At 44.6% G+C, this 72,089-nt stretch overlaps 1 protein-coding gene and 1 non-coding gene across 3 annotated transcripts; both read right to left on the reverse strand.

Annotated features, from left to right (window-relative positions):
- Positions 1-14,944: 14,944 nt before the first annotated feature.
- PTHLH (parathyroid hormone like hormone) lies at positions 14,945-36,509 on the reverse strand. Of its 2 annotated transcripts, none has more exons than XM_038740483.1 (4): positions 36,336-36,509; positions 35,328-35,452; positions 23,421-23,843; positions 14,945-15,364 (listed from the first exon to the last, which is right to left on the reverse strand). In XM_038740483.1, exons 2-4 carry the CDS (start codon positions 35,426-35,428, stop codon positions 15,355-15,357), a joined length of 534 nt encoding a protein of 177 aa, XP_038596411.1. In that variant the 5' UTR covers positions 35,429-35,452; positions 36,336-36,509; the 3' UTR covers positions 14,945-15,354. The 2 variants fall into 2 exon arrangements, with proteins under 2 accessions (XP_038596411.1, XP_038596403.1); XM_038740475.1 differs by lacking the exon at positions 14,945-15,364 and adding an exon at positions 21,883-21,950.
- Positions 36,510-61,346: 24,837 nt separating this feature from the next.
- Positions 61,347-61,484, reverse strand: LOC119924445. Its single transcript, XR_005449158.1, has one exon. It is a non-coding gene; the product is annotated as a small nucleolar RNA SNORA7 (small nucleolar RNA).
- Between the last annotated feature and the right edge of the window lie 10,605 nt (positions 61,485-72,089).

Genomic DNA, 72,089 nt, shown 5'->3' on the forward strand with positions numbered 1-72,089 from the left:
TGTTTCTGCCCTAATGCTTAGAATAGCATGTGGTACATAACAAGCACTTAACAAATATCATAATTATTATTATGTACCTCAGACTTAGTACAGGGGCTAGCACATAGTAAGTGCTTAACATACCACAGTTGTTATGATAATAATAATAATGATGGCATTTGTTAAGCACTTACTATGTGCAAAGCACTGTTCTAAGCGTTGGGGAGGTTACAAAGTGATCAGGTTGTCCCACACAGGGCTCACGGTCTTAATAACCATTTTACAGATGAGGTAACTGAGGCACAGAGAAGTTAAGTGACTTGTCCAAAGTCACACAGCTGACAAGTGGCAGAGCTGGGATTTGAACCCATGACCTCTGACTCCTAAGCCCTGGCTCTTTCCACTGAGCTACGCTGCTTCTCTATAAAGTATGGAAAGGCTTTGCAGCACGTAAGGGGAAGCAGGGGGAGAAGCAACATGGCATAGTGGGTAGCACCTGGGCCTGGGAATCAGAAGGCTCTGAGTTCTAATCCCATCTCCACCGCTTGTCTGCTGTGCGACCTTGGGCAAATCACTTTGCTTCTCTGTGCCTCAGTTCCCTCATTTGTAAAATAGGGATCAAGATTGTGAGCCCCATGTGGGAAAGGGACTGTGTCCAACTTGATTATCTTGTATCTTATCCAGTGCTTAGTACAGTGCCTGGCACATAGTAAGTGCTTAACAAATACCATTAAAAAGAAAACAAACTACCCTTAATAGAAAATATTTGACTGAAAGGTCCACTGGGCAATATTGCTTTATTTATTCATTTATTTATTTTACTTGTACATATCTATTCTATTTATTTTATTTTGTTAGTATGTTTGGTTTTGTTCTCTGTCTCCCCCTTTTAGACTGTGAGCCCACTGTTGGGTAGGGGCTGTCTCTATATGTTGCCAACTTGTACTTCCCAAGCGCTTACTACAGTGCTCTGCACACAGTAAGCACTCAATAAATACGATTGATTGATTGATTGACCCTGGGAACATGGATCCTTTCATCCTTGCCCCATTTGCTGTCCTGAGTTCAGTTTCCTAATCCTTTGGGTTCATTTTTCCTGGCCCTTCTGGCTAATCAACCCCCTTCCCTGGCTCAGGGAGGCCTTCTGGAGCTTTCCTTTTATTCTATTCCAGCTTGGATGAGGGAGGCTTAGTGGAAAGAGCCAGGGCTTCTGGTTCAGCAGACCTGGGTTCTAATAACAATAATAATAATAATAATTCATTCATTCATTCATTCATATTTATTGAGTGCTTACTGTGTGCAGAGCACTGTTTTGGAGACAGACAACAAAACAAAACATATTAACAAGATAAAATAAATAGAATATGTAGAAATAAAATAAATAAATAAATTGAGTAACAAATACGTTCAAACACACACACACACACACACACACACACACATATACACGCAGGTGCTGTGGGGAGGGGAAGGAGGTGAGGCGGGGGGGATGATAATGATAATAATGGCATTTGTTAAGCGCTTACTATGTGCAAAGCACTGTTCTAAGCGCTGGGGAGGATACAAGGTGATCAGGTTGTCCCACGTGGGGCTCACAGTCTTAATCCCCATTTTACAGATGAGGAAACTGAGGCCCAGAGGAGTGAAGTGACTTGCCCAAAGTCAAACAGCTGACAAGTGGCAGAGCTGGGATTAGAACCCTTGACCTCTGAGTCCCAAGACCAGGCTCTTTCCACTGAGCCACGCTGCTTCTAATCCTGGCTCTGCCACTTGCTTGCCATGTGACCTTGGGCAAGTCACTTCAATTCTCTGTGCCTCAACTTCCTCATCTATAAAAAGGAGATTTAATATCTCTTCTCCTTCCTACGGAGACTGTGAGCCCTAAATGGGACAGGGACTACGTCTAATCTTATTAGCTTGTATCTACTCCTGCCTTGATTACAGTGCTTGCCACATACTGAGTGCATAGCAAATATGATTTTTTAAAAAAAAAACTGATAGTTTAATTGATAGGTCAGCTTGTATCTACTCCAGCCTTGATTACAATGCCTGCCACATACTAAGTGCATAGCGAATATGATTTTTTTTTTAAAAACTGATATTTTAATTGATAGCTCAGCTGCCTTTGAGAAGCAGCGTGGATCAGTGGAAAGAGCCCAGGCTTTGGAGTCAGAGGTCATGGGTTCAAATCCCGGCTCTGCCAATTGTCAGCTGTGTGACTTTGGGTAAGTCACTTAACTTCTCTGTACCTCAGTTACCGCCCCCCCCCCCATCCCGTAAAATGGGGATTAAGACTGTCAGCCCCCCGTGGGACAACCTGATCACTTGCAACCTCCCCAGCACTTAGAACAGTGCTTTGCACATAGTAAGTGCTTAACAAATGCCATTATTATTATTATTATTATTTGACACTGTGGACCACCCCTTTCTCTTGGCAAATGTTATCCAACCTTGGCTTCACTGACTCTGTCCTCCCCTGGTTCTCCCCACTGTTGGGTAGGGACTGTCTCTATATGTTGCCAATTTGTACTTCCCAAGCGCTTAGTACAGTGCTCTGCACAAAGTAAACGCTCAGTAAATACGATTGATGATGATGATGATCTCTGATTGTTCATTCTCAGTCTCCTTCATGGGCTCCTCCTCTTCCTCCCAACCCCTAACCCTGGGGGGGTCCCTCAGGGTTCAATTCTGGGCCTCCTTCTATTCTCCATCTACACTAACTCCCTTGGAGAACACATTCGCTCCCATGACTTCAACTACCACCTCTATGCGGATAATTGTACTTTCCAAGTGCTTGGTATAGTGCTCTGCACACAGTAAAGTGTTCAACAAATATGATTGAATGAATGAATAACACCCAAATCTCCATCTCCAGCCCTATCTCTCTCCCTCTCTGCAGTCTCACTTTTCCCCCTGCCTTCAAGACATTTCTGCTTGGAGTATTCTACTCAAGCTTAACATATCCAAAATACTGCTCCTTATCTTCCCACCCAAATCCTGTCCTCCCCCTGACTTTCCCATCACTGTAGATGGCACCACCATCCTTCCCTTCTCACAAGCCCGTAACCTTGATGTTATCTGACTCCTCTCTCTCACTCAATCCACATATTCAATCCATCACTAAATCCTGTCGGTCCCACTTTCACAACATCGTTAAAATTCACCCTTTTCTCTCCATCCAAACTGACACCATGTTATTACAACCACTCATCCTCTCTGGCCTGGATTACTGCATCAGCTTCCTGTCTCTCCCTACTCTAGTCCATACTTTATTCTAGCATGGCTCAGTGGAAAGAGCCCGGGCTTTGGAGTCAGAGGTCATGGGTTCAACCCCCAGCTCTGCCAACTGTCAGCTGTGTGACTTTGGGCAGGTCATTTAACTTCTCTCGGTCTCAGTTCCCTCATCTGTAAAATGGGGATTAAGACTGTGAGCCCCCCGTGGGACAACCTGATCACCTTGTAACCTCCCCAGCACTTAGAACAGTGCTTTGCATATAGTAAGCACTTAATAAATGCCATTATTATTATTAATTTTATATAAAAAAGTTCAGGACATGTCACCCCGCTCCTCAAAAAACTTCAGTGGTTGCCCATCCACTTCTGCATTAAGCAAAAACTCCTCACCACTGGCTTTAAAGCAGTCCATCACCTTTCCCCCTCCTACCTCACATCCCTACTGTCCTATTAAAAGAGAAGCAGTGTGGCTCAGTGGAAAGAGCCCAGGCTTTGGAGTCAGTGGTCATGGGTTCAAATCCCTGCTCCGCCACTTGTCAGCTGTGTGACCTTGGCCAAGTCACTTCACTTCTCCCCCTCGTCCCCCTCTCCATCCCCCCATCTTACCTCCTTCCCTTCCCCACAGCACCTGTATATATGTATATATGGTTGTACATATTTATTACTCTATTTATTTATTTATTTATTTTACTTGTACATTTCTATCCTATTTATTTTATTTTGTTGGTATGTTTGGTTCTGTTCTCTGTCTCCCCCTTTTAGACTGTGAGCCCACTGTTGGGTAGGGACTGTCTCTATGTGTTGCCAATTTGTACTTCCCAAGCGCTTAGTACAGTGCTCTGCACATAGTAAGCGCTCAATAAATACGATTGATGATGATGATGATAGTAAGCGCTCAATAAATATGATTGATTGATTGATTGATTGATTCTCTGGGCCTCTGTTCCCTCATCTGTAAAATGGGGATGAAGACTGTGAGCCCCCCGTGGGACAACCTGATCATCTTGTAAACTCTGCAGAGCTTAGAACAGTGCTTTGCACATAGTAAGTGCTTAATAAATGCCATCATCATCATCATCATCATCATCAATCGTATTTATTGAGCACTTACTATGTGCAGAGCACTGTACTAAGTGCTTGGGAAGTACAAGTTGGCAACATATAGAGACAGTCCCTACCCAACAGTGGGCTCACAGTCTAAAAGGGGGAGACAGAGAACAAAACCTAACATACTAACAAAATAAAATAAATAGAATAGATATGTACAAGTAAAATAAATAAATAAATAAATAGAGTAATAAATATGTACAAGCATATATACATATATACAGGTGCGGTGGGGAAGGGAAGGAGGTAAATGGGGGGATTACTAAAACTCAGCCCATATACTTCGCTCCTCTAGTGCTAACCTTCTCACTGTGCCTCGGTCTCGCCCGACTCTCCGCGGCCCTGTTCCACATCCTGTCTCTGGCCTGGATTGCCCTCCCTCCTCAAATTCATCAGTGACTCTCCCCCCATTCAAAGCCTTATTGAAGGCACGTCTCCTCCAAGAAGCCTTCCCATGCTAGGCCCTCTCTTTCCTCTTCTCCCACTCCCTTCTGCATTGCTGTGACTCGCTCCCTTTGCTCTTCTTCCTCCCAGCCCATCACTGTTGATGGCACCATAGATCTCCATAGATCTATGTAGACGCCCATAGCCGCCATTTATTTATTTGTATTTATGTTTGTTTCCCCCCTCTAGACTTAAGTGTGTTGTGGACAAGGAATGTGTCTGTTTATTGTTGTATTGTACTTTCCCAAGTGCTTAGTACAGTGCTCTGCACACAGTAAGCGCTCAATAAATATGATTTAATGAATGATAGAAGGAAGGCAGGGAATTGAAGAGCTGTTTGCTTTGTTTGAACTTTTTTATAGTATTTGTTAAGCACATATTCTGTCACTAAATCCTATCAGTTCAACATCCACAACATTGCTAAAATCCATTCTTTCCTCTCCATCCATACTGCTACCATGTTAATCTACGCACTTATCCTCTTCCGCCTTGATGACTCTATCAGCCTCCTTGCTGACCTCCCTGCCTCCTGTCTCTCCCCACTCCAGCCTATAAGCTCTGCTACCCGGATCATTTTTCTATAAAAAAAGTTCAGTCCACATACCCCACTCCTCAAGAACCTTCAGTGGTTGCATCAAGTAGAACTCATCATTGGATCGAAAGCCCTAAATCACCTTGTCTCCTCCTCCCTCACCTTGCTTGTCTCTTTCTAGCAAGAGAAGCAGCGTGGCTCAGTGGAAAGAGCCCGGGCTTTGGAGTCAGAGGTCATAGGTTTGAATCCCAACTCCGCCAATTGTCAGCAGTGTGACTTTGGGCAAGTCACTCAACTTCTCTGGGCCTCAGTTACCTCATCTGTAAAATGGGGATTGACTGAGAGCCCCACGTGGGACAACCTGATCATGTTATATCCCCCAAGTGCTTAGAACAGTGCTTTGCACATAGTAAGCACTTAACAAATGCCATCATTATTATTATTATTTCTACAACACAGTGCCCACAATGCTTACCTCTAATGTCAACCTTCTCAATGTACCTCGATCTCGATTATCTCCCTGCCGACCTCTCACCCAAGTCCTGCCTCTGGCCTGGAATGCCTTCCCTCCTCAAATCCTCCAGACAATGACTCTTCCCCACTTCAAAGCCTTTAACTTGTACTTCCCAAGTGCTTAGTACAGTGCTCTGCACACAGTAAGCACTCATTAAATATGATTGATTGATTGATTATTGAAGGCCCATTTCCTCCAAGAGGCCTTCCCTGACTAAGCCCTCCTTTCCTCTGCTTCCACTCCCTTCTGCTTTGCCCCGACTTGTTCCCTTTATTCACAACTCCCGTACCAGCCCCACACCATTTATTTATGTACATATACATAATTTATTCATTTATATTAATATCTGTCTCCCCCTAAAGACTATAAGCTCATTGTGGGCAGGGAATGCGTCCTTTCTATTTTTATAATCATACTCTCCCAAGCACTTACTACAGTAATCTGCAAATAGTAAGCACTCGATAAATACAATTGATTGATTGATGGATATGTGTTAGGCACTGTACTAAGCATTGGTAGATACAAACTTATCTGGTTGGACAGAGTCCATGTCCCACATGGGGCTCACATTCAGAGAAGCAGCGTGGCTCAGTGGAAAGAGCATGAGCTTTGGAGTCAAAGGTCATGGGTTCAAATCCCAGCACCGCCAATTGTCAGCTGGTTGACTTTGGGCAAGTCACTTAACTTCTCTGGGCCTCAGTTACCTCATCTGTCAAATGGGGATTAAGACTGTGAGCCCCCCGTGGGACAACCTGATCACTTTGTAACCTCCTCAGGGCTTAGAACAGTGCTTTGCACATAGTTAGCGCTTAATAAATGCCCTCATTACATTATTATTATTCTTCATCCCCATTATGCAGATGAGATAATTGAGTCAGGCAAAAATTAAGTGACTTGCCCAAGGTCACACAGCAGACAAGTAGTGGAGCTGGGTTTAGAACCGATGTCCTTCTGACTCCCAGGCCTAAGGAAGGGAATTCATGGTTTCTGAGGTTTTGTGAATTGTGTCTTTGCTCAAACTATAACATGTTACTAAGCCTTTAAAAATCAACATGACCTTGAAATAATCAATCAATCAATCAATCGTATTTATTGAGCGCTTACTATGTGCAGAGCACTGTACTAAGCGCTTGGGAAGTACAAATTGGCATCACATAGAGACAGTCCCTACCCAACAGTGGGCTCACAGTCTAAAAGGGGGAGACAGAGAACAGAACCAAACATACCAACAAAATAAAATAAGTAGGATAGAAATGTACAAGCAAAATAAATAAATAAATAAATAAATAGAGTAATAAATATGTACAACCATATATACATATATACAGGTGCTGTGGGGAAGGGAAGGAGGTAAGACGGGGGGATGGAGAGGGGGACGAGGGGGAGAGGAAAGAAGGGGCTCAGTCTGGGAAGGCCTCCTGGAGGAGGTGAGCTCTCAGCAGGGCCTTGAAGGGAGGAAGAGAGCTAGCTTGGCGGATGGGCAGAGGGAGGGCAATAATTTCCAGGTTCCTGAACTTGTCATTCTTTCATTCATTCAATCGTATTTATTGAGCACTTACTGTGTGCAGAGCACTGTACTAAGCACTTAGGAAGTACAAATTGGCAACATAGAGAGACGGTCTGTACCCAACAACGGGCTCACAGTCTATAAGGGGGAGACAAACAACAAAACAAAACATGGAGCAAAGTGTGGGTCGGGTTAGCCGCCCTTGGGTGAGTGCATTCAAATGCTTTTTTAAGCTAGGACATATCAATCAATCGTATTTATTGAGTGCTTACTGTGTCCAAAACACTGTACTAAGTGCTTGGGAGAGTACAGTATGACAATATAACAGACACATTCCCTGGCCACAACGAGCTTACAATCTAGAGAGACAGTATCTACCCCAGTAACGGAGTGTGCAGACACATCCCCTGCCCATAATGAACTCACGGTTTAGAGAAGCAATTAATCGATTGATCAGTGGTATTTATTGAGTGCTTATTATTATTATTATTGTATTTGTTAAGCGCTTACTATGTGCCAGCCACTGTACTAAGCACTGGGGTGGATACAAGCAAATCAGGCTGGATACAATCCCTGTCCCATGTGGGGCTCACAGTCTCAATCCCCATTTTATAGATGAGGTAACTGAGGCGCAGAGAAGTTAAGTGACTTGCCCAAGGTCACACTGCAGACGAGTTGGCAGAGAACTGTACTAAGTGCTTAGAAACGTACTTCGTTAGTATTTGCCTGCTTCTTTTTAAGGAACCTGTCTGTGGCAAAGAGAGAGATCTAACCTTATCCAACCGAAATATCAATCCTGTAGGATGTTGATGATCATTGATAGCAACTCTCTCCTATTGAGTCTTCTCTAGCGGGTGATCGATTTAGAAATAAATCACCTGGTGTTGGGTGGGGCCGTGATTTAAAGTTCTTAAGATCTTAATAGGAGGTGCTGGGTAACATGTGTCTGGTTTGTATTCACTCCCACAGCCAGCAAGAAATGCTCAGACTTCAACTTTATATGCCTAAAATCCATCTAGGGGTGTGAATGAGAGAGAGAATGCTAGGAAAAATTAATGTTCTCTTTGTTGGGAAGAAATGGTATGAACCTTGTTCAACTGAGCAAATCTAAGGTAGTTCTGATTATTAAAGGAAAGAAGACCCTGAAGTTGGCAGTGAAGGTTTTATGGCTAATCCCTTTGGGGTCGGAAGAACCTCATGAGAGGAATCTCATTTTACCGTCAATCTGCTGCGTTTAAATTGCGCTGGATTTCTTGTGCCCTGAGAAAACTGTAATGTGAAGCTCGCAGCCCTCTGGTTTCTAAATCTCAATACCAGTTATGTGCCAGGCACTGAACTAAGCACTGGGACTGATACAAACACAGTCCACGTCCCACGTAGGATTTATAGTCTTAATCCCCATTTTACAGTTGACGTGAAAACTGAGGCACAGAGAAGTTAGGTTGAATTGCCCAAGGTCACACAGCAGACAGGTGGTGGTGCAGTGATTAGAACCCAGGTCCTCTGTCTCCCAGACATGTGCTTTTTCCACTAGGCCACACTGTTTCTCACACTCCTTGCTTGGGCTAGACTTCGGAATGTCTAAGGAATATAGCAGATAGGCCTTCCCAGACTGAGCCTCCTCCTCCCCCTCCCCATCCTCCCGCCTTACCTCCTTCCCCTCCCCACAGCACCTGTATATATGTATATATGTTTTTACGTATTTATTACTCTATTTTATTTGTACATATTTATTCTATTCATTTTATTTTGTTAATATGTTTTCTTTTGTTGTCTGTCTCCCCCTTCTAGACTGTGAGCCCGCTGTTGGGTAGGGACCGTCTCTATATGTTGCCAACTTGTACTTCCCAAGCGCTTAGTCCAGTGCTCTGCACACAGTAAGCGCTCAATAAATACGATTGAATGAATGAATGAATAGCAGATGCCTAATTCATCCTGGTTTTATTTTCCGGAGGGGAGTTGGCACGTAGTGGCAGATTTTATTTCGATTTTCATAACTCCAGGGAGTTTGGGTCACGTTGCCTTTTGTGTCCCCTGGTTGAGATAAAGAGAGGCCATTTGTGAACCGACTCTGATTTCCTGGAGATTTACACACAATTTAAACACATGCATCATCTTGAAATCTGGTTTTTATTTCTCCTCTGATTCTTCATATAAAACATCAATGGCATTCCGAAGCATCTTGTTTGCCATCCCCGCCTCATACTCTCCCTCCTTCACTCTAGTTCCCCTAAATCCCCCACACAGAAAGACATCCATTGTCCTCTCTTGGTTAGCTCCGGAGGTAAGGTGGAGTCCATGGGGCCTGCTGCTGCCAGGCGAGGTTTTAAGTAGAAATGAACTAGGTGAGCCCAACCTAATGGCTGTAGTTTTGTTTCGTTGTCTGTCTCCCCCTTGTAGACTGTGAGTCCATTGTTGAGTAGGGACCATCTCTAAATGTTGCCGATTTGTACTTCCCAAGCGCTTAGTACAGTGCTCTGCACACAGTAAGTGCTCAATAAATACGATTGAATGAATTAATAAATGTTGGACTGAATTCTCCTTAGGCTGGCAAACTGGGAATGGGATTCCAGTTCTAGCTTCTTATCTGTAATGCACCATGGATATGTAATACATAATGTAGAGAGAAGCCGCATACTAATGATGGTATTTGCTAAACGCTTACTATGTGCCAAGCACTGTTCTAAGCACTGGGGGGATAATAATAATAATAATAATAATGATGATGGTGATGGCATTTATTAAGTGCTTACTATATGCAAAGCACTGTTCTAAGCGCTGGGGAGGTTGCAAAGGTGATCATTCATTCATTCATTCAATTGTATTGAGCGCTTACTGTGTGCAGAGCACTGTACTAAGCGCTTGGGAAGTACAAGTTGGCAACATATAGAGATGGCCCCTACCCAACAGTGGGCTCACAGTCTAGAAGGGGGAGAGCTTAGAAGGTTGTCCCACCTGGGGCTCACAGTCTTCATCCACATTTTCCAGATGAGGTAACTGAGGCCCAGAGAAGTGAAGTGACTTGCCCAAAGTCACACAGCTGACAATTGGTGGAGCCAGGATTAGAACCCATGACCTGTGGCTCTGTCCAGACCCAAACATGACCCAAGCCCGTGCTCTTTCCACTGAGCCACGCTGCTTCTCTAGCATGGCAGAGTAGATAGAGCTCAAGCCTTGGAGTCAGAAGGACCTGGGTTATATCCAAGCTCCGCCACTCGTCTGCTGTGTGAGCTTGGGCAAATCGCTTCACTTCTCTGGGCCTCAGTTACCTCATCTGTAAAATGGGGATGAAGACTGTGAGCCCCATGTGGGACAGGGACTGTGTGCAACCCGATTTGCTTGTGTCTGCTTGTATCTACCCTAGCACTTAGAACAGTGTCTGGCACATAGTAAGAGCTTAACAAATGCCTCTATCATTATTTAGAATTCCAGAACTGTTCATAATCACTGCTATTGTCACTGTGGTTGTCATCAAAAACGTTTATTGCCTTACGACCTGGCTCACGGAACTATATATCTATAATTCTGTTTATTTATAGTGATGCTACTGATGCCTGTTGACTTGTTTTGATGTCTCTCTCCCCCCTTCTAGACTGTAAGCATGTTGTGGGCAGGGATTGCCTCTATTTGTTGCTCAATGGTATTTCCCAAGCTCTTAGTTCAGTGCTCTGTGCACAGTAAGCGCTCGACAAATGTGATTGAATGAACAAATGAATGAAGTTCCATGTCCTATCTTTGGCCTGAAGTACCTTCCCTCCTCAAATCTGACTGACAATGACTCTCCCCCCTTCAAAATCTTATTGAAGGCCAATGTGTTGCCAACTTATACTTCCCAAGCGCTTAGTACAGTGCTCTGCACACAGTAAGCACTCAATAAATATGATTGAATGAATGAATTAATCTCTTCCAAGAGGCCTTCCCAGACTAAGCCCCTCCTTTCCTCTTCTCCCATTCCCTTCGGCGTCACCCTGACTGCTCCCTTGGTTCTTACCCACTCCCAGCCTTCTAGACTGGAAGCCCATTGTGGGCAGGGATTGTCTCTCTTTGTTGCTGAATTGCACTTTCCAAGCACTTAGTACAGTGCTCTGCACACAGTAAGTGCTCAATAAATACGATTGAATGAATGAATACACACTTTGCAACAAAATGCATGCTGAATAAGGACTATTGATTAACAACTGTATTGTACCCTCCCTAGCCCTTAGTAGAGTGCTATGCACAAAATACATGTTCAGTAAATACCAGGTTGATTGACTGCCTTTTTAAAGCACTTTTATTTTTCAATGCAAGTTCACATCAATTATCTCATTTATTCTCACAACCTTTCTTTGAGGTTGGGGGAGTGGGACAGCACCATCCCCATTTAACAGATGTGGAAATGGTCCAGTGACTGTATTCATTCATTCAATCATCTTTATTGAGTGCTTACTGTGTGCAGAGCACTGTACTAAGCGCTTGGGAAGTACAAGTTGGCAACATATAGAGACGGTCCCTACCCAGCAGCGGGCTCACTAGAAGTGACTTGCCCAAGGTCTCACAGCATACCAGGACCAGAGATAAGAAGTCAGGTATTCTGGCTCCCAGCCTCAGGCTCTTTCCACTAGACCACCCTGCCTCCCTGATTCTAATACTAGCAGTCATCAATAGCCCCAGAATGAGAATCTGCAGAAATCTGGGATGGGACAATCTACTCGGTTAAGATGTCAGGCGTTTCTGTCACTTGTAATTTATGAGCTCCTTGTGGGCAGAGAACGTGTCTACCAACTCTGTAGTATTGTATTCTCCCAAGTGCTTAATACAGTGCTCTGCTCATGGTAAGTAATAAGTAAGTTCTCTGTCTCCCCCTTCTAGACTGTGAGCCCACTGTTGGGTAGGGACCGTTTCTATATGTTGCCAACTTGTACTTCCCAAGCGTTTAGTACAGTGCTCTCTCTGCACACAGTAAGTGCTCAATAAATACGATTGATTGATTGATTGACTAATAATAATAATGATAGTATTTATTAAGCACTTACTATGTGCAAAGCACTGTTCTAAGCACTGGGGAGGTTTCAAGGTGATCAGATTGTCCCATGGGGGGCTCACAGTCTTAATCCCCATTTTACAGATGAGGTAACAGGCACAGAGAAGTGAAGTGACTTGCCCAAAGTCACCCAGCTGACAATTGGCAGAGCCGGGGTTTGAACTTATGACCTCTGACTCCAAAGCCTGGGCTCTTTCTACTGAGCCATGCTGCGTCTCTCTCAATCACTACAATCGAGTGATTGTAATTGTAGAATTGCCTTTGGCTGCATTGATGGCAGAGACAATCGACTTCAAAGTTTAATAGGGTGTGTTTAGTCAGAAAGGGGATGATCCTTAAATTATCCTCGCTTTTTTACATTATCTTCACAGCTTGGCAAGAATCATATTGGCGATGTACCTTTTTTGCCTTAATTATGCCAAGATGGAGCAGCATGGTGAAATGAGAAGCAGCATGGCAAAGTGGATAGAGGATAGGCCTGGGAGTAATCAATCAATCAATCAATCGTATTTAGTGAGCGCTTACTGTGTGCAGAGCACTGTACTAAGCACTTGGGAAGTACAAGTTGGCAACATATAGAGACAGTCCCTACCCACCAGTGGGCTCTCAGTCTAAAAGGGGGAGACAGAGAACAAAACCAAACATACTAACAAAATAAAATAAGAAGGTCATGGGTTCTAATCCTGGCTCTGCCACTTGTCTGCTGTGTGACCTTGGGCAAGTCACTTCTCCATGCCTCAGCTACTTCATCTTTCAAATGGGGATTGAGACTCTGAACCCCACAAGGGACAGGAACTGTGCCCAACCCGATTTGCTTGTATCCACCCCAGCACTTAGTACAGTGACTGGCGCATAGCAAGCTCTTAACAGATACCATAATTATTATTATTATTGCATATCTGTTTGTTTAGTATGGGAGCGAATCTTCTGCCAGTGTAACAAACCAAGGTTGTGAGCAGGAATTGTATCTGTTTATAGTTATAGTGAACTCTCCCAAGCACTCAGTACAGTGCTCCTCACACAATAAGCACTCAATAAGTACGATCGAATGAACTGAACGAATAACCACGAGTGGTAGGACTTAGAGGACTAAGTGTACGTGGGGCAGACGGGATGTCCACTGGAAACCTTTTGTGGTCTGTCTGTGCTTTGTAATGAGCCAGACAATGTCTGCTCTGTCAGCCAGCGAACAAAAGGGGGATGTGTGACTCAGCTGGGGAGGAGGGAGAGGAATTCAGTTGAAGTCAGGCGGAGGGAGATCTCTGTGGAAGATCTTACATGCTCAGTTTTATTCTTGGCGGGGGGCTTCCTGATTTAGTCTAGTTCCCATCCAGCTGGCAGCTACCACCCAAGGAAGGGTCTTGGCCGCTCTCGATTCCTCCACTCTCTGCTCTGCCAGCTTGCTTCCCCCATGCCCACCACAGCCCTCATTTTTGTTTAATGGGATTTGTTGAGCGATTAAAATTCATTCGTTCATTCAATCCTATTTATTGAGCATTTACTGTGTTCCTAAGCGCTTGGGAAAGTACCACGGCACAGTGGACAGAGCACGGACTTGGGAGTCAGAATGTCCGAGGTAACCGAGGCCCAAAGAAGTGAAGTGACTTGACCAAGGATTAGAACCCACGACCTTCTAACTCATCACCTCCACCTCTCTGTCTCTCTCGCTCTCTTTCTTCTCCCCCAACTGATTTTTCTAATGTCCTCCTAAACATCTAATAACATGGTTAGGGAATTTCTAATTTCTCTTCAAATATCCCATTGTCACCATGAATTTATTTAATGCCCCATTGAACTTGGGAGAAACAACACCGGCTAATCCGTGCTAATCCGTGTCATTTGCCTGCTTGGGACCTTGAACAAGTCACTTAACTTTTCCGTGCCTCCGTTTCCTCATCTGTAAAATGTGGATTTAATACTTGGTCTTCCTCCTCCTGGGTGCTAATCCGTATCATTTGCCTGCTTGTGACCTTGAACAAGTCCCTTAACTTTTCCGTGCCTCCGTTTCCTCATCTGTAAAATGTGGATTTAATACTTGGTCTTCCTCCTCCTTAGACTGTGAACCCCATGTGGGATGGGATCTCTGTCTGACCTGTTTACCTTACATCTACCCCAGCACTTAGTACAGTGTTTGGTGCATAGTAATCACTTAACAACTACTATTATTAACAACACTAATTAGAATATTTCATTATATTACTGTAAATATATTGCATCATTGTTAATGGCACGCCTGGTATAAATAAAAAATGATTTCCCCACTGTTTGCCTGCCATGACCTCTGTCTTTCCCCCTGCAATCTAACCCTCTTTCAACGCCTTGAAAGAGATCTGCTTTCTAACACAGTGTCGAGTTGGTTCAGTCATTCTGAAGTCTTGAAACCAACTATTGGAACAAAATACATTTTAAGCGGTTTTTAACTAAAAGCTAATGCGAAAATGCCAAAACTCGAACCAACATAAACATATTAAACTTGAGGCCATTTTCAAATGTTGTAAAAAATCATTCTCCTGAAAATCCTAATGGACATATTTCACCTTCTGAGTCACGGTGTAATTAGATTATATTTTATTAGACATTCTTTACAAGTTTAAAATACTGCTATTTTTACATGCAGAGGAAAATCAGTTTGAAAATTGTACTTATGCATTTATTAAAATCATCCACAAAATAAGGACACTTTATTGTCAGTTATCGACGTACTTGATATGTATATCTAAAGTGCATAATGTTACAAAAAATATAGAAAGTCAGCAGCACCAAGATACATTTACAAAATAAATACATCATTCAACAAAATAAATTATAGTAGATGTGATAATAATAATTGGCTTAGCCTTGGCAAAAAAAAAAATATTCACAATGACCAATGTGCAGTTTCCTAGAGCGATGAGGGAGAAGGTTTATTCCAAAGGATTTACACTATTTACAGACAATAAATATTTCTAATACTTTCCATCTGTTCACTATTACAGAATACTGCAACGTGTTTACGGAAGATGTCGGCTGAAATGTCAGTGCCTCCTGCAAAGAGAGGGGAAGGAGAGAGACAGGGTGGGGAAACAAAGATTAATCCTCTTTACAAATCAAACGGCCAAAAATGAAGGGCATAAAATTAAAGAACGTAAAATTGCTCTTTAAAAAAAATCAGAAAGATAGGGTGTGCCTCTCTCTTAAATATACCCTGAAGGAAAGGGGATAAATAACACTGAGCCAGCAGGATCCTGATGACATTTCTAACTCTGTCTGGTATGTGGGCCTTCTAGGGAAATAAACCAGCACTGTGCTATACTGCAGGTCACTTCCAATCTGTGGAGCTTTAGGGCCTCTGTACTGATGCTCATTTGGAGCGGGAAGGGGATAAGTTGTTGGGTTTTTTGTTTTAATGGTATTTCTTAAGCGCTTGCTATGTGCCAGGCACTATATTAAGCGCTGGGGTAGATACAAGGTAATTAAATTGGACACAGTTTAGACTGTGAGCCCACTTTTATTCATTCATTCATTCATTCATTCAATCGCATTTATTGAGCGCTTACTGTGTGCAGAGCACTGTACTAAGCGCTTGGGAAGTCCAAGTTGGCAACATATAGAGACGGTCCCTACCCAACAGTGGGCTCACAGTCTAGAAGGGGGAGACAGAGAACAAAACATATTAACAAAATAAAATAAATAGAATAAATATGTACAAATAAAATAGAGTAATAAATATGTCCAAACATATATACGGGTGCTGTGGGGAGGGGAAGGAGGTAAGGTGGGAGGGGATGGGGAGGGGAAGGAGGGGGAGAAGAATTAATAATAAAATTTTTATTTTTAGACTTTCCACACTTTTAGACTGTGAGCCCACTGTTGGGTAGGGACTGTCTCTACATGTTGCCATCTTGTACTTCCCAAGCGCTTAGTACAGTGCTCTGCACACAGTAAGCGCTCAATAAATACGATTGATTGATTGATTCCTGTGCCATGTGGAGCTCACTGTCTTAATCCCCATTTTATAGATGAGGTAACCGAGGCCCGGAGAAGTGAAGTGACTTGCCCAGGGTCACACAGCTGGGGAAGCAGCGTGGCTCAGTGGAAAGAGCCCGGGCTTTGGAGTCAGAGGTCCTGGGTTCAAATCCCACCTCCCCCACTTGTCAGCTGTGTGACTTTGGGCAAGTCACTTAACTTCTCTGGGCCTCAGTTACCTCATCTGTCAAATGGGGATTAAGACTGTGAGCCCCTCGTGGGATAACCTGATCACCTTGTAACCTCCCCAGCGCCTAGAACGGTGCTTTGCACATAGTAAGCGCTTCATAAATGCCATTATTATTATTATTATTATTATTATTATTATTATTATTATTATTAAGTGGCAGAGCCTAGATTAGAACCCACAACCTCTGACTCCGAGGCTCGGGCTCTAACCACTAGGCCATGCTGCTTCTCTTGAGAAAGAGAAGAAGGTGTTTCAGGAATGCTCAGTCAGAGCAGGGAGGAAGCCTCCGGAACCATCACTGTAGATTGTCGAGTTGGTGTTGATCAGTCAATTGATTAATCAGTGGTATTTATTGAGTGCTTAGTGTGGGCAGAGCACTGGACTAAACACTTGGGAGAGTACACTATAAACAGTATAACAGGGTTGGTAGGATTAGAGGACAGGGAGAATAGCAAACTGGAAAATGGAAGAACCATGGCCAACTTATTGCCAAAATCTCCTGGTCCCAAGCTTATTCGATTTGATGCCCGGAGAGGTTTTGTTGGCCAGAGGTGGATGGGAGTGTCTCTTCCCTGCACAAGAAGCCACTTGGCCTAGTAGGAAGAGAATGGGCCCGGGAGTAGTTTCTAATCGTGGCTTTGTTGTGTGACCTTGGGCAAGTCATATAACTTTTCGGTGCCCCACTTTCTTCATCTATAAAATGGTGATTCAATATTGTTCTCCCTCCTACTTAGACTGCAAGAGAACCAGTGTGGCTCAGTGGGAAAGAGCCCGGGCTTTGGAGTCAGAGGTCAAGTGTTCAAATCCCGGCTCTGCCACTTGTCAGCTGTGTGACTTTGGGCAAGTCACTTAACTTCTCTGGGCCTCAGTTCCCTCATCTGTAAAATGGGGATGAAGACTGTGAGCCCCACGTGGGACAACTTCATCACCTTGTATCCCCCCAACGCTTAGAACAGTGCTTTGCACATAGTAAGTGCTTAATAAATGCCATCATTATTATTATTATTATGTGGGACGGGGATTGTGTCGGGACTGATTATTTTGTATTTATCACAGTGCTTGAGAAACAGCGTGGCTCAGTGGAAAGAGCCCGGGCTTTGGAGTTAGAGGTCATGGGTTCAAATCCCGGCTCCGCCAATTGTCAGCTGTGGGACTTTGGGCAAGTCACTTAACTTCTCTGGGCCTCAGTTCCTTCATCTGTAAAATGGGGATTAAGACAGCCCCCTGTGGAACAACCTGATCACCTTTCAGTGGAAAGAGCCTGGGCTTTGGAGTCAGAGTTCATGGGTTCGTATCCTGGCTCTACCAATTGTCAGCTGTGTGACTTTGGGCAAGCCACTTCACTTCTCTGTGCCTCAGTTCCCTCATCTGTAAAATGGGGAATAGGATTGTGAGCCCGCCGTGGGGCAAGCTGATCATCTTGTAACCTCCCCAGCACTTAGAACAGTGCTCTGCACATAGTAAGCGCTTAATAAATGTCATTATTATTATTATTATTATTATTAGCACATAGCAAGTGCTTAATAAATGTCATTATTATCATTATTATTATTATTATTATTATAAGCACTTAAATACAGCAATTATTACTATTGGCTCACTTTCCGAATTCACATCAGACTTTTCTTTCTCACGTACGATGTGACTGGAGGGAGAATGCTAACGTTTAGCTATTATTGGAAGTATATTTTGACTTCAAATTTATATTCTATTACATGTTGGGCTTAGTGGATAACAGGGTATTTAGTTTGCGAGGGGGAGACTTATAAAGGACGTGTCTTTAGCTGCACTTACAAACACTAATGAATGAAACTATTATTGGATTATGGTTTTGGAAAAGAAAACCACAAACTATTGCAATTTTGGATGTGAAGAAAGGCCAAAATTGAATCTGTCTGTCTCCCTGTCTGTCTCTCTCTGGCAGTGAATATTGCTTTATTCCTGGAGCATTTTGTTACCAGCGTTGGTTTGACCCAGAGCTCTAGAAGTTTAGTGGAGCATAGCACTTACAAGTGAGTCTTTTAGACTGTAAGCTCACTGTGGGCAGGGAATGTATCTACCAGTTCTGTTGTATTCTCCCAAGTGTTTTTATTCATTGTTCTACACACAGGAAATGCCAAAAATTACTAATGATTGATTGATTGACAGTTAAGGGAGCTATCATTTATTACTTAAGTGAGGACTCCCCAAGTAACAGCTCTATATCACCACTGATACAACTGAAGTTCTGTCTCTGTCTTTCTCTTTTCCCTCTCTTTCTCCATCCATCTCTCTCTCTATCCCTCTCTCCTTTTCTCTCTTGTCTTTTTTCTCTTTTCTTACTTTTCTCTCTCTCTCTCTCTCTTCTTCCTCTCTCTACCCCTGTCTCTCTCTTTCTCTCTCTATCCGTCCATCTCTCTCCTTTTCTCCCTTCCTCCCTTTCTGTCTTTTCTCTCTTCTTCCCTTTCTGTCTCTCTCTCTTAATCGCCACCTCTATCCCTCTCTCGCTCTCCATCTCTCTCCTTTCCTCTCTCCCTCCCTTTCTCTGTCTTTTTCTCTCTCTCTTCTTCCCTTTCTCTCTATTTCCCTCCCTCCCTTCTCTTTCTCTCCCTCCCTCTCCAATCCACTTCTGTACTTGTGTGCTGATTTCCAAGGAAACAACTATAGGGTGGAATTTGATTGGCTGGAGAGTTAAATTGACTGCCAGAGTTGTGGGCAGTTTCATATGGCAGACGTATGTGTGGGTGTGAGACACACAAAAAAAGAGCAAATTCTTGATAATTTAGGGTTTTCGTGTGTACGATGGTGTGGGGAGGGGAGGTACAATGGACATTTAGGGAAATTTTGCCTTTAAAAGGTTCAAAAGGAAATGATCTCTGTATTAGTGGAGTTAGATGGAATGGAAAAATGCTTCCAAATTGCAGTTAGAAGAAAAACTTTGAAGACTGAAGTTTGGACCAAAAAATGGGGGAAAATACACACGTCCTTAAATTGAGGGAAGTGAATGCAAAACCAGATAATTTCAAAACTGGGGTGATTTTTTTAAAAGCTCCCCATATTACACGATGTTTGGGGAAAATCTTAGTGAGTGGTTTTGACTGCATTTTCAGAGTAAAGAATGAAGAGGTCTTGGAGAAAAAGGAAAACTAGCTACAGTCCTCTAGATTGTAAGCTCGTTGTAGGCAAAGAATGTGTCTGTTTATTGTTAAACTGTACTCTCCCAAGCGTTTAGTACAGTGCTCCACCCACAGTAAGCACTCAATAAATATGATTGATTGAATGAATGAATGAATAATTTGCCCATTATCCTCCCTTCTGCCTTCACCAGCAGTATCTGCATATCATAGAATTTGAGGGAATGGACACATAAACAATATAAATGTAAGATGAATCAATCAATCACTCAGTCTTATTTATTGAGTGCTTACTGTGTGCAGAGCACTGTACTAAACGCTTAGAAGAGTACAATCTTGTGTACGTGCAAGTACAACATAATCACTGAGGCCTGGGCTCTTTTGGTTATAAAGGAAATCCAGTGTCTTATTTGTGAACTAAGACGTTACACTGAGACAAATACATCTGATTATGTAGTTACATTTAAAATGATCGTCATATGGATTTTCAGTGTTTGGACAATCTCATTCAGATATTAGCACATCAAAAAGCTTCTATAAACATGATTCCCAGAAACCAAAGCAATATATTCCCTGCTGGACATTCCGGATGAGAGGAAATATACATTTTTGGCTTAATAATATTTATTTTAAATCAATTTAGAAAAGAGCTCCCAATCTTACCACCCAATCTCGGTCCTATTTCTCAACTAGGTTAAGTAACCGAGGTAATAATGCCAAGAGACTACGTAAAATGGGGCATTAATATATGGTTAGCTTTGCAAATAGTTTCTAAAATTCAGAATTTCCATGGAGCCTGCCTGCATTTACCGTTGCCTGGGTCCTCTCCCTTCTCCTCAATCTACGTTGCTTTCCTGTTCTCCGAATCACCGGGATAAATAAGAGGACGCAAACATTTGCCTACAGAGCACACCCACAGTCTGCTATGAAAGGAAAAACAGAAAGAGGATAAAGAAAGCTAGAAAGAGAATCTGAAGAGTCTTATATGTCAGCTGCCCATTTCTCTTCTAGTTCATTACTCTCTTTTCATTCATTCAATCATATTTATTGAGCACTTACTGTGTGCAGAGCACTGTACTAAATGCTTGGGAAGTACAAGTTGGCAACATATAGAGACGGTCCTTACCCAATAGTGGGCTCACAGTCTAGCCTTTTAGGCTAGGGTCCATTTTCATGACTGTTCTGGGAGTTTCAGAGTGTCACAAATGTATAATTTATGAGAAGCAGCATGGCTCAGTGGAAACAACCCGGGATTGGGAGTCAGAGGCCTTGGGTTCAAATCCTGGCTCCACCGCTTGTTAGCTCTGTGACTCTGGGCAAGTCACTTAACTTCTCTGTGCCTCAGTTACCTCATCTGTAAAACGGGGATTAAGACTGTGAGCCCCACGTGGGACAACCTCATCACCTTATATCCTCCCCAGCGCTTAGAACAGTGCTTTGCACATAGTAGGCGCTTAACAAATGCCATCACTATTATTATTATTATAATGCATTCCAACTGAATTCATGATGAAGGATTGGCATTTTTTCTTTCATATTTCTGGTAAATAGTGTAATCTTGATCAGAAAATGGAAACTCAATCTGACAGGAAAGGGTCCTGGGTCTATTTTTGGTAGGAAGCATCATGGCTCAATAGACGGAGCACGGGCTTGGGAGTCAGAGGATGTGGGTTCTAATAATAATAAATAATAATAATGGCATTTATTAAGCGCTTACTATGTACAAAGCACTGTTTTAAGCGCTGGGGAGGTTACAAGGTGATCAGGTTGTCCCACGGGGGGCTCACAGTCTTACAGATGAGGTAACTGAGGCACAGAGAAGTTAAGTGACTTGTCCAAAGTCACACAGCTGACAACTGGCAGAGCCGGCTAATCCTCATCTGTAAAATGGGGATTAAGACTGTGAGCCCCACGTGAGGCATGGACTGTATCCATCCTGTTTAGCTCTTATACCCCAACATTTAGTACACTGCCTGGCACATAATAAGCTTTTAACAAAAATCATTATTTATTTATTTTTTAACACGTCATGAGATATACTTGAGATTCATGCTAGATATTGGCTCTCCCAGATGATTGGAATCCCTCTGCCTTTTCGACACACCAGGCAATCGCCCTTTTAATGAACCAACAGCGGATACGCTGATCAGCTCATCGTTAACAGTGATGCAGGAGAACTTATCATCAACTAGAGTCGGTAAACAAGGACACAGAGTATTGATTAACTACTTAACTTGGGGAGCAGCTTTGGTAAATCTGGTCAACAGCTCTCCTCTGAAACCATCACTCCTTATTTCTGCTTCTGCCAGAGAAGAAGGAAAGGATTGATGGAATCAGATATGGGCGTGGCAATAAGAAGAGGTCACACTCCTAGCCTTTGCTACATTCCTGGGTGGTTTTCGCCTTTCTGTCAAATCCCACAGCTGTTCTGTACTGAAAAGTTCAATTAAAAATCAAGCCCTCTCAGTGGAAACTTATAGAAAGGGAGGCAGTGTGGTCCAGCGGGTAGAAAGCTGGACTGGAGAGCCAGGAGTCTTTCATTCTCGTCATGACTATCCCACTTAATCGGACTTGGGAAACACATGTAATGAAGAAAAAAATCAGTTTCCCCTTCTGAAAAATGGGAGTGATATTATCAGCCCCTCCCTATGTCCGAGAAATGTTGTAAGAAGGAATGGCGTGGTGAATATCAAAAGTCATTATTACAAACGTTTAGAATAGTGCTCTGCACACAGAAAGCACTCAGTAAATATGATTGATGGTGACACACTCAATAAATACCACTGATGACGATGATTGATTTGTGCAATTATTACTCTAATAGCAATTCAGCCTTTCTAATGAAGTTTTTCCAACCCATCACTGCTCTTCAGAAAAAAAAAATCATTGTCATATTTGAGGAAAACACATCTCTTGCCAAAGCTCATGGTTAACATATTTCAGCAGCCCATGTGATGCTTTCACGAGCTGACAGAGAGACGGAATCGAATTACAGTCATAAAGGTGGGGAAATTCTTCTGGCAAAGGGCTGAGTTGTTTACAGATAAAGAAGAACATTTTCCATGATCTCCCCTTAAGGTTAAAACCATAAAGATGAAAAGCCACAATGTACAGGTGAGGGAGGTTGCCAAGGAGGGGAAAAAAAAATCACAAAACAAATCAAAGCAACCTCCCTTCATTTTATGATGTGGAATTCCCTGCCTGGATTCTGGTCACCAACTTCTGAAGCCCAAGTACAGGCCCGAGATCTCCACTGAGGAAAACCGAGGCAGAATGGCAGACGTGGTTGGGTGTATAGGGAAGACTGTGTTGGAAGGCTGAACGTATCCTTTGGCATCTTGATCTGGTGACCCGTCCAACCGTGGACCACGCGACTATTACCCTTTTGGGTCACGCGACTACTGCCCACACCGGTCGTGTGACTACCCTCACTTCCCTCCTACTTAGATTGTGATCTCCATGTGAGACTCGATTATCCTCTATTTATCCCAGCATATGGTAAATATTAAGCACTTACCAAAAACCGTTATTATTTTTGTTTTCACTATTAGTATTATTATTAGGAAATGCGTGTCCTGTGGATATGGAAGATGGGTTTATGGGAAGGAAGACTATGGGTAAGGAAGATCAGCGCTTAGAACAGTGCTTTGCATATAGTAAGCGCTTAATAAATGCCATTATAAAAAAAAAAGATGGCTCTGCACCCAGTAAGAGCTCAATAAATACGATTGAATGAATGAATGAATGAATGGAGGTTGAAAAGCAAGTTTACCTTGAGTTGTGGTCTCGCACACTCCCCAAGATGTCCGACAGAGGAACGCCTTCCACCCCACTACCAGCGACTCTGGAACTTAACCAGGCCGATCTAGTTCGCCGCTTTTTCTTCTCCTGTTCCTTGCGTTTCCCGGGCTTGTTTTTCTTCTTCTTCCCCGGCGTCTTCAAGGGCTGGTCTTTGTAGGTCTGGGCTTTGTTTGTCTCCTGAGTCAGGCATTTGCCCTCTTCCTCATTCCCAAATCGGACAGGGTAGTTCTTGGTATTGGTGGCGGGCTTCGGGTTGGGGGAGACCTCTGAAGTAGCTCGAATCTCCGCGGTGTTGACGCCTTCGATCAGATTCTGAAGAAAAATTCTTCGTCGCAGGTCTTGAATGGACTTCCCCTTGTCATGGAGAAGCTGATGTTCTGAGACGGCTCTTTTGCTGAAAAGAGAAAGAGGAGTGGGATGGAGAAGATGTTTCAGAGAAGGAAACATCATCATCATGAGAAGCAGCGTGGCTTGGCGGATAGAGCCCGGGCCTGGGTGTCAGAAGGACTTGGGTTCTAACCCCGGCTCTTCCGCGAGTCTGCTGTGTGACCTTGGGCAAGTCACTTCACTCCTCTGAGCCTCAGTTCCCTACTCTGTAAAATAAGGATTAAGAGTGTGAGCCCCATGTGGGACAGAGACTGTGTCCAAACAGGTTATCTTGTATCTACCTCACACTTAGAAGGGTTCTCGGCACATAGTAAGCGCTTAACAAGTACCGTAATTATTATTATTATCATCACCAGCGGTGTCTTTGAATATGAAAGGCAACCCTTTCTAGTAATAGTAGTAGTGGTAGTAATAGTCTTTATTAAGTTTGTAGAGCACTATACTAGGTGCCACAGAGTCACAATCTAAAAGTATAAGAGGGGAGAAGGGACTGGAGATGGATTTCTCCCTCCCCCTATCTCATTAAATATATATATGTTTGGAACAGCAATAATTTTTATATAGAAATTATTTCTCTTACAAAGTCAAAGTTGTTATTCAGCCTCCTGCATTAGCAGCTCTCTACTCTGTAGGGCATAAAACTAAGAGTGTAAAACTCTAACTGCTTCTGAGAACTGTTTTTCCTGAACGAGCGAGAAGGGTGTGAGAATGGAAATTCAATGATGACCCCTTTCCGTTCATTCCATCGTATTTATTGAGCGCTTACTGTGTGCAGAGCACTGTACTAAGTGGTTGGAAAGTACAATTCGGCAACAGAGACAATCCCTACCCAACAAAGGGCTCACAATCTAGAAGGGTGGAGACAGACAAAAAAACCAAAACAAAACAAGTAGACAGGCATCAATAGCATCAATGTAAATACACAGAATTATAGATATATACTCATTTTCCCAGCATAGAGCTGTGAACAGTATAGCATCAATATAAATACACAGAATTATAGATACATACTCATTTTCCTAGCATACAGCTGTGAACAATGTCTGCACCTAGGTTTCTTTGAAGCAGGGTGGCCTAGGGGAAAGACCGAAGGCCTGGGTTCTAATCCCAGTTCTTTCAGTTGCTTGCTGTGTGACCTTGGGCAAGTCACTTAACTTCTCTGCGCCTCAGTTCTCCTGTTCTCCCTCCTACGTAGACTATGAGCACCATTGCAGGGGGGCTCACTTGCATCTGTCCCAGTTCTTAAAAGGGTGCTTGGCATATAGTGCTTAGAACAGTTCTTGGCACGTAGTAAGCGCTTAGCAAGTACCATAATTATTATTATTATTATATAGTAAGCACTTAACAAATACCATTTGAAAAAATAAAAAAAAGCAAATCACTAACTGCAAACAAAAGCTCTTTATGACCTGTTAAAGAGATCAGGAAAGACACTTACCGTGGGCAGGAAATAAATATGGTGGCTCAAAAAAAAAAAAAAAACCCACATAGCTCTAGAGAGCTAAAAATTATACCGATTAAAGTAAGAACAATGGAGTGCACATTTCCAGCTTTAGAGTAAAATTATCCAGGAAAACCCATCTAGGAAATCCCCCTATGGGAAGGGCATCACCTTATAAGGCTGCATTATTCCGAGCACGGATTGAAGATTAATAGTGAAGTGGAAGGCCTATTATAATAATAATGATAGCATTTGTTAAATGCTTACTATGTGTGAAACACTGGTCTAAGTGCTAGGGGGGATACAAGGTGATCAGGTTGTCCCATCTGGGGCTCACAGTCTTAATTCCCATTTTACAGATGAGGTAACTGAGGCTCAGAGACATTAAGTGACTTGCCCAAGGACATATGGCAGAGCCAGGATTAGAACCCTTGACCTCTTACTCCCAAGCCCGGACTCTTTCCCCTGAGCCACGCTGCTTCTCTATTATCTGAACACAGGCCAAACCGACCAATTGGCTGAACTGATAATCAAGGTCATATAATCGAGATCAGTTCATCTACTCAACTGGTAGTGAGTGTTTGCTTGTCTGAGATCAATCAATCAATCAATCGTATTTATTGAGCACTTACTATGTGCAGAACACTGTACTAAGCGCTTGGGAAGAACAAGTTGGCAACAGATAGAGACAGTCCCTACCCAACAGTGGGCTCACAGTCTAAAAGATGTCCTATCCCAGTAGTGTTTGGCTTTTCTGAGGTTTTGATTTCCTAAAACCAAAGACAGGGCCTTAAATGAGTTCAGGTGATTGGCTCTTCTACGGTATAAAGAACTTGAATTTGAAACACATTGGTCTCTTTTTGGAGGAAAGAACTCTATGTCCTCTAAACCATAACCTCATTGTGGGCAGGGAACCAACTCTTTTCTACTGTATGCTCCCAAGAGCTTAGTACAGTGCTCTGCACATGGTAAGCGCTCAGTAAATATGGTTGATTGAGTCTCTTACCAGATCAGTTTCATATTCTTCTACTCCTCAGGCTTTCCTTTTAATGTAGAATCTCAGTAAATAATGATAATAAGAAGCAGCGTGGTTCAGTGGAAAGAGCACGGGCTTTGGAGTCAGAGTAGGTTCGAATCCTGACTCCGCCACATGTCTGCTGTGTGACCTTGGGCAAGTCACTTAACTTCTCTGAGCCTTAGTTCCCTCATCTGTAAAACGGGGATTAAGACTGTGAGCCCATGTGGGACAACCTGATCACTTTGTATCCCCCCGCGCTTAGAACAGTGCTTTGCACATAGTAAGCACTTTAACAAATGCCAACATTATTATTATTATTTTTGCTACTACTACTACTACTACTACTAATAATAATAATAAGAAGTGTGGCTCAGTGGAAAGAGCTCGGGCTTGGGAGTCAGAGGTCATGTGTTCTAATCCCGGCTCTGCCGCTCATCAGCTGTGTGATTTATGGCAAGCAATTTAACTTCTACTTCTCTGAGCCTCAGTTCCCTTATCTGTAAAATGGGGATTAAGACTACGAGCCTCACGTGGTACAACCTGATTGCCTTGTATTCCCCAAGCGCTTAGAACAGTGCTTTGTACATAGTAAGCGCTTAACAAATGCCCTTATTATTATTATTATCTTTAATAATGATAATGGTGGTATTTGTTAAGCATTTACTATGTGCCATGCACTGTACTAAACTCTGGGGTAGAAATGAGCAAATCGGGTTGAACACAATCCCTGTCTCACGTGGGGCTCACAGTCTCAATCCCCATTTTTCAGATGAGGTGACTGAGGCCCAGAGAAGTGAAGTGACTTGCCCAAGTTCACATAGCAGACAAGTGGCAGAGCCAGGATTAGAACCCATGACCTTCTGAACTCCAGGCCCGTGCTGTATCCGCTTTGCTGCTCTCCTTAGTGTTAAAAGGGAGACCACAGTCATGATAAGACTCAGCTCCTGGACCAACAGGCAAACACATCCAAGTGCGGTGCTCTTTCGAAGGTTACAACCTCCTTATGGGTGGATAGAAAAGTTGAAATGTTTTACAGTCCAAGAACTGTAGATGGGGCATCCAGTTCTCAAATGTTCACTGTTAGGAAGAAGAGTTAACAGATGCCTGCATTTTAAAACTCAAACCTGGTGGAATAATTGATCACTTTGGGTTAATAGTCACCAAGGAGCATCAGAAAATCCCTCTGGACAGTCTCTTGCAGTTTTCTATCACCTTTCTTTAGGAAATGGACTACTCAGAGAAGCAGCCTGTTCCAGTGGAAAGAGCACGGTCTTGGGAGTCAGAGGTCATGGGTTCAAATCCCTGCTCTACCGCTTGTAAGCAGTGTGACTTTGGGCAAGTCACTTAACTTCTCTGTGCCTCAGTTACGTCATCTGTAAAATGGGGATTAAGATTGTGAGCCCCACATGGGACAACCTGATCACCTTGCATCCTCCCCAGTGCTTAGAACAGTGCTTTGCACATAGTAAGCACTTAAGTACTAAAATTATTATTATTATTATTTCAGCCACTGACCCTGATGCCTGCAAAGGCGCAGTTATGCACCCGCTATGGGGGAGTTGGCTATTTTGTGCTTCCCAATCTGGGGCCCAGAGATTGGAACAGAGACCTTGAGCTGTATGGAAAACGGAACTGATCATTGGTTGGGCAAGTCGTTGGGTGGTTTTCAGGAGTCCAGATGCTCATTTTCCAGACACCTCTTGGAGAGGTGAGGGGCAGGTCTCCCTCCAAGAGATGCCTTTGCCCAGAACAAAAGGAGGTAACAAATCCACCCATCCCTCCTCCACACCAGGGAAGCTATCCTAGATTTCCACTGTCTTTTCCCCCCCACTCTTACTGGTGGAAGAGTACAACCCGAACAACATAAATGGAGATAATAGTGTAGTCAGAAGAAGAAATGAGAGTTGGCCTGTCAACGATTTGGTCTTGAAGAAAGGAAACTAGTAAGTGGCACCCAGCTGCGCGTTCTTGTGAAATACGAGAACTAATAACAAACGGTCTTTGTAAAAATGGGCAGTTACACTTTGAAAATGTGGACTGTTCACTTGGTATGGATTAATCATGTTGTTTAAACCTGACAGCAAACATTAAAGCTCACAGATGTACCCGGAGAGGAAATACAACATACCTTGGGGACACAGATATACCTGGATAGCAAATGAAGATCACGATTACCTCAGGGACCGAAAAACATTGCAAGCCATTGGCCGAGGTAAAAAGTTTCTCACTGCGACAGCGTTGTTATTAATGAAGACACACTGAGAAGAGGGAAGGAGGGGGAGAGTTTTGGCCTGCAGGCAGTGTTCATCAAGGCTGCTTGACAAAACCGGTTGCTGCCCGTTGCTTTCTTAGAGCCTAAATCCCTGACTGTGAGGCTATTACAATCTTTAGAGCCTCTGAGCTTTTCCCTTTTCTTCCCAGGACTGTCCCATCTCTCCCCTCTGGTATTGTCATCATTTTCTCCTCCACTCCTACGCCTCGCTTCTCGCTTCTTTTTAATGCTTCCCCCAGCTTTCCGTGATTCAGTTTATCATTTCCTTTTCCTGTAGACCTATTATTAAGTCGGTTCTAGGAGGGGAATGTTTATTGACCTGAACTCTTAACTTAATGTCTCCTTGCCCTTAGAGGCAGGGAAGAGGAAAGGTGAAAAAAAAACCCCAAAAGCCCAACAACGGTGAGGCGATTATTGGCAAAAACCTTCAACAGTCAGTTGACACCAGAGCATCTCATGGTTAGCATGGCCTTCAGTTGCTGCGGTTGTTGAGTTGGGCTTGTCCTTGGTTGCTTAACTGGACTCTGAAAGCAAGCAGTGGTGACTCGACCAATCTGAGGATACGATAACCAGGATTCTGACTTCTCTGGGTTTCGTGCTGGCTAGAATTATTATGGGGTACCGTGTACTCTCCCTAACACTGAAGTGCAGGGCTCTGAGCACAGTAAGTGCTCAATAAATACGACTGACTGACTGACTGATAAGCGTTAAGTACAGTGCTCTGCACACAGTAAGTGCTCAATAAATACGATTGAATGACAGCGATTAGATTTAAGGGGAAGGAATTGTCATGTGGCCCGGGTTAAATTGGTCCTGCTGAGGAAGATCCCAAATATGATAATAATAATAGTAATAATAATAATGGTACTTGTTAGGTACTTACTATGTGCCAAGCACAGTTCTAAACACTGGGGTAGATACAAGTTAATCAGGTCCCTGTCCCACATGGGGGTCGCAGTCTTAATCCCCATTTTAAAGATGAGGTAACTGAGGCCCAGAGAAATGAAGTGACTTACCCTGGGTCACACAGCGGACACGTGGTGGAGCCGGAACCAGAACCCAGGTCCTTCTGACTCCTGGGCCCAAACTTTTTCCACTAAGCCACACTGCTTCTCTAGGTGCCTGTTTTTAAGACCCGTGAATTAGCAATTTTTCACCAAAGCCATTTATGGACAGATGCCATCCATGGCATCATCTTTGAAAATGAGGGACGGCTAAATATATATATCCTCTAAGTAGGATAGTCCCTCTTTTGTGCTCTATTTAAAGGCTGGATGTAATTTCTTTTGGTGAAAACCTATATCAAAGGGTTCCTTCACCCATCTAGCTTTGTTACATAGTCTGGTTCTGATTACAGTTGGCCAACTCTTAAAATTAGTTTGACTATGCTAATCAAGCTAGCTCTTCATTCCCGTTCTGACTGGGGCAATTCAGCGTTTCTATCACCGTGGTCAGCCTGTGAATTGTGACTCACCCAGCTTTCCTGACTTAAGCCCTGCATTTTCCCAGGATGCTGCTCGTGGGAAACGTAGTTATCATTATAGCCTCTTAGTTTATAAGAAAGACTTCAACAGCCCAGGGCATCGCTTAGTTAAGACTTAGTGTGCGAAGAACACAACTTTCCCGCTGCCTCTTACAAACCTATTGGTAGTAATTGCTATTATCACACAAAATCCTCAACCTTTCTTAATCCTCTAACGTGAATTTAGGCAACTCGCCCAGGATTTCAAAGGTTTCACTTAGGAAAATGCTGTTACGAGCGAGCTGCAAATTGAAAATCCATACTGTACTTGACCCTGTGAAAGTCTGATTCCATTGGTTTGACTCCCAAGACTCTGGAGGCAGTCATCAGTCGTATTTATCGAGCGCTTACTGTGTGCAGAGCACAGTGCTAAACGGTTGGGAGAGTACGATACAATAAGTCCAAAGCGCATAGTACAGCGCTCTGCACACAGTAAGCGCTCGATAAATATGATTGACTGATTAGTGTAAATCTAGCTCCAGACCACATTTTACTGTTCTGTCGGCCTGTCTAAGAAGTCACAGTTATGCCTCACATGACATTAACTGCTCAACTAGGATCTATCATTAGGAACATATAGCATGCTCTCTGGTTTCCCCTGTACATGTTAAAAAGACAAACCATCAAAATGTGGAAGCCAATTTTAGCCGAGCTAATTCCTTTTGCCCTCCCAGGAGATTCTGGTCCTTGATTCCCTGGGTCTGTCCTTTGGAGGGGAAACTTTTCTGTGTAAAGAGAATTAAGGAACTATCAGGTGAATTCAACCTGGATTCAGGAATATGTTGGGCATGCCTCTGGAAGTTCAGAAATCAGTGGCCTAGTGGATAAAACACAGGCCTGGGAATCATAGGGCCTGGGTTCTAATCCCTGCTCCACCCTTTGTCCTCCGGGCAACCTTAACACACTCACTTAACTCATCTGTGCCTCAGTCACCTCACCTGTCAAATGCGGATTAAGAATGTGAGCCCGTGTGGGACTGTATCCAACCTGACTAGCTTGTATCTACCCCAGCGCTTAATACAGTGACTAGCACATAGTAAGTATTTAGCAAACGCCATAAAAAGATGAAAAAAGACCTGGACTCCTAAAAGATTCTTCAATGCCAGAGAAGCCAAGTTCCGTGGTGCGGGAAAGACAACCGATTTAGGGTGTCAGAATTAGGACGACTCCAACTAGAGGACTCTCCCAGCTCTGATGATTCAGTCGAGAGTTATGCTCTTCACTAAGTGGGAAGGAACCCATCTTATCCCTGAGCCAGTGATGTTGCAAGTTTATGAATGTGCGGAGCTCTCTGTTCCATCCCGGACTCGAAACGATCCATCCACCTGACCAAATTGCTCTCCCTCGTTACAGTCTGTGACCATGCACAGATCCACTCCCTGCTTGGCTTCAGGAACTGGAGTCAGAATGAAATCCTAAAAGTCCAGAGCTGTCAAGGCTTCCCTTACAGATCAACCTTCTCATCTGCTTTGGGAAGTCTCTCAAAGCCCATCTGATTGCTGAAATGGAGTGTCAAATAACACATTTATTTTCAAAGCAGTCCTGCTCCTTTCTGACACTGTGGGATTTGTTAGTGGCAAAGAACTATTTATGTAGTTGAGGTTAAGCAGTTTCCTTTATATTTAATAGGCAAGGGGCTTCGGGGAGTAATGCAGTTTATTGTATGTTAATAAAATTTCATTAAAAATGAAGTGTTGGGTTCTGGCAGTTTTTTTTTTTTTAAATGGTGTTTGTACGTACAGTGTGCCAGGCACTGTACTAAGCACTGAGGTACAAATTAATCAGGTTGGACACAGTCCTTGTCCCACGTGGGGCTCAAAGTCTTCATCCCCATTTTACAGATGAGGTCACTGAGGCCCAGAGAAGTGAAGTGACTTTCCCAAGGTTACACAGCGGACAGGTGGCGGAGCCGGGATTAGAACCCGGATCCGTTGGACTCCCAGGCCCGGGCAATATCCACTAGGTCATGTTGTTTCCCGTACGCTTCCCAGTGGAAGTATATTAATAAACAAATTTGTAGCCTAACGGATGTAAAATGGCAGCTCTTTGGAGGCTCAGCATTTGCGATGACTGGCTTCTACCTCCACTTCTCAGTAATCACCGCGGCTAATATTTTCATCCACTGGTGATTTAAACCTCTATGGAAAAGCATGGCTGTCATCATCATCATCAATCGTATTTATTGAGCGCTTACTGTGTGCAGAGCACTGTACTAAGCGTTTGGGAAGTGTCATGTCGTGATCTCTTAGCCACGAACGGTAGGAATGTGCTATGGTCGTTTTATAACTGCAGAGTGCAAGTGTTTAAGTGTGATATTGTATTTCACTCACCAACAAAACTACACCAGTATCATTGACAGCTAAATGGTTCGGTATGTGTGTTTTGCATGCCGCAGCAAAGAAAGAGTTAAGAATAGCTTTTTTTGACAACTTAGCACCTTTTTATGCCATAATTGGTGAGAACTGGAGATTCAGTCATGAGTCAAAGGCTGCTCCTTCCAACAGAAAGCAGGTATTTCTTAAAGAACTTTAGAGGAAAAAAAAAATGGATCCATTCCAGTTGGGTATTTCGGAGCCAAGTAAATACAGTATCTAATTGTACTTCAAGTGTTCTTATTTACATAATCCCAAACACGGTTTTTCCCGAACATAATAGAAAAGTAGTTCAAGGAGAATGTAGAGAAATGCACATCAGCAGAACACTGACTTGAAGAATACAATGCGGCTTTATCTTCAATACAGTGTTTTACATGATTTGCCTTAGGAGGTTCATAATAGATTTCCATTTTGGTGCCAAGCTTCAGACATGTCTAAAGTAATTGCATTTAGGGGTTTTCTGTTCTAATCCCCACCCCCCACCCCCCCAAAAAAAGCCAGGGAATGTATGAAACAGTTGTCTTTATGGACCTACCTGGAAACTTGGTTGAACTGAATCTGACCATCGTTCCTACTGGAACCTACCTTTCCTTCCTAATTCAGTCTCCAGAGCCTGCTCGACTCATTCACAAATTTAATCATTTTCTTCCCTCCATCCCAACACCCACAGTCTTCCCCTCCGTACTGTCTGCCATTCCAACAGCCTGCCGTTTGAATAGCCACCCAATGAACCCCAAGCCTCACGCCATCAACGAGATCACATCCTTATCAACCTGGGTCCACCACCTTAATTTTTCTGGAATTTGTTAGGAGTCATGGGATTTCTTTCGACCCAACAGATCTCTGATTGTTTTTAATCCGCTATTCATCCTGGGAAGAACCCTCCCATCAGACGTACGCTGACACATCAAAATGCAAGTCTTTCTATTTCCAAGTCAATTATTTGATTCCGGTCAACTACTGCGAAGTGGCACCGGTCCAAAGAAAATCTTTCTACCCTTGAAATTCATTCTACTTCCAACTACTAATCTTTTATAATACTATCGATACCAGTCTTGGAACGGTGCCAGCACCAACTTGTTACTACTTTATTAGATAATATGCCGTTTATTATGTAATAAGGTTTTATTGTGCATGTAGACATCATGCCATACACAGTAAAAGGTAAGATGTGAGTCTATGTTTGTGTGCGATTCCTAAGTACACATTTGTATGTACACACACACACACAGACACACACTGCTTCCTCCAGGTAATCTAAGCCGCTTCAAATTCCAGAGTATTTCAAGTTTCCAAGAGCTGATGGAGAACTCTCAGGAAAACCAGTCAGTACTGTCGATCCTCTGTAGGGATTCTATAACATCTGGGCTATAGGAGCCCAAAGAATCCCCCAAAGAATCCCATTTCACAGGTCATTTCCAGTTTTAGGGTGCATCCAGTCACACTGCCCATTTTGAAGTTCCCATCTGACCCGACAGGCTCCAGCAGGTAGCTTGAAATTCTCCCTCCCACAGACTGAAGTAAGGGCATGCACTCTCTCTCTCTCTCTCTCTCTCTCTCTCTCTCTCTCTCTCTCTCTCTCACATACACACACACACACACACACACACACACACACACCAGTGGCAAGTTGGAAGAACTCATGAAAATTCTGTGCCAGCTGCAAATCTCAGGCAAATCTTCCCCCCGGCGCCCAAACACACACACACACACCCCAGCTTTGGAAGCAGCACGGTGTGAGCCCGGGCCTGGGAATCAGAAGGTCATGGGTTCTAATTCTGGCTCCAATCAATCAATCAATCAACCAATCATATTTATTGAGCAGTTACTGTGTGCAGAGCACTGTACTAAGTGCTTGGGAAGTACAAGTTGGCAACATATAGAGACAGTCCCTACCCAACAGTGGGCTCACAGTCTAGAAGGGGGAGACGGAGAACAAAACCGAACATATTAACAAAATAAAATAAATAGAATAGATATGTACAAGTAAAATAAATAAATAAATAAATAGAGTAATAAATATGTACGAACATATATACATATATACAGGTGCTGTGGGGAGGGGAAGGAGGTAAGATGGGGGGATGGAGAGGGGGAGGAGGCGGAGAGGAACGAGGGGGCTCAGTCTGGGGGAGGGGGCTCAGTCTGGGAGCTCAGCTCCACCACTTGTCTGCTTGTGACCTTGGCAAGTCACTTCTCTGTGCCTCAGTGACCTCATCTGGAAAATGGGTATTGAGACTGTGAGCCCTATGTGGAACAGGATACATGGGCTTGTACCCACCCCAGCGCTTAGTACAGTGCCTGGCACTTAGTAAGCACTTAACAAATACCATTATTATTTTTTTTTTAATCCCCGCTCCACCACTTGTCTGCTGGGTGGCCTTGGGCAAGTCACTTCTCTGTGCCTCAGTGACCTCATCTGGAAAATGGGGATTGAGACTGTGAGCCTCATGTGGAACAGGATACATGGGCGTGTACCCACCCCAGCGCTTAGTACAGTGCCTGGCACTTAGTAAGCACTTAACAAATACCATTATTATATTTTTTTAATCCCCGCTCCACCAGTTGTCTGCTGGGTGGTCTTGGGCAAGCCATCTCTCTGTGCCTCAATGCCCTCATCTGGAAAATGGGGATTGGGATGGTGAACCCCATATGGGACATGATACATGGGCTTGTATCCACCCCAGGGCTTAGTACAGTTCCTGGAACCTAGTAGGTGCTTAATAAGTACCATTATCACTATGATAATGATGATTATCAAAAATATCATTATTTTTTTTTTCATGACCCTCTCCCCTCTTCCCACTTTAAATGATTCCGGAGGGAAAGCGCCCAGGGAGAGTGGAGCAGAGGGCCAACTTACAATCTGCGGCTGATTCCCTCCACGGGTCTACCGGCGGTGGGGACGGAATAACTCAGCAGAAAGACTGCGAAGCTCCATTGCTGAAACAACGTCCTGAACATCTTAGATCCTCTCGCTCCTGGAACCTGCAGCGAAATGAGAAAGTCCAAAGTGACACTCCTGCTTTTGGATCCGTTTTTTTTTTTTTTTCCTGGTGTAAGGGGGGGAGGGGAAAGGGGAGGGGGCGGGGGGTTGGGTTTAAACAACAGTTTACAGTTGTAGAATATCTCCGAGGTTGCAAAAGGAGAAAGAAAAAAGTTTTCTCAGGACTGTCAGGACTTCTTTAAGTGGCCGGTGACTCCACACTCTAGATTACACAGAAAAAAAAGTCAAATCAGAGGTACTTCCTCTGAAATAATAATAGCCACAATGAAACGGTTTATATCGCATCAGGGCAAAGGAGTGTGTTTACATGTCTCCCATAGTGATGTTTAATTAATTTGGCAAACGGCTCGTGGGTCTGTGGGGAGAGGAAGAAAGTGAGCCCGTTGTGGGCAGGGATTGTCTCTCTTTATGGCTGTATTAATAATAACAATAATGATGGTTTTTGTTGAGCGCTTACTATGTGCCAAGCACTGTTGTAAGCACTGGAGTAGATACAGGGTAATCAGGTTGTCCCATGTGGGGCTCACACTTTGAATCCCCGTTTTCCAGATGAGGGAACTGAGGCCCACAGAAGCAAAGTGACTTGCCTAAGGTCCCACAGCAGACAAGTGGCAGAGGTGGGATTAGAACCCACGTCCTCTGACTCCCAAACCCGGGCTCTCTCCACTAAGCCACGCTGCTTCTCCAAGTCTTGTACTTTCCAAGCGCTTAGAGCAGCGCTCTGCACTCAGCCAGGGCTCAATAAATGGATGGATGCAAGTTCCCTCGACTCCAGCTTCTTTGGGAGTCAGGACGGACAGACAGACAGATACACACCACACATCACACACACACACACAGAGGCACACACAGCTGGCCATATACCTCCTCTGATGCAACTTTTGCAGATGGATCGGTTGCTTCCGAAAAGTTGTGTCCCCACACACACGCGTTGGGAAAAGGAGGCCAGTAAAGCGTGTCTTTCCTCCGCCTGGAGAGCCAGGTTGCTGGAAACCCAAGGGCGGCAGATGAAGAGGGACACTGGAGGCTGGAAGCTTGCTGGAAGCTGGGATCCCGCCTGGGAGCTAGGCAGGAGCTGGGATTCCGGCTGGGAGCTGGGCAGGAGCTGGGAGATCCCGGCTGGGAGCTGGGCAGGGACGGGAATGTTCACACGCTCTGGGAAACCTGCGGCTCAAGAGCGAGTTTTGCAAAGAGGTGGCGCCCTAGGAACGCGAGCGGAGAGGAGAGGGAGAGGCAGAGGGGGGGAGGGGAGAGACTGGCAGAGACAGACAGAGACAGGGAGAGACAGTTAGGAGAGACTGTAGAGAAAGAGTGGACAGTGGAGAGAGAGGAGGGGGAGAGAGGCAGAGGACTAGAGACGAGACAGAGAGACAGGCAGAGCGAGTTAGAGAGAGACAGAAAGAGAGACACAGTGACAGACAGAGACCAGAGAGGAGAGACTGTAGAGAAAGCAAAAAAGTGGACAGTGGAGAGAGAAGGGAGAGAGGCAGAGGACTAGAGAGAGAGAGACAGAGAGCGAGAGACAGACAGACAGAGGCCAAAGAGGAGAAACTGTGGAGAAAGAGAAAGAGTGGACAGTGGAGAGAGAGGAGGGAGAGAGGCAGAGGACTAGAGAGAGATAGAGACAGAGAGATACAGAGAGACAGGCAGAGAGACATACAGAGAGACAGACAGAGACCAGAGAGGAGAGACTGTAAAGAAAGCAATAGAGTGGACAGTGGAGAGAGGAGGGAGAGAGGCAGAGGACTAGAGAGAGAGAGAGAGAGAGATAGACAGAGACCAGACAAAGAGGAGAGACTGTAGAGAAGGAGAAAGAGTGGACAGTGGAGAGAGAGGTGGGAGAGAGGCAGAGGACTAGAGAGAGATAGAGACAGAGAGATACAGAGAGACAGGCAGAGAGACATACAGAGAGACAGACAGAGACAGACAGACAGAGACCAGAGAGGAGAGACTGTAAAGAAAGCAATAGAGTGGACAGTGGAGAGAGGAGGGAGAGAGGCTGAGGACTAGAGAGAGAGACAGAGATAGACAGAGACCAGACCAAGAGGAGAGACTGTAGAGGAGGAGAAAGAGTGGACAGTGGAGAGAGAGGAGGGAGAGAGGCAGAGGACTAGAGAGAGATAGAGACAGAGAGATACAGAGAGACAGGCAGAGAGACATACAGAGAGACAGAGACAGACAGACAGAGACAGACAGACAGAGACCAGAGAGGAGAGACTGTAAAGAAAGCAATAGAGTGGACAGTGGAGAGAGGAGGGAGAGAGGCAGAGGACTAGAGAGAGAGAGAGACCAGACAAAAAGGAGAGACTGTAGAGAAGGAGAAAAAGTGGACAGTGGAGAGAGAGGAGGGAGAGAGGCAGAGGACTAGGGAGAGAGAGAGAGACAGAGACAGAGACAGACAGGCAGGTGGAGACTGGATAGAGAGGAGAGACTGTAGAGCAAGAAAAAGGGTGGACAGCAGAGATAGAGGAGGGGGAGAGGCAGAGGAGCAGAGAGACAGAGAGATAGAGAGAGACACAGAGAGAGAGAGACAGACAAACAGAGACCAGACAGAGGAGAGACTGTAGAGAAAAAGAAAGAGTGGACAGTGGAGAGAAAGGAGGGAGAGAGGCAGACAGAGAGAGAGACAGAGACAGAGACCAGACAGAGCAGAAGCTGTAGAGAAGGAGAAAGAGTGGATGGACAGTAGAGAGAGGGGGGAGAGCATTTGTGAGAGCGAGGTGGAGGATTAGAGAGAGAGAGACAGGCAAAGAGACAGAGACAGACAGAGACTACACAGAGAGGAGAGACTGTAGAGAAAGAGTGGACGGTGGAGAGGAGGGAGAGAGGCAGAGGACTAGAGAGAGAGAGAGAGAGAGAGAGAGAGAGAAAGAGAGACAGAGACAGCGATAGAGACCAGACAGAGACTCTAGAGAAGGAGGAAGAGTGGACGGTGGAGAGAGAGGAGGGAGAGAGGCAGAGGACTAAAGAGAGAGAGAGAGACAGACAGAGACTAGACAGAGACTGTAGAGAAGGAGGAAGAGTGGACAGTGGAGAGAGAGGAGGGAGAGAGGCAGAGAGCTAGAGAGAGAGAGAGACAGACAGAGACCAGACAGAGACTGTAGAGAAGGAGGAAGAGTGGACAGTGGAGAGAGAGGAGGGAGAGAGGCAGAGGACTAGAGAGACAGACAGACAGAGACAGACAGAGACCAGACAGAGACTGTAGAGAAGGAGGAAGAGTGGACGGTGGAGAGAGATGAGGGAGAGAGGCAGAGGACTAGAGAGAGATAGAGACAGACAGAGACCAGACAGAGACTGTAGAGAAGGAGGAAGAGTGGACGGTGGAGAGAGATGAGGGAGAGAGGCAGAGGACTAGAGAGAGATAGAGACAGACAGAGACCAGACAGAGACAGTAGAGAAGGAGGAAGAGTGGACGGTGGAGAGAGAGGAGGGAGAGAGGCAGAGGACGAGAGAGACAGACAGACAGAGACAGACAGAGACCAGACAGAGACTGTAGAGAAGGAGGAAGAGTGGACGGTGGAGAGAGATGAGGGAGAGAGGCAGAGGACCAGAGAGAGATAGAGACAGACAGAGACAGACAGAGACCAGACAGAGACTGTAGAGAAGGAGGAAGAGTGGACGGTGGAGAGAGATGAGGGAGAGAGGCAGAGGACTAGAGAGAGATAGAGACAGACAGAGACCAGACAGAGACAGTAGAGAAGGAGGAAGAGTGGACGGTGGAGAGAGATGAGGGAGAGAGGCAGAGGACTAGAGAGAGAGAGAGAGACAGACAGAGACTAGACAGAGACTGTAGAGAAGGAGGAAGAGTGGACGGTGGAGAGAGAGGAGGGAGAGCAAGGCGGAGGACTAGAGGAAACGTGGGGTGCCCTGTGCCCGGGCTGTCCAGGACCAAGTCCCGAGAGGCGGGTGGGACAGTGGATCGCTTGGCCCATACACCCACACCCACACACACACACACAAACACACACGCACAAACAGCATGCTCGCCCACACAGGCTGACCAACGCTCACACTGCCCACACAGACTCACCAGCCCCCAGTGCGCCCGCACACAGACGCACCATAATCATCATCATCGTAGTGATGAGGATGATGGTGGTATTTGTTGAGGGCTTACTGTGTGCCAGGTACTGTACTAAGCGCTGGGGTGGATACAAGCAAATCGGGTTGGGCACAGTCCTTGCCCCACGTGGGGCTCGCAGCCTCAATCCCCGTTTTACGGAGGGGGGAAATGAGGCACCGAGAAGTGAAATGACTTGCTCAAGGTCTCACGACAGACAAACACACACACGCAAGGCACCCACAAACTCACAAATGCACAGTGCACCTTCACGCAGACCCACAAACCCGCACGGACTCACAAAGCCTCACACAAGGCACCCACAAACTCACAAGCGCACAATACACGCTCAAATAGACTCTCACACAGTGCACAGACTCACAAACACACACGGAATCACAAAACCTCACACAATGCTCAGACTCAAACACACAAGCTCGCAAACCCTCACACGGTGCACCCACAGATTCACAAACGCACAACGCACGCTCACATAGCCTCCCCTCGCAATGCACACACAGACTCACAAAAACGAGGCACCCTCAGACCCACAAACACACGCAGTGCACACACAGACTCACAAACACGGGGCACCCTCACACAGACTTACAAACACACACAATACACACACAGACTCACAAATACACACACAATCTGACAAACATGATGCACCCTCCCACAGACTCACAGCCACACATAATGCACGCACACACAGTGCTAAGAGCTTAGTACAGTGCTCTGCACACAGTAAGCGCTCAATAAATATGATTGAATGAATACCCACGCAGTATTGTGGGCCTATGGAGAAGGTAGAGGGGTTTCCAGGGAGAGGCGCTTAGAACAGTACTTGGCACATAGTAAGCGCTTAACAAATACCATCATCATCATCATTATTATTTTTATCCCCAGCGTTAAAAAAAGAATTTCAATCCTGAGGCTGAGCTAGGACTTCTTGGAGAACAGCTGGGGACGCATCTGGAATGTGGCCAAGAAATCTCGTGGAAACGACGAAGCCTTTTCCCAGCTGAAACGGGACCCGCTCCCACACCCAATGTTTTCCCGATCCACAGTCCTTTTCCCTGCTACTGCATCTCCGAACTCCCCAGGATTCAAAAGGAAATCTTCTTGGATAACGCGCAGGTCTCCCCCTGTGTCAGGCCCGACTGGGTAATAATAATAAAATAATAATAATAATAATGGCATTTATTAAGCGCTTACTATGTGCAAAGCACTGTTCTACGCTCTGAAGCACTGTTCTAAGCGCTGAGCACTGTTCTAAGCGCGCACTTTCTTACAAAGAAACGTTTTAGGAACTCAAGAAAAGTAAATCATTATCTCTGGCGCAATTGGGGAGGGAGAAAGCCTTATAATATATATCTATACATCTTTGTATATGTCATATCTACATATGTGTATGTAGATATATACATATAGATATCTCTATATGTACATGTACACATATATACGTATGAAATATGTACATATCTACACATCTCCGTATATGTCATATCTACATATGTGTATGTAGATATATACATATAGATAGCTCTATATGTACATGTACACATATATACGTATGACATATGTACATATCTACACATGACATATACAGAGATATATAGATATCTCTATATGTACATGTATACATATGTACATATGACATGTGTGTTTATATATGACATATACAGAGATATATAGATATCTCTATATGTACATGTATACAGATGTACATATGACATATGTGCATATGTATATATGACATACAGAGATATAGAGATATCTTTATATGTACATGTATGCATATATACATGTAGAGTTATAGAGATATCTGTCTACATATCTCTATGTAGAGATATCTCTCTCTATATTATTATAAAATGTATTAACATATATTATAGTATATTATATGTTAATGAAATATATTATGTTATATATTATATATTAATATATACTTTATTATATATCTCTATATCTTTACATAGAGAGATATGTAGAGAGATTTATCAGTCTATCTATATCTATCTATCTATCTATCTATCTATCTATCTCTATCATCTATCTATCTATCTCTATCTATCTATCTATCTATCTCTCTATCTATCTATCTATGGTTGCTAACAGCTAAGGAGATGAGCTTAATTTCTGGAGGTTTCAGTGATTAAAACAACTTTCAATTCCTGCCAGAGTCCATCCACTCTTCAGCGAGAAGTTGCATTTCTTGGCTTCTCTTTTCAACCTCCTTTTTAAAGAAGACAAACGGATGGGGTGGTAAGTTTTATTATTCCCTCGGAAGGCAAAGGGTTGATGAAAATGGGCTGAGGTTTGAAGCTGTCTCAAGTTGATTTTACCATCTTACTTACCTGCGGAGGTTCGCCCTTATTCAATTCATTCAATCATATTTATTGAGCGCTTTCTGTGTACAGAGCACTGTACTAAGCGCTTAGAATCAGAGCTAACACCTCATTTGCCCACCCGGATCACTTTTCTTCTGCAAAGTCTACGGGTTTGTGGAAGCTATTCCCATCTCAGGTTCTCCGATTTCTGTCCCTTTAAACTCCTCATTCCAAAAAGGGGAAAAAAAAAAATCCCTGCCGCCTCGTTTTTATTAAATCAGCACCCATGGGAATTTCCACAACTTTCCTGGAATGTTTAGCAATTTTAAATGTTAGACCTGTTTGTTTGGCACCGTATGAGAGACAGGACTAGGGCTACACAGGAGTGTCATTTGTTTTCCATCGCTGACACTTTTTGATGCATCGTAAATTCCTTCCAACAGGCGCAGGAGCCCGGACGTGATCTTTAGGTTTTAGAAAACAAAAACTGTACAAAGCAAATGACGAATAAACCATTTGTATACCTGCAGGTTGTTTTACATTAATAAGATAATATTTGCTTCCACACTTAAAAAACAACCCCCCATCCCCCCGCAAAAAAAAAACCCGGGGCTTCTTAGCCAAATTTCATACCACACAGGCGAATTAAACCAAAAATAAAAAGGCTGAAATTGAAAACAGATTTAAAACACTAAATCACTTAGGCTGTAAACAAGGTCACTATACACTCGGCACTCTATATATTTCAAGTTTACTATACACTTGGTGCTCCCTATGTTATGAAGTTCATTACACACACGTGGCTGTTACACATTAAAAGGTACCGTCAAATCTTTTGGCCTTCTGACTAATTAAAAAAACAAAATATTTAACCCCTTCTCCCTAGTCTCTCTGTTCTCGGACCCACCCTCCGCCCCTCCTTTAAAACTCATACACTCTTTACTGATGTTAATGGCAAAACATCTATCATATATTTTCAGAATTTCCTCTCCCACCCCAAAAGAGAAAAAAATACTCAGGAAAAATAAATAGTCTTTATAAACTTGGAAAACTGAAGTTTCCTCACAATTTATTACTTCACCTTTTCCTTGATTTACAAGTCTTCTCCGCCTTTCTGGCCAAAGGAGGGAGATCTTCTCAGCAGCCTCTTCCAAAATCGTTTTTTCTCTACTTTAGAAATGTGAATCAAGGCTCGAATAAGCCAACCCTGTAGGCTTTCCCACTAAGCAGACACTTTTTCTCCCTTTCCCTAAAGCAGTTTTCTGGAGAGCAGGTGTCTTCTCCGAGTTACTTCGTAGTATTATCCTGGGATAGAAAGCTTCCCTCTTAATATATAGTCGAGAATGAAAGGAATATTTCTGACATCATAATCTACCTTCCCATTTGACTGAGTAACCAACTGTGATGCTAAAGATACATGAATGCCAACTACAGACATTAGGTATGCTTTTTTTGGGTTTGTTTTTTTTTTTTGGCCGTCGAGGCTTAGAAAAGCAGCAAGTGCCAATAAAGCTGAATTTGTGCTTTATCCTGTACACACAAATTGGCGAATGGGATTTTAGCACCACCCCTTATCTGAAAGATTTCCAGGCCGAAGACAGTTGGACAGCTTGGCATCTCGGGATTTATCCCTATCCTAGCTCCTCCGCCTGTCTGCTGTGTGACCTTCAAAGCCCTCCTGAGAGCTCACCTCCTCCAGGAGGCCTTCCCAGACTGATCCCCCCTTTTTTTGCCTTCCCCCTTCCCCATCGTCCCCCTCCCTCCCTCTGCCCTAATCCCGTCCCCTCCCCACAGCACTTGTATATATTTCTACATTTTTACTACTCTATTTTCTTTGTACGTATTTACTATATTTATTTTATTAATCATCATCATCATCATCATCAATCGTATTTATTGAGCGCTTACTATGTGCAGAGCACTGTACTAAGCGCTTGGGAAGTACAAATTGGTAACATATAGAGACAGTCCCTACCCAACAGTGGGCTCACAGTCTAAAAGGGGGAGACAGAGAACAAAGCCAAACATACTAACAAAATAAAATAAATAATTAATGGTTAATTAATTAATGATGTGTCTACAGCTATAATTCTATTTATCCTGATGGGATTGACACCTGTCTACTTGTTTTGCTGTCCGTCACCCCCTTCTAGACTGTGAACCCGTTGTTGGGTAGGGACCGTCTCTGTTGCCGATTTGTACTTCCCAAGCGCTTATTACAGTGCTCTCCACGCAGTAAGCGCTCAATAAACACAATTGAATGAATGAATGACCCAGGGCAAGTCACTTGAAGTCTCTGTGCCTCAGTGGCCTCATCTAGAAAATGGGTGTTGAGACTGTGAGCCCCATGTGGGACGGGATACGTGTGATTGGATCCACCCTGGCACGTACTACAGTGCCTAGCACGTAGGAAATGCTTAACAAATGCTGTTATTATTATTATTATTAACATTACAAGGATGCTGAGCAAGCTAAGAGCAACTTTCTCTTGAGGGTCCCAGAATCACTTTAGGGTGAGAATTCTTGGACCATATTTTACCCCCTCTCTCCCCATTCCCCTCCTCCCATTCCTTCTCCTGCACTATCCTTATTAATGCCACTAATTAATAATAATAATAATAATAATAATAATAATAATAATAATAATAATAATAACGACGGCATTTATTAAGCACTTACTATGTGCAAAGCACTGTTCTAAGCGCTGGGAAGGTTACAAGGTGATCAAGTTGTCCCAGATGCAGAGCTCTGTACTAAGCGCTTGGGAGAGTATCAATCAATCGATTGTATTTATTGAGCACTTACTGGGTGCTAAAGTACTGTACTAAGCGCTTGGGACAGTGTGTCAATCGGCCAATCACAGTCTTAATTCCCCATTTTACAGATGAGGGAACTGAGGCACAGAGAAGCTAAGCGACTTGCCCAAAGTCACACAGCTGACAATTGGCGGAGCCGGGATTTGAAGCCATGATCTCTGACTCCAAAGCCCGGGCTCTTTCCACTGAGCCACGCTACTTCTCTGTAAAGAGAGATTACTAATTGTAATCTCTCTCTAGCGCTGCACCAAGCGCTGTGCTAAACGCTGGGGTAGATCCAATGCACTCAGATCAGACGCAGTCCCTGTCCCACATCCTAACCTGGTTCGCCCATCTCATTCATTCATTCGTATTTATTGAGCGCTTACTGTGTGCAGAGCACTGTACTAAGCGCTTGGGAAGTACAAGTTGGCAACATATAGAGACAGCCCCTACCCAACAGCGGGCTCACAGTCTAGAAGGGGGAGACAATCAATCAGGGATATTGTTTGAGCTCTCACTGGGCGCAGTGTGCTGTAGCATGGCTCAGTGGAAAGAACCCGGGCTTGAGAGTCAGAGGTCCTGGGTTCTAATCCAGAGTCCGCCACTTGTCCGCTGTGTGTCCTTGGGCAAGTCACTTAACTTCCCTGGGCCTCAGTTCCCTCATCTGTAAAATGGGGATGAAGACTCTGAGCCCCACGTGGGACAACCTGATTACCTTGTATCTACCCCAGTGCTTAGAACAGTGCTTGGCACATAGTAAGCGCTAAACAGATACCAACATTATTATTGCTATTATTACTTGGCACTTGGGAGGGTACCATTGGCTAATCAATCGTATTTATTGAGTGCTTAGCAGATGCAGAGCTGTGTACTAAGTGCTTGGGAGAGTATCGATCAATCAATTGTATTTACTGAGCACTTACTGGTGCTAGAGTACTGTACTAAGCGCTTGGGAGAGTGTATCAATTGGCCAATCGATTGTATTTATTGAGCACTTACTGGTTGCTAGAGCACTGTACTAAGCGCTGGGGAAATATTAATCAATCAATTGTATTTATTGAGCACATACTGGGTGAAGAGCTCTGTACTAAGCACTGGGGAGAGTATTGCTCAATCGATTGAATTTATTGAGTGTTTACTGGGTGCAGAGCTCTGTACTTAGCACTGGGGAGAGTATTGATCAATCGATTGTATTTATTGAGCACTTATTGGGTGCAGAGCTATGTACTAAGCACTGGGGAAAGTATTGATCAATCGATTGTATTTATTGAGTGATTATTGGGTGCAGAGCTCTGTACTTAGCACTGGGGAGAGTATCGATCAATCGGTCATATTTATTGAGCACTTACTGGGTGCTAGAGCACTGTACTAAGAGAAGCAGCATGGCTTGGTGGAAAGAGCCCAGGCTTGGGAGTCAGAGGTCATGGGTTCTAATCCTGGCTCCGCCACCTGTCCGCTGTGTGACTTTGGGCAAGTCACTTCACTTCTCTGGGCCTCAGTTCCCTCATCTGTGAAATGGAGATGAAGACTGTGAGCCCCATGTGGGACAGCCTGATGACACTGTATCTACCCCAGTGCTTAGTACAGCTCCTGGCACATAGTAAGCACTTAACAAATACCATTATTATTATTATTATTGTTATTACTAAGAGTTTGGGAGGGTATAATATAACAGAGTTGGTAACACGTTCCCTCCCCACACCGAGTTTGGGTAGGGAGAATGTCCACTTTGAGAGGGAATCCAGTAGTATTTGGTGGATGCCTCCTTTCCTCCCTCCCCCCTCCATTTCATCACATGTCCCATCTGTTACAGCTGTGCTGCTGTTAGAAGCAGCTTGGCTAAGTAGAAAAAGCCCGGGCTTTGGAGTCAGAGGTCATGGGTTCAAATCCCAGCTCTGCCAATTGTCAGCTGTGTGACTTTGGGCAGGTCACTTGGCTTCTCTGAGCCTCAGTTGCCTCATCTGTAAAATGAGGATTAAGACTGTGAGCCCCCCGTGGGACATCCTGATGACCTTGTAACCTCCCCAGCGCTCAGAACAGTGCTTTGCACATAGTAAGCGCTTACTAAATGCCATTATCATTATTATTATTATTATTATTATTATTATTATTATTATCCCTCAACATTACGATCCTTGTTGCCCCCCAATTCAGGGGTTGGGAAAATTCCCATGGTCCTAGCCAACGCTTAGCACACAACCTTTCTTCCCCAGACCTGCCATTCCCAAAAAGAATCCCCACATGGATTGACCTTTCTCCTTCTTTTCCCCTTGGCCTTGTAGCTGATTCCCAGGTGAGTGGGTGTGTCTTAGTGGAAAAAACTCGGGCTGGGGAGTCATAGGATGTGGGTTCTAATCCCGGCTTCACCCCTGGTCTGCTATGTGACCTTGGGCAAGTCACTTAACTTCTCTGGGCCTCAGTTCCCTCATCCGTAAAAAGGGGATTACTACTACTACTAATGGCATTTGTTAAGTGCTTACTGTGTGTCGAGCCTTGTTCTAAGCGCTGAGGAGGATAAAGGTAATCAGATTGTCCCACGTGGGGCTCACAGTCTTCATCCCCATTTTACAGATAAGGGAATTGAGACACAGAGAAGTGAAGTGACTCACCCAAAGTCACACATCGGATCAGTGGCGGAGCCGGTGTGAGCCCCACGTGGGACATTGTGATTACTTCATTATAATAATAATAATGATGGCATTTGTTAAGCACTTACTATGTGCAAAGCACTGTTCTAAGTGCTGGGGGGATACAAGGTGATCAAGTTGTCCAACGTGGGGCTCACAGTCTTAATTCCCACTTTACAGATGAGGTAACTGAGGCTCAGAGAAGTTAAGTGACTTGCCCAAGGTCACACAGCAGACATGTGGCGGAGTGGGATTCGAACCCATGACCTCTGACTTCAAAGTCCGTGCTCTTTCCACTGAGCCACGCTGCTTCTCTATATTTACCCCAGCACTTAGAACAGTGCTAGGCACTTAGTACGTGCTTAACAAATACTATTCTTCTTCCTCTTATTGTTACTATTATTAATAATGAGTCCTGGGAGGACAGCAGGGCTGACAAGTCCGAGGTCAGAGCATTCATTCATCCAATCAATCATATTTATTGAGCGCTTACTGTGTGCAGAGCACTGTACTGAGCACCTGGGATGTACAAGACAGCAATAAAGAGAGGCAATCCCTGCCCACACCGGGCTTACAGTCTAGAGGGGGGAGACAGATATCAATACCCGTTAACTGGCATAAGTAGAAATAAAGAAATAAAAGGGGTTGGGCTCTGGATTCATTCCTTCAATCATATTTATTGAGTGCTTACTGTGTGCAGGGCACTGTACTAAGCGCTTGGGAGAGTACAAGTCAGAGAAACTCTGGAGAGACCGCAGAAGGGGGGGAGCTGGGTTCCATGGGAGTGAGGAGCAGAAGGATAATAACAATAATAATAATAATAATGGCATTTATTAAGAACTAACTATGTGCAAAGCACTGTTCTAAGCATTGGGGAGGTTACAAGGTGATCAGGTTGTCCCACAGGGGGCTCACAGTCTTAATCCCCATTTTCCAGATGAGGGAACTGAGGCCCAGAGAAGTGAAGTGACTTGCCCAAAGTCACACAGATGACAATTGGCAGAGCAGGGACTCGAACCCATAACCTCTGACTCCAAAGCCTGGACTCCTTGGATCAGTCGGGATTGGGAGACCTTGGGGGGCGTCAAAGAGGGGCATCCTAGGGAAGGGGATAGAGTGATCCATGTTGTGTGTGTGTGTGTGTGTGTGTGTGTGTATGCACACGCTTGCACGTATAAGCGCTTAGTACAGTGCTCTGCACACAGTAAGCACTCTATAAATACGATTGAATGCATGCACGTGTATGTACGAGTGTATATGTGCATGCATGCACGTATGAGTGCGAGTGTGTGTGTGTGTGTGCATGTATGCACGTGTGTGTAACCGTGTGTGCATTTATGCATGTGAGTGTGAGAATGTGTGTGCGCCTGGATGTCCGTTAGAGTGCGAGTGTGTATGTGTGTGTGTGTGTGCCACATGTATGCAACTGCATGTGCAAGTGTGTTTGTGTGCATGTATGCATGTATGTGTGAGTGTGTGTGCAAGGATGCATGTGAGTGTGTGTGTGTGTGCACTCACATGTACGCACCCACGTGTGCAAGTGTATGTGTGCATGTACGCAGGTGTATGTGCAAGTGTGTGTGCGCATGGATGCCCGCGAGTGTGGGAGTGTGAGCATGTGTGCACCCGCGTGTGCAAGTGTGTGTACGTGCGTGCATCATAATACTACTACTAGTAATAATAGTATTTGTTAAGCGCTTACTACTACTACTAATAATAATGATGGCATTTAAGTGCTTACTATGTGCAAAGCACTGTTCTAAGCGCTGTGGAGGTTACAAGGTGATCCGGTTGTCCCACAGGGGGCTCACAGTCCCCATCCCCATTTTACAGATGAGGGAACTGAGGCATTGAGAAGTGAAGCGACTTGCCCAAAGTCACATGGCTGACAAGTGGCGGAGCCGGGATTAGAACCCATGACCTCTGACTCCCAAGCCCGGGCTCTTTCCACTGTGCCACGCTGCTTCTCGTGTAAATACAAGGTCTCAGGGCTCCCAGTCCTCACCCACCTTTTCCAAATGAGGGTACTGAGGCCCAGAGAAGTGAAGTGGCTTGCCCCAGGTCACCCGGCAGACAAGGGCTGGAGTCGGTATTCGAACCCATGCCTGGTGACTCTCCAGACAGGCTCTTGCCATGGAGTCACGCTAGTTCTCCCACGCACGTGTCCAAGTGTGTGTTCGTGTGTGTTTGTGTGTGTGTTTTCCCAAAGCCATTCCGATTTTTCCAGGCCACAGGGAGAGCCGGCTCACCTGGTAATTTTCCGATAAACGCTAAGCCAAGGTGAGGCCAGGACCGCGTTAAGGAAATCTGCTGGGGGAACTGCTGAAGCCCCAGGACTCCCAAAGGCCTCTGCTCTCCCTCCCTCTGTCTCTCTCTGTCTCTGGCTCTCTGTCTCTCTCTCTCTCTGCCTGTCTGTCTGTCTTTCTCTCTCTTTTTCTTTATCTCTCTCTAACTCTCTCTCTCTCTCTCTCTCTCTCTCTCTCTCACTCACTCTTGCTGCTAACCTCCTCACCGGGCCTCGTTCTCGCCTGTCCCGCCGTCGACCCCCGGCCCACGTCCTCCCCCTGGCCTGGAATGCCCTCCCTCTGCCCATCCGCCAAGCTAGCTCTCTTCCTCCCTTCAAGGCCCTACTGAGAGCTCACCTCCTCCAGGAGGCCTTCCCACACTGAGCCCCCTCCTTCCTCGCCCCCTCCTCCCCCACTCCATCCCCCCGTCTTACCTCCTTCCCTTTCCCACAGCACCTGTATATATGTATTTATGTTTGTACATATTTATTACTCTATTTATTTATTTATTTTACTTGTACATATCTATTCTATTGATTTTATTTTGTTAATATGTTTGGTTTTGTTCTCTGTCTCCCCCTTCTAGACTGTGAGCCCACTGTTGGGTAGGGACCGTCTCTATATGTTGTCAACTTGGACTTCCCAAGTGTTTAGTACAGTGCTCTGCACACAGTAAGTGCTCAATAAATACGATTGATTGATTGATTGATTCTTCTCCATCTCTCTGGCTTTCTGTCTGTTCGGGTCTCTCTTTGTTTCTCTTGGTCTCTGTATCTCTCTGCCTTTCTCTTTCTCTCTCTCCCTCTTTGTCCTTCTGTCTCTTTCTCTCTCTTTGTCTCTTTCTGTCTCTGTGTCTCTGTGTCTCTCGCTGTCTTTCTCTTTGTCCCTCTGTCTCTTTCTCTCTCTGTGTCTCTGTCTCTCTCCCTGTCTCTTTCTCTCTCTCTTTGTCCTTCTGCCTTTCTCTCTCTGTCTCTTTCTCTCTGTGTGTGTGTCTCTGTCTCTCTCCTTGTCTCTTTCTCTCTTTCTCTTTGTCCCTCTGTCTCTTTCTCTGTGTGTGTGTCTTTACCTGTCTCCCTCCCTGTCTCTTTCTCTCTTTCTTTGTCCCTTTGTCTCTTTCTCTGTGTGTGTGTCTCTACCTGTCTCCCTCCCTGTCTCTTCCTCTCTTTCTTTGTCCCTCTGTCTCTTTCTCTCTGTGTGCGTGCCTGTCTCTCTCCATCTCTTTCTCTTTCTATGTCCCTGTCTCTTTGCCTCTTTCTGTCTCTCTCTCGGTGTCCATCTATCTCTCTCCCTGTCTCTTTCTCTCTTTCTCTTTGTCCCTCTGCCTCTTTCTCTCTGTGTCTCTTTGTGTCTCTCTGTCTCTCTCCCTGTCTCTTTCTCTCTTTCTTTGTCCCTCTGTCTCTTTCTCTCTCTGTGTGTCTCTATCTGACTCTCCATTTCTTTCTTTGTCCCTCTGTCTCTTTGTCTCTTTCTGTCTCTGTGTGTGTCTGTCTCTCTCCATGTCTTTTTCTCTCTTTCTCTTTGTCCCTCTGCCTTGTTCTCTCTCTCTCTCTCCCTATCTCTTTCTCTCTCTTTCTTTGCCCCTCTGTCTCTTTCTCTCTCTCTGTGTCTCTGTTTCTCTTCCTGTCTCTTTCTCTTTAACCTTCTGTCTCTCTCTGTGTCTCTTTCTGTCTCTGTGTCTTTGTCTCTCTCCCTGTCTCTTTCTTTCTGTTCTCTTTGTCCCTCTTCCTTTCTCTCTGTGTGTCTTTATCTGTCTCTCTCCCTGTCTCTTTCTCCCTCTTCTCCTTGTCCCTCTTCCTCTTTCTCCCTGTGTGCCTCTTTCTGTCTCTCTCTCTGTCTCTTTCTCTCTCTTTGTCCCTCTGTCTCTTTCTGTGTGCCTCTTTCTGTCTCTGTGTCTCCATCTGTCTCTCTTCCTGTCTCTCTCTCCCAATCTCTCTGTTTCCCTTTTCCTCTCCATCTTTCTGGCTTTCTGTCTCTTGGGGATCTCTCTTTGTGTCTCTGTGTCTCTCTGCCTCTCTCTATCTCTTTGTCTCCGTCTCTTTCTTTTTCTTTGTCCCTTTGTCTCTTTCTCTCTGTGTGTCACTCCCTCTCTCTCTCCGAGTCTCTCTGTCTCTCTCAATCTTTCTCTCCATCTCTCTGGATTTCTGTCTCTCTGAGTCTCTCTTTGTTTCTCTATGTCTCTGTGTCTCTGCCATTCTCTCTCACTGTCTCTGTGTCTCTCTTTCTCGCTATCTCCATGTCTCTTTCTGTGTGTCTCTCTCTTTGCCCTTATTTGTCCCTTTCCTTGTCTCTTACTCTCTCCGTATTTGTCTCTCTTTGTGTCTCTCTGTCTTTCTTTCTCTCTGTCCTGCCTTTCTGTGTCTTCCTTTCCCTCGACCTCTTTCTCTCTGTGCCTGTGTGTTTGTGTCTCTGTCCCCTCCCTTCTGTATCATATCCCCGTTCTCCCATGATAAGATTCACAGATTGCAGCCAAAGGATGCTCTGCCCTCGCCTCCTTCCTCAGTCTTCCCTCCCAGTTCCCGATTTGAAAAGAAAAAGAGGGATTCAAGCCTGGAGGGCAGCAAATGTCCTCTTCTCAGCTGGCCCTCCAACTCCCCGCTTCCCTTTTCCCTTTTCTCCCTCCCAACTTTTCCCTCCCGTCCCTAATCAGTCCTCCAAGCTCGCCATCCAAGCAAAGGCGGCCTAGGAAGTGGGTGGGAACCAGGGAATCCAGACTGGAAGACAGCAGCCTCCCCCTCCTTTCCTTCCTCTTCCTCTTCCTCCTCCTGCTGCTGCTGCTGCTGCTGCTGTGCGAAACCCTCAGCAAAGCACTCTTTCCCGGCGCATGGGACCGGGAAGAAGGAGCCAGCCTCACTGAACCGCTGAGAGAGAGAGGAAAGAGAGAGAGTTGGCTGGCTCTGTTGGTTGTTCCACTTTATGGAAATTCCCCGGGATTTGAAGTTCATTCATTGGTGTGGTGGCATCGTTTGCTTTGTGAATTCAATCCTCTGAGTCTCGGACTGGCTGCTGGATTCTTTTCCAAGATTTGCTGGAGTTACTGTGGCTATCTCTCTGTCTCTTGCTTTCCCTCTCTCCCTCCCTCCTTGACTTCCACCCTCCCTTCTTGACTTCCTCCTTCCCCTTTTCCATCCCTCCTTCCCCCATCCCTCTTTAGCTACCTTCGTCCATCCTTCCCTTTCCTCTCTCTCCATCCTTTCTTCCTTCCCCCCTCACTCTCTCCTTGCCTTCTTCCCTCTTCCTCTTTCCCACCCTCCTTCCCTTCCCCCTCCCTCCCATTCTTCTCCCCTCCGTCCTTCTCTTCCCCATGCTTTCCCTCCCTCTTCCCACATCCTCCGCCTCCTCATTCATTCATTCAATCATATTTATTGAGCGCTTACTGTGTGCAGAGCACTGTACTAAGCGCTTAGGAAGTACAAGTTGGCAACATATAGAGATGGTCCCTACCCAACAGTGGGCTCACAGTCTAGAAGGGGCAGTCAGAGAACAAAACAAAACATATTAACAAAATAAAATAAAAAGAATAAATATGCACAAATAAAATAGAGTAATAAATACATACAAACGTATATACATATATACAGGTGCTGTGGGGAAGGGAAGGAGGTAAGGCAGGGGGGATGGAGAGGGGGAGGAAGGGGAAAGAAAGGAGGGGGCTCAGTGTGGGAAGGCCTCCTGGAGGAGGTGAGCTCTCAGTAGGCCCTTGAAGGGAGGAAGAGAGCTAGCTTGGTGGATGTCCTCCCTCCATCCCTCCCTTCTTCCCTTCCCATCCTCCCTTTCCTCTCTCCCTTCCATCCTCCTTCCTCCCCTCTCTTCCCCATCTTTTCCCTCCCTCCCTCCATCTTCCCACATTCTCTTCCTCCTTCCCCTGTCCCCCCTTCTCTCCCTCCCCTTCCCTTCCTCTCTCTTTCTCTCTTTCCCATCCTCCTTCCTCTCCTACCTTCTCCCCTCCTCCTTCCCTCTCTTCCCCACCCTTTCCCTCCCTTCCTCTTCCCACATTCTCCTCCTTCCTTCCCTCCCCCCCTTCCTCTCTCTTTCCTTTCCTCCCTCCTTCTCTCTCTTCCACCCAAGGCTCAAAGTGGGCAGAAATGCAGAATAATAATAGTACCTGTTAAATGCTTACTATGTGCCAGACACTGTGCTAGTTGCTGGGGTGGATACAAGCAAATCGGGTTGGACACAGTCCCTGTCCCACATGGGGCTCAGAGTCTCCATCCCCATTTTACAGGTGAGGTCACTGAGGCCCAGAGAAGTGAAGTGACTTGCCCGAGATCACACTGCAGACAAGTGGCGGAGCCAGGATTAGAACCCATGACCTCCTGACTTCTGGTCTGTGTTTTATCCACTACGCCATGCTGCTTCTCATATGGCAGCCAGCCAGTGCCCCCAGTGCAAATCCTGTGATGGGGCCGGAGGAGTCGAGGCTGGGGAGGAACCTGGAAGAACTGTCCATGTTGGGAGAGAGAGTGTGTTTTGCTGGAGGGGAAGGGGGTCTTATACCCTCCCGGCTTCCCTGGCCTCTCCCTGTGGGAAGCAGGATGGAGTCAGAAGGCCATGGGTTCCAATCCCGGGTCCACCACTCGTCAACTATGTGGCCTGGGGTAAATCAATCATATTTATTGAGCACTTACTGTGTGCAGAGCACTGTACTAAGCACTTGGGAAGTACAAGTAGGCAACACATAGAGTCAGTCTCTACCCAACAGTGGGCTCACAGTCTAGAAGGGGGAGACAGAAACCAATACAAATAAATAAATTTCAGTTATATACATCAGGGAGGGTCCCCAGAATCCCCCGCATGCACAGCAAGAATGAGGTCTGAACAGAGATTCAGCCCTGATACCTTCCCCCCTGCTCACCCTCACCACCCTCTCACCATTCTTGCCAGAAAGCTTCCTTCCTCCTCTCTAGGGTCAAATTCTGGCCTTCCAAATGACCCACTGACCAGCGGCCAGAAGTAGAGAGAAGCAGCGTGGCTCAGTGGAAAGAGCCCAGGCTTTGGAGTCAGAGGTTATGGGTTCGAATCCCAGGTCTGCCACATGTCTGCTGTGTGACCCGGGGTAAGTCACTTAACTTCTCTGAGCCTCAGTTCCCTCATCTGTAAAATGAGGATTAAGACTGTGAGCCCCACGTGGGATAACCTGATCACCTTGTATCCCTCCAGCGCTTAGAACAGTGCTTTGCACGTAGTAAGTGCTTAACAAATACCATCAATCAATCAATAGTATTTATTGAGCGTTAACTGTTTGCAGAGCACTATACTAAGCGCTTGGGAAGTACAAGTTGGCAACATATAGAGACAGTCCCTACCCAACTTATTAGTAGTAGTACAATGCCTGGCACATAGTAACCTCTTAACAAATGCCATCATCATTATTATTATTATTAGAGAGGGCAACTTGTTTCTTACTACCTCTATGTCCCACTACCTGGCTTATCCAATGCTTAGTATTAATGCTTAGTATTAATGGCATTAATAAATGCCATTATTATTAGTACAATGCCTGGCACATAGTAAGCACTTAACAAATACCATTATTGCTATTATTATTATTTCTATACTCTGGATCTCTCAGGGGTTTTTTTGTGTGTAATAGCAGCGTGAGAAGCAGTGTGGCTCAGTGGAAAGAGCACGGGCTTTGGAGTCAAAGGTTATGGGTTCGAATCCCAGATCTGCCACATGTCTGCTGTGTGACCTTGGGTAAGTCACTTAACTTCTCTGAGCCTCAGCTACCTCATCTGTAAAATGAGGATTAAGACTGTGAGCCCCACGTGGTACAACCTGATCACCTTGTATCCCCCCTAGAGCTTAGAACAGTGCTTTGCACATAGTAAGCACTTAACAAATGCCATCATTATTATTATTATTATTATTGGAGAGGGCAACTTGTTTCTTACTACCTCTGTGTCCCAGTAACTGGCTTATCCAATGCTTAGTACAATGCCTGGCACATAGTAAGCACTTAACAAATACCATTATTGTTATTATTATTATTATTATTATTATTATTATTATTATTATTATTATTTCTGTACTCTTGATCTCTTGGGGTTTTTTGTGTGTAATAGCAGCGTGAGAAGCAGCGTGGCTCAGTGGAAAGAGCATGGACTTGGGAGTTAGAGGTCATGGGCTCTAATCCCGCCTCTGCCACTTGTCAGCTGTGTGACTTTGGGCAAGTCACTTCACTTCTCGGGGCCTCAGTTCCCTCATCTGTAAAATGGGGATGAAGACTGTGAGCCCCACATGGGACAACCTGATCACCTTGTATTGCCCTAGCACTTAGAACAGTGCTTTGCACATAGTAAGTGCTTAACAAATACCATCATTATTAGTAGTAGTAGTAAATGCCTGGCACATAGTAAGCACTTAACAAATACCATTATTATTATTATTTCTGTACTCTGGATCTCTCGGGTTTTTTTGTGTGTGTAGTACTGGGAATTTCCCCATGAACTGAATAATACTAATAATACTAATGATGACACTTGTTAAGCGCTTACTATGTGCCAGGAACTGTACTAAGCACTGCGGTGGATACAAGCAAAGCAGGTTGGGCACAGTCCCTGCCCCACATGTAGCTCACAGTCTCAATCTCCATTTTACAGATGAGGGAACTGAGGCCCAGAGAAGTGAAGTGGCTTGCCCAAGGTCACACAACAGACAAATGGTGGAGCTGGGATTAGAACCCATGACTTTCTGACTCCAAAGCCTGTGCTCTTTATCCATTATGGCATGCTGCCACGTCCTCCCCCTGGCCCAGAATGCTCTCCCTCCACACATCCGCCAAGCTAGCTCTCTTCCTCCCTTCAAAGCCCTACTGAGAGCTCACCTCCTCCAGGAAGCTTTCACAGACTGAGCCCCCTCCTTCCTCTCCTCCTCCCCATCCCCCCCCCCACCTCCTTCCCCTCCCCACAGCACCTGTATATATGTTTGTACAGATTTATTACTCTATTTATTTTACTCATAAATATTTATTATCCTACTTAGTATGTTAATGATGTGCATCTAGCTCTACTTCTATTTATTCTGATGACTTGACACCTGTCCACGTGTTTTGTTTTATTGTCTGTCTCCCCCTTCTAGACTGTGAGCCCGTTGTTGGGTAGGGACCTTCTCTATATGTTGCCAACTTGGACTTCCCAAGCCCTTAGTACAGTGCTCTGCACACAGTAAGCGCTCAATAAATGCGATTGAATGAATGAATGAATGAAGAGAAATCATTATTATACTCCTGTTGTAGTGAAGAAACTGAGGGAGGGAGAGCAAGAGAGAGAAAGACAGATAGAGATAGATAGAAAGAGAGAGAGAGAAAGAGAGAAAGATTGTCCTGTTAGATCTGGAACTCACACTTTTTCCCAACCCTTAGTCTTCCCAATTGTCAACTGGAAAAGTTACTAGTAGTTCTGGCCTTAATAATTATTAGGGTACTTGCTAAGCCCTTACTATGTGCCATGCACTGTACTAAGCGCTGTGATAGATACAGGTTGGACACAGTCCCTGTCCCACATGGGGCTCATAGGAAGGAGCAGTATTTGCATATGAGGAAACTGAGGCACAGAGAAGTGAAATGACTTTTCCAAAGTCACACAGCAGACCAGTAACAGAGCTGGGATTAGAACCCAGGTCCTCTGAGTCTTAAGCCTGTGCTCTTTCCACTAGGTCACACTGCTTCTTATTGACTAAGGAGATCCTGAAGAACAGGAGCCTTTGGTTATTCCAGCCTTCGTCATTGGTATTTATTGAGCATTTTCTGTGAGCAGAGCACTGTACTAAGCAATAAGTACAGTATGGTAAAGATGGTAGATATGTTCCCTGCCCACAGCAAGATTATAATCTAGAGACAGGGTTACAACCTTCTCTATAGATTGGGCTTTGCCTTTCTGTAAAATATTTGAGCTGCATTGTTCTTTAACTACACTCAATGGCACACAAGCTACAAAGCTAATATGAATTCCTTGACATGTTCCTGGTAAATTTGCATTTGCCTATTTAATTCTCCCCTGAAATACCTTTACCATAGTTTTAAATCTTCTCCTGCCTTAGCTATGCATTTTTCTTTCTTACCATCCTCAACAGTGTTTAGTAATAATAATAATAATTATGGTATTTGTTAAGCACTTACTATACGCCAAGCACTGTTCTGTTCTAATAGATTTGATCTATTATTCCCGACCTCTCCTCCATTGACAGAATTGGGATTTTGCTTTGATTTTCATCATTTTTCTCTCTTTGTATCCCAGGGGTCATCCTCACCTTCACACTAATCTCACCCCAGAACGCTCCTCTTCAATCTCAACCTGAATCTCAATCTCAGTCTTTACTTTCCTCTGGGCATGACTTCCTCCCCTGGCTACCAGCCCTTAAATCCCTTTTTTGGGCCTCCTCTTTACCTTTAAAACTTCACTTCTGAGGAGTTCCCTCTTCCTTCACTTCACTTCCTTCCTTCCTTCACTTCACTTCCTTCACCTGAGCGGTGGGGTAGATACAAGTAATCAGGTTGTCCCGTGTGGGGCTCACAGTCTTAATTGCCATTTTACAGATGAGGTAACTGAATCCCAGAGAAGTTAAGTGACTTGTCCAAGGTCACACAGCAGACAAGTGGCGGAGCCGGGATTAGAACCCATGATCTCAGACTCCCAAGCCCGTGCTCTTTCCACTAAGCCATGTTGCTTCTCTGTTTAGTGTAAAACATTCTCATGTTCCTAGTGCTGTTTTAATTATTTTGCTCTGCACACAGCAAGCGCTCAAAAGATATCACTGATTGATTGATGGATCGATTTAGGTAAGTTGTCAATGTTACTATTTTGTCACAGTGGCCCCTGCCTGAAATTCCAGGCTGCCTGATTTTTTAATATGTGATCAAGCCCTGTCAACTTTCCAAATACTTTATTCTTGGTGAAGGTTCTTGGCTTCATAATTGAAAAACATCATTTTGAAGATGTTGAAAGCATTTATGCATTGCTGAAGAAAGCATCATTTCCCAGGCTCTGAACTAGGAGAATACTTTGTCACTTATTTAGCTCTAAGGCTACTGCAAAATTAGATCAGAATACACAAGGGCTCCATGAGGAAGGTGTGACATATGTAGTAACTATTAGCACCACCATTTTTTGCTGCACCCAAATGGTGGTCTATAATGTTCCTTGGCAATTATCTCTCCCTGAGGTGTACGCTAAGTAATAATAATAATAATAACTGTGGTATTTGTTAAGCACTTACTAGGTGCCAAGCACTGTTCTAAGTGCTGGGATAGGTAACGAGGTAATCAGGGTGTCCCACGTGGGGCTCACAGTCTTCAACCCCATTTTCCAGATGAAGTAACTGAGGCACAGAGAAGTTAAGTGGCTTGCCCGAGGTCACACAGCAGACAAGTGGCAGAGCTGGGATTAGAACCCATGTCCTCTTACTCCCAAGCCTGTTCTCTTTCCACTAAGCCACGCTAAAGTAGCTCTTTCCTCTCTCTTTGCTCTAAAGTTTGAGGTGGATTAATAATAACTGTAGTGTTTGTTAAGTGCTTAATACATGCCAAGCACTGGGGTAGATACAAGCAACTCGGGTTGGACACAGTCCCTGTCCCACACGGGGCTCACAGTCTTATTTCGCAATGTACAGATGAGGTAACTGAGGCACAGAGAAATGATGCGACTTCCCTAAAGTTACACAGCGGACAAGTGGTGGAGCCTTAATTAGAACCCAGGTCCTTCTGACTCCAGGCCCGGGCTCTTTCCACTGAGCCACGCTGCTCCTTTGACTCTAAACTGAAAGCTATAATACTTTATGGTAATAGATTTGATCTATTACTCCCACTCCCTCCTCCATTGATGGAATTTGGATTTTGCTTTGATTTTCATCTTTTTTCTCTCTTTGTACCTCAAGGGTCATCCTCACTTTCACACTAATCCCACCCCAGAACGCTCCTCTTCAATCTCAGCCCGGCTCCCTCCGTCTTTACTTTCCTCTGAGCGGGACTTCCTCCCCTGGCTACCATCCCTCAGATCCCTTTTTTGGGCCTCCTCTTTCCCTTTAAAACTTCACTTGTGAAGAGTTCCCTCTCCCTTCACTATTTAACCTAGTGGCCTGGTTTCCTTCGTTTTCACAAACCTGACACTCAAAGAGCCGGTGGGATCTCCAAGCTGCCTGTGAAAGCATCTTCCTCAGATATTTTAACTCTGGTTTCTAAATCTGTGGTTCTTCTCAACCCTTTTTCAGTACATTTTTGCCAAGCAGGAACTTCAGTCCACCTCAGGAGAATTCTCAGTCAATCAATCAATCTTATTTACTGAGTGCTTACTATGTGCAGAGCATTATACTAAGGGTTTGGGAGATAGACTGTGAGCCCACTGTTGGGCAGGGACTGTCTCTATATGTTGCCAACTTGTACTTCCCAAGCGCTTAGTACGGTGCTTTGCACACAGTAAGCGCTCAATAAATACGATTGATTGATTAATATAATAGACACATTCTCTGACTACAGCCAGCTCACAGTCTAGAGAGGGAGACAGACATTAATATAAATAAATAAATTATGGATATGTTCTTTGGGGCAGGAGGGGGGACCAGTGAATAATAATAATAATGGTACTTGTTTAGCACTTACTATGTGCCAAGCACTGTTCTAAGTGCTGTGGTAATAATAATAATAACAATTATGGTATTTGTTAAGAGCTTACTATGTGCCAAGCAATGTTCTAAACACAGGGGTAGATACAAGGTTATCAGGTTGTCCCACGTGGGGCTTACAGTCTTAATCCCCATTTTACAGATGGGGTGACTGAGGGCAAAGAGAAGTGAATTGATTTGCCCAAAGTCACACAGCTGACAAGTGGTGGAGCCGGATTTAGAACCCATGTCCTCTAACTCCCAAGCTCGTGCTGTTTCCACTAAGCCACGCTGCTTCTCACAAGTTACAAGTAGATACAAAATACAGATACAAGTTAGGTTGGACACAGTCCCTGTCCCTCATAGGGCTCACACTCTTAGTACCCATTTTACAGATGAGGGAACTGAGGCCCAGAGAAGTGAAGTGACTTGCCCAAGATCACGCAGCAGGCATAAGCCCTCCTGAGAGCTCATCTCCTCCAGGAGGCCTTCCCAGACCGAGCCCCCTTTTTCCTCCCCCCCTCCCCATCCCCCCCTGCCCTACCTCCTTCCCCTCCCCACAGCATCTGTATATCTGTTTTACAGATTTATTACTCTATTTATTTTACTTGCACATATTTACTATTCTATTTATTTTATTTTGTTAATACATTTTGTTTTGTTGTCCGTCTCCCCCGTCTAGACTGTGAGCCCGCTGTTGGGTAGGGACCATCTCTATATGTTGCCAACTTGTACTTCCCAAGTGCTTAGTACAGTGCTCTGCACACAGCAAGCGCTCAATAAATATGATTGAATGAATCAATGAATGTGGCAGAACTGGGATTAGAACCCATAACCTTCTGCTCCCCAGGCCTGTGCTCTCTCCACTAAGCCCCAAGCAAGTCAGGGCTGTTCAGAAGGGAGTGGGAGAAAAGGAAATGAGGAAATGAGGAGGCCTTTGAAGGTGGAGAGAGTCTTGTCTTACTCTGTCTAGTAGTTTCCGACCCATAGCGGCACCACGGATGCATCTCTCCCAGAACGTCCCGCTCTCCATCTGCAATCGTTCTGGTAGTGGATCCAGAGAGTTTTCTTGGTCAAAATCCAGAAGCGGTTGACCATTGCCTCCTTCCGCACAGTCAACCTGAGTCTTCACCCTCGATTCTCTCCCGTGCCACAGCTGCCCAGCACGGGGAAGCTTTGCCTTGTAGCAGATTACCTGCCACTCGCTAGCCACTGGCCAAGCTAGGACTGGAACGGGTAGACCTCTGCCTGACTCTCCCTCCCGTAGCCGAGACTGGTAGTGGACTGGAAACTCTCCAGGTGCGACCTTGAGAGGGGCTGGAGAGAGTAACTGACTCCTTATTGAAATGCTCTCAACATTTCCCATATTCTCTTAATGTCTGGGGTTGATGCCATTTTTCCGTGGCCACGTCCTACATTTCCTTGGGGCGGATGGTTTCGGGAAACGCCATCTCCTACTGATGTGAAAGTAAAAGTCGCAAAATGAATTTTTAATTGATATGTCAACATCAGTATTTTGACAACATCTCTAAACTGTAAGCTCATTGTGTGCAATCAATCAAACAATCAATCGTATTTATTAAGCACTTACTGTGTGCAGAGCACTGTACTAAGCGCTTGGGAAGTACAAGTTGGCAACATATAGAGACAGTCCCTACCCAACAGTGGGCTCACAGTCTAAAAGAGGATGGAATGCCCTCCCTCTGCCCATCCGCCAAGCTAGCTCTCTTCCTCCCTTCAAGGCCCTACTGAGAGCTCACCTCCTCCAGGAGGCCTTCCCACACTGAGCCCCTTCCTTTCTCTCCCCCTCGTCCCCCTCTCCATCCCCCCATCTTACCTCCTTCCCTTCCCCACAGCACCTGTATATATGTATATATGTTTGTACATATTTATTACTCTATTTATTTATTTATTTATTTTACTTGTACATATCTATTCTATTTATTTTATTTTGTTAGTATGTTTGGTTTTGTTCTCTGTCTCCCCCTTTAAGACTGTGAGCCCACTGTTGGGTAGGGACTGTCTCTATATGTTGCCAATTTGTACTTCCCAAGCACTTAGTACAGTGCTCTGCACATAGTAAGCGCTCAATTACTATGATTGATGATGATGATGATGACAGATTTACGAACTATGTGGTACTGTACTCTCCCAAGTACTTAGTACAGTGCTCTAGATACAGTAAACACTCAATAAATAGCATCGATGATGATGATCATAAGGACACATGTTTAGATAGTAGTGTAGTTTTTATTGAGCATGTCTAGGTGCAGTACACTCTATTAAGTGCTTGGCAAAGGACAACAGAAGCATTTGACAAGTTCCCTGCTCACAATGAGCTTGTATTCTAATGGGGGAGATGGGCATAAAATATTTACAAATGGAGTAGCTGGGATAAATAATTTGGGGCACAATTGATTATGCAGAAGGGTTGAGCAGAGTGCATAAATATATAAAGTGCTAGAGGTGGAAAGAAGCAGTGGAAGCCTAGTGGAAAGAGCATGGGCCTGAGAGTTAGAGTACCTGGGTTCTAATTCCAGCCCTGCCGTGATCTTGGGGAAGTCACTTCACTTCTCTGTGCCTCAGTTTATTTGTCCATAAATGAAGATTCGATAGCTGTTTCTCCCTCCAACTCTGAATGTGAACCCCATGTGGGACGGAGACTGTGCCCAACTTCATTATCTTGTATCTCCCCCAGTGTTTAGTACCATGCTCGGCACATGGTAAGTGCTTAATAAATACCATTATTATCATTAGGTGCTCATTTCTCACTCTTATTCACCCTCCTTCTATGTCATCTGTGAAGAAGGCTGTGCATTCCTTCAACACTTTGATATTCATTCCACTCCAAGCCCTTCAGCAGTTATGAACGTATCCATATGCTCTGCCCTTTCCCGGGCTGTACTTTATTGTTTGGTCTGTCTCCCCTTCTAGAGTTTAAGGTCCTTCTGGGCAGGGGTCATGTCTACACACTCTATCATATTGTACTCCCCCAAGGGCTTAGAACATTGCTTTGCACACGATAAGCGCTCAACAAAATTCAATTGATTAATAAGTGGGTTTCTGAACAAAGAAAATTAAAACTTACCCAGAACAGAATTGTAGTGAACTTTTACCATTTTTTCTTTTTCTTCCCCCTAAGATGTTAAGTGCACCTTGGCAAATTTTAAGTTATAATTAAAAGTTAAAACCACCTTTCACCGAGGCTTTTATTTATTTTACATTTTCATGCCCCGTCCTATAAATACAGGTCATATTATTTACAAAATTGTTCTTAAAGGGCAACATGTACACACCACAGCAGTGAAATTGCTATTAAAACGGGCCAATCATAGCCTGCAACGGAGCAAGGGCTCTTGTGGTTGATCCATTTCCAAAAACTGGGCTTTAGAAAGAGTTTCATTGTCAAGTGGAACCGGGGAATGTTTTTTGGCCCCGAAAAGCCTGGCGAACTGGGCATTTCGACTGCATTCATCTCACTCATCCTTCTCAGACTCCAGCACACTAACTCAATGTGGAAGATGAAAGGGTCACAGGTGCAGAGGAGAGTTTGGGGATTTAAGAGGAAATAGTCATGTAAGTAGGGTAAATTCAGACTCCCAAGACCCTCCCAAGACTTGCAAGCAGTCGGGAAGGTCTGCTCATTTTCTAAGTAGTGCAAAGTGTCCACAGATCTATTGCAGGAGTTGCTGACATAATTAATGATTTTCTTCAGAACCTGAAAGGAGGCACTTGTATTCCTTCTGGCATGACGAGGCTCTGTTCATGTCTGAACTCCAATGCCTAAGCTTGCCTTTGACAAGTCAGACCTCTGATTCCCTTGTTGCAAACCCCAAACTAGGAAGCCAAATGTTATATTAGGCTATGATGCTTCCCCCAACTGCTTGACTAGGCTGACACGTGCTAAATGTATGATAATAAGAATAATTGTAGTCTTTGTTAAGCGCTTACTATTTGCCAGATACTGGGGTAATAATAATAATAATGGTATTTGTTAAGTTCTTACTATGTGCCAACCGCTGTTCTAAGCTCTGGGGTAGATACAAGGTAATCAGGCTGTCCCACTTGGGGCTCACAGTCTTCATCCCCATTTTACAGATGAGGTAGCTGAGGCACAGAGAAGCTAAGTGACTTGCCCAAAGTCACACAGCTGACAAGTGGCAGACCTGAGTTGAGAACCCACGACCTCTGACTCCGAGGTAGATACAAGGTACACGGTCCCTGTCCCACATAGGGCTCACAGTCTTCATCCCCATTTTACAGATGAGGGAACTGAGGCTCAGAAAAGTGAAGTGACTTGCCCAAGTTCACACAGCAGACAAATGGCAGAACTGAGATTAGAACACGGGTCCTTCTGACTATCCCAGGCCTGTTCTCGATCCACTAGGCCATAACTGCTTCTCAAATGCCACTGTGTCAGGATGAATCTGAAGACTTCCTTCTCCCCAGACCTTTCCGAACGACATTGCAAATGGGGAAAATATAAACGCAAGAGAATATTGTTCTGAAACTCGAAGGAAAACCCCTCAGATGGAGTCGATATCTTTCGCACATATTTTTGGGCAAGAATTTCCACAGTGGGCGCCGAGGCAATCCACTTAGCTCCTCTATGCTCACTGAAGATTCTCCCAAGAGCTTTGATTTCGGCCTCTTAAATGTGCCAAAACCCTGGAGTTTGGGGCTGGGTTAAAACAGGATTAATCACGCATGTCTTGATCAACTACTTAGCCCCAGAAGACAGGCTACACCACTACCAGTACCTATTTAAGGGGCGTGTGGTTTCTGTGTGTGTGTGTGTGTCTGGACACTGTCTGAAATTCAGCACGTTCTCTGTGAAAAATGCTCACAGAATGTAGGTACTGACATCAATCAATCAATCAATCAGTGGTATTTATTGAGCGCTTACCATGCACAGACACTGTACTAACTGCTTGGAAAAGTGCAATGCAACAGAGTTGGTAGACGTGATCCCTGCCCACAAGGAGCTTACGGTCGATGGTATTGATTAAGTGCTTACTGTGTGCCCAGTATTAAGCGCTTGGCAGAGTGCAATATAACGCTAAACAGACACATTCCCTGCCCACAACGAGTTTACAGTCTGTGTGGGAGAGAGACATTAAAGTAGATTAGGGAGAGGGGCAATGATAGAGTAGAAATAGTGGAGTAATGCCATGATGACATTCAGGAAAAAACACAGAAGTGGTAAGGACTATTTACCCCAAGATGGACCTCTTCCCTTATATTCCCTCCACACCCTCTTTAGGACAACTCCAGCACTCTGGAAACACGTGGCAGGTGGGGCTGGGGTTCTCTCAGGCTTGGAAGTATGTGGAAAAAAGCCATATTAAGCTATTCTTTTTCTAGAGAAAAAAAACCCCAACGTTCTGCTCATTATCTCTATTTGCAATATGTTTCAGTGTTGTATGCTGTGCAAGACATTATTACATGCAGATAGCACAGCACTTTGGAAAATTGGAAATAATCAGAGTCTGCCATCTAGTAATCCCTGGAGTTTCAATCTCCCTTTCATCCTAACAATAGGAGTCTTGGGATCTGGTAAGTTTAGGTGTCACAGGCTCGTGGAGACATACCAGGCCGGACTCATGGGGATAAATCAGCAAATCCCTGGAATGTACTTCCTTCTAGGTGCCCACTGGTAGCCTACTTGATTGCCCATTGATCAGCCCTCCCGCCTCTACCACTGTTTCCTACCATTTAGGGCTTTGAGGTGGGAACAAGATGGCATGGGAGTGAGGGTCATGGAAACCTGAATAGAAATATTGGAACTCTTTTCTATCAATCTCAGTGATGAAACAATGGCAGGGGGCCTAGGAAAGACTACTAGGAAGTAAGAAGAAGCAAAATGGCCTAGTGGAAAGAGTTTGGGCCTGGGAATCAGAGGATCTGGGTTCTAATCCTGCTTGCTGTGCGATCTTTGGCAAGTTATGTCACTTCTCTGGGCCTCAGTTCCTCATTTATTCAATCGTATTCACTGAGCGCTTACTTTTTGCAGACCACTGCACTAAGCACTTGGGATAGTCGCAATATAAGAGTAAACAGACACATTTCCTGCCCACAATGAGCTTACAGTCTAGACACAAGCTTATTCTAGAGGTCTTTAAAACAGGGATTCAATACCATTTCTCCCTTCCCCTCTAGACTGTAAGCTCACTGTGGTCAGGGAATATGTCTGTTATATTGTTATAGTGTTCTCTTCCAAGTGCTTAGTACAGTGCTCTGCACACAGTAATTATTCAATAAATATGATTGGCTGACTGACTCCTACTTAGACCGTGAGCCTCATGGCTTAGCGGAAAGGGCACGGATTGGGAGTCAGAAGTCGTGGGTTCGAATCCTGGCTCTACCACTTGTCAGCTGTGTGACTTTGGGCAAGTCACTTCAATTCTCTGGACCTCAGTTACCTCATCTGTAAAATGGGGACTGACTGTGAGCCCCACGTGGGACAACCTGATAACCTTTCCTCTACCCCCGCACTTAGAACAGTGCTTGGCACATAGTAAGAGCTTAACAAATACCATCATTCTTCTTTTTATTATGTAGGACAGGGACAATGTCTGATCTGTTGACTGTTTACCTTCCTGAGTGCTTAGTACAGTGCTTGTCACCTAGTAAGCACTTAATAAATACCAGAATTTTCATAATTATCAGGAGGCTCGATACTTCCTGGTGTGTGCTTTTCTGGTGGAGAATTGCAACTTCACAGCCCTGTGATGACCACAGCTAGGATGGCTGGAAAAGAATTATAGCCCAAATGGAACATTTCACTAGAAAATGAAGTTGGAAATAATGATGATGGCATTTATTAAGAGCTTACTATGTGCAAAGCACTGTTCTAAGCGCTGATGAGGTTACAAGGTGATCAGGTTGTCCCATGGGGGGCTCACAGTTTTAATCCCCATTTTACAGATGAGGTAACTGAGGAACAGAGAAGTTAAGTGACTTGCCCAGAGTCATACAGCTGACAATTGGCGGAGTGGGAATTTGAACCCAGGTCCTCTGACTCCAAAGCCCATGCTCTTTCCACTTAGCCACACTGCTTCTCTTGTTGTGGGGGTGATGTTATTTAAGAAGCCCCAAGACTGTCACACATGGCCTACGGGATAGAGCATGGGGCTGGGAGTCAGAAGGTCATGGGTTCTAATCCTGACTCTGCCACAAGTTTGCTGTGTGACTTTGAGCAAGTCACTTCACTTCTCTGGGCCTCGGTTCCCTCATCTGTAAAATGGGGATTGGACTGCAAGCCCCACGTGGGACAGGGACTGTGTCCAACCCGATTTCTTTGTAATTACCCCAGTGATTAGTACAGTACCCGGAAAATAGTAAGTGCTTAACAACTACCACAATCATTATTAGCAAATACCACAATTATTCCTCTGAACCAAAAGTGCACTGTGGTAAGGAAATATGTCTGTTTATTGTTATATTGTACTCTCTCAAGTGCTTAGTGCAGTGCTCTGCACATTGTTAATGCTCTATGAATATGATTGAATGAATGAATATCTGCGATTTATGGATTGATATCTATTAATTTCTGTCTCCCCCACTGGACTGTAACTTCTTGTGGGCAGGTTATTGTTGCATTGTACTCTCCCAAGTGCATAGTACAGTGCTCTGCACACAGTAAGCACTCGATAAATGCAACTGAATGATTGAACAGGATTAGGATTGTGAGTACAGTGCTCTGCACATAGTAAGCGCTCAATAGATACGACTGATGATGATGATGATGATTGTGAGACATGGTTGAACGGTATCTGATTTTGTCCAACTAAATTCCCCACTAGATTGTAAGCTGCCTGAGGGGTGGGTTCACGTCTACCAACTCTACATTTTTGTATCCTCACAGATACTTAGCCCAACGCCCTCCACATAGTAAGTGCTCAGAAATATTGATGGCATTTATTAAGCACTTACTATGTACAAAGCTCTGTTCTAAGTGCTGGATTCATTCATTCATTCATTCAATCGTATTTGTTGAGCGCTTATTGTGTGTAGAGCACTGTACTATGCACTTGGGAAGTACAAGTCGGCAACATATAGAGATGGTCCCTACCCAACAATGGGCTCACAGTCTAGAAGGGGGAGGCAGACAGCAAAACAAAACATGTAGACAGGTGTCAAGTCATCAGAACAAATAGATTTAAAGCCATATGCACATCATTAACAAAATAAGTAGTAAATATGTACAAGTAAAGTAGAGTAATAAATCTGTACAAATATATTCATTCATTCATTCAATCGTATTTACTGAGCGCTTACTTATTTATATATAAATATATATACAGGTACTGAGGGGAGGGGAAGGAGATAAAGCAGGGGGGATGGGGAGGAGGAGAGGAAAAAGGGGGCTCAGTCTATGAAGGCCTCCTGGAGGAGGTGAGCTCTCAGGAGGGCTTTGACGGGAGGAAGAGAGCTAGTTTGGCCGATGTACGGAGGGAGGGAATTCCAGGCCAGGGGAAGGACGTGGGCTGGGGGTCGACGGTGGGACAGGCGAGAACGAGGCCCGGTGAGGAGGTTAGCGGCGGCAGAGGAGTGGAGGGTGCAGGCTGGGCTGGAGAAGGAGAGAAGGGAGGTGTCAATTGATATACAATGCTATTAATTTCTGATGTGTGAGCACTATTCGTCTTTGGGTTTCCTATGAATGTGGATAACTCTCAGGGTCGCAAGTGGAGAGTTTCCAGTCCTCTACCAGTCTCGTCTACAGGAGGGAGAGTCAGGCAGAGGTCTACCCATTCCATTCCTAGCTTGGCCAGTGGCTGGTGAGTGGCAGGCAATCTGTTACAAGGCAAAACTCCCCTGTGCTGGGCAACAGTGGTGCGGGAGGGAGTCGAGAGTGGAAACTCAAGGTTACCGCGCGGAAGGAGGCAATGGTCAACCGCTTCTGTATTTATGCCAAGAAAACTCTCTGGATCCACTACCAGAAGGATTGCAGATGGAGGTGGGGCGTTCTGGGAGAGAAGTGTCCATGGAGTCGCTATGGGTTGGACACGACTCGACAGCGTAAGACAACAACAATGAAAGTGAAGGATGATGTGTATATCTCTGTATGCTTCATTTCTAAGCTAAATATCACGTTTCCATCCTTCTTCTTCTTCATCATCATAATAATCAACAGTGGTATTTATGGAGCACATACTGTGTGCAGAGAACTGTACTGAATGCTTAGAGTAAAATAGAACAGAGTTGGTAAACACATTTCCCATCTACAATGAGTTTACAGTCCGGGGGTGGGGTGGGGGCGGAGACATTAATATAAATAAATAGTTTATAATAATTAATTGATACGGACACAAGTGCTGTGGGGCTGAGGGTGGGGTGGATATTAAATTCCCAAAGGTGACCAGATCCAAGCGCTTCTGCAGATTCTTCCATACTTACCATACACCGATCACTGTCTTGCATCAACAAGTGAGGGATGACTAAAATCTATGTTCAAACAATGAGATCTTTTTAAAAAGTCCCACATAATAGCTGGTAGAATTATTCAGAGATACATAATTTTTACCATCAGAGTCAAGTCCTACCTTCAACCCCATTTTACCTTCAAAATTGCACTACAATTAGATTTGGCTTGATTTTCAAGTGAAGCAGTCAAAGGAGAAAATTTTATTTCACCACACCCAGGTAAGTCTTAATATTTAATGGGGAATTTTACCCGTCTTCCTTCCGATGATAAAATCATAGCTGATTCATTAATCATCCAAAGCATTTTGCATTGTCGAACATGTCCTTTCTTCTATAAAATTAAAAAATGTGAAAATATTTCATTGTAAAGAACGATGAGCTGGGCAGAGTCACATGACATCTGAGTCAGTCCCCCACCCCTCAACTGGCCGCTGAACTCGGATGAACAATGACGCTTATGATTTTGAGTTTTCAGGTTTCAGCAAGCAGAACACAATTAACCGAGGCATAATTCAACCAAGGCACCAGACACCATTCATAACTACCCATTGTTGCTTCTTTTGAACTTCTTGTCACCGATATAAAATTGAAAGACCTTAGGGGGAAAATGATCTTCTTCTTTATTTACAGATGTTGGAAATCCTTTCTATCGGGATATTCCTACACACTTATTCCAGGTAACCCACTTAAAATTGGTTTCTTCTGGCAAGAAGGCTTTCAACTGAACTTCTCTTACATGGGCTATCTAGAAACCCAAATTTAAAAGTATAACTTGTTCTGGACGTATAAGGTTAATATCAAATAACCTCAAATAACAAGAAGGCTTTCAACTGAACTTCTCTTACATGGGCTATCTAGAAACCCAAATTTAGAAATATAACTTGTTCTGGATGTATAAGGTTAATATCAAATAACCTCAAATGAACAAGGGATGGTTAATATCTAGCAGGTGGGGCAGAAATGTGAAAAGTTTGCAGAGTCTCATCATGAGATCGAATAAGCTTGTCGGGGTAGGGAATGTGTGTAACCAACTCTGTTATATGGTACTCTCCCAAGTACTTAGTACAATAAGTGCTCATTAAGTAAGACTGATTGATAGAGTAAAGCTGGCACTTTGGAGTAGGCAGTACTGAAGTGTTTGAGTTTACTGAGTTTACTTTCATTAAGCTATCCTTTGGGATTTGACGATAATGCTACAGGAATGCCCTGTTTCAATTAACACAACTGCTCTGCACACAGTATGTACTCAATAAATACCACTGATGGATGGATTGATTTTTTAAATGATATTTATTAATCACTTACTTTGTGCCAGGAACTGCACTAAGCACTGGGGTAGATACAAGCTAGTCAGGTTGGACACAGCCCATGTCCCACATGGGGCTCACACTCTTAATCCCCACTTTACATTGATCCTTGGGAACTTCTATATCCATATAGATGTTCCTGATGACCCTTCTGCTTCCCACTTTCTAACACTCCTCAACTCCACTGACCTCCTGCTCCACCCCACCTCAACCACTCAGCAACTTGGACGCACACTCGATCTCATCATCTCTAGCTACTCCCACAATCTCTACCCTCACCAACTCTGAAATCCCTCTATCTCCCCCTAGTCTCCTCACTTGCCTTCTCTCTTCTCTCTTTCTCTCTCTTAATAATAATGTTGGTATTTGTTAAGCGCTTACTATGTGCAAAGCACTGTTCTAAGTGCTGGGGTAGATACAAGGCAATCAGGTTGTCCCACGAGGGGCTCACAGTCTTCATCCCCATTTTACAGATGAGGGAACTGAGGCCCAGAGAAGTGAAGTGACTTGCCCAAAGTCACACAGCTGACAAGTGGAGGAGCCGGGATTTGAACCCACGACCTCTGACTCCAAAGCCCGTGCTCTTTCCACTGAGCCACGCTGCTTCTCTTCCTCCCTGTAAATCTGTACTGTTCCCCTAGAGACCTCCAGTTTTTTGACACGACCCAGTTTTCTCAACTCATCATCCTCCACTTAGCCTCTCTAGCCCAACTACCTTCCTTAGATGACCAGATTGATGCTCTCAACGCTATTCTCTCTACTGAACTCAACTCTCTCACTCCCCTATCCCTTTGTTGATCTCGCACCACTGTCCCACAGCCCTGGATCACCTGCATAGTCTGCCTTCTTCACTTCTGTCAATGAGCTGCTGGCGGAAATCTAGATATCAGGTCCACTTTGTCCACTTCGAGTTTATCCTTGCATGCTCTTACTCTGCCCTCTTCTCTGCCCAGCAAAATTATTTCTCCACCGTTATTCACACCCGTGTTCATCGCTCTTGTCAGTTGTCCCAGACATTTAACTCCCTCCTCAAATCCCCTGTCCTCCTGCTTCCCTCATCCCTTGCCTCTAGTGGCCTGGCCGCCTACTTCATTAAGAAAATTGACACTATCAGTCAGGAGCTCCCTAAAATCTCCCCTGCCCCTCTCCAGCTCCCCTGCCCCCCCATTTCCTTCTTCAACTCTCCCAG

Source organism: Tachyglossus aculeatus, chromosome 2 (assembly GCF_015852505.1).
Source record: "Tachyglossus aculeatus isolate mTacAcu1 chromosome 2, mTacAcu1.pri, whole genome shotgun sequence".
Taxonomy (NCBI): domain Eukaryota; kingdom Metazoa; phylum Chordata; class Mammalia; order Monotremata; family Tachyglossidae; genus Tachyglossus; species Tachyglossus aculeatus.

Excerpts from the sequence above, each read along its gene's own strand:
- PTHLH (XM_038740475.1), bottom strand. The coding sequence starts at position 35,428 with ATGTTCAGGACGTTGTTTCAGCAATGGAGCTTCGCAGTCTTTCTGCTG. Across the intron at positions 23,844-35,327 it reads GAGGGAATCAGCCGCAGATT|CAAAAGAGCCGTCTCAGAAC; the intron begins GTAAGTTGGCCC and ends TTCTCTTTTCAG.